Source organism: Ranitomeya imitator, chromosome 5, assembly GCF_032444005.1.
Source record: "Ranitomeya imitator isolate aRanImi1 chromosome 5, aRanImi1.pri, whole genome shotgun sequence".
NCBI lineage: Eukaryota > Metazoa > Chordata > Amphibia > Anura > Dendrobatidae > Ranitomeya > Ranitomeya imitator.
Genome location: NC_091286.1, coordinates 10,246,870 through 10,318,958, shown reverse-complemented (window position 1 = coordinate 10,318,958; position 72,089 = coordinate 10,246,870).

Genomic DNA, 72,089 nt, shown 5'->3' with positions numbered 1-72,089 from the left:
TCCATGCCTCAGTTCTCATGTGTAACCACAAAGCTCCGTGCCTCAGTTCTCATGTGTAACAGAATAGCTCCGTGCCTGAGTTCTGATGTGTAACAGCATAGCTCCGTGCCTGAGTTCTAATGTGTAACCACAAAGCTCCATGCCTCAGTTATCATGTGTAATCACAAAGCTCCATGCCTCAGTTCTCATGTGTAACCACAAAGCTCCGTGCCTCAGTTCTCATGTGTAACCACAAAGTTCCGTGCCTCAGCTCTCATGTGTAACCACAAAGCTCCATGCCTCAGTTTTCATGTGTAACCACAAAGCTCCGTGCCTCAGTTTTCAGGTGTAATCACAAAGCTCCATGCCTCAGTTGTCATGTGTAACCACAAAGCTCCGTGCCTCAGTTCTCATGTGTAACCACAAAGCTCCATGCCTCAGTTTTCAGGTGTAATCACAAAGCTCCATGCCTCAGTTCTCATGTGTAACCACAAAGCTCCGTGCCTCAGTTCTCATGTGTAACCACAAAGCCCTGTGCCTCAGTTCTCATGTGTAATCACAAAGCTCCATGCCTCAGTTCTCATGTGTAACCACAAAGCTCCATGCCTCAGTTCTCATGTGTAACCACAAAACTCCGTGCCTCAGTTCTCATGTGTAACCACAAAGCTCCATGCCTCAGTTATCATGTGTAATCACAAAGCTCCATGCCTCAGTTCTCATGTGTAACCACAAAGCTCCGTGCCTCAGTTCTCATGTGTAACCACAAAGCTCCGTGCCTCAGCTCTCATGTGTAACCACAAAGCTCCATGCCTCAGTTTTCATGTGTAACCACAAAGCTCCGTGCCTCAGCTCTCATGTGTAACCACAAAGCTCCGTGCCTCAGTTTTCAGGTGTAATCACAAAGCTCCATGCCTCAGTTCTCATGTGTAACCACAAAGCTCCGTGCCTCAGTTCTCATGTCTAATCACAAAGCTCCATGCCTCAGTTCTCATGTGTAACCACAAAGCTCCGTGCCTCAGTTCTCATGTGTAACCACAAAGTTCCGTGCCTCAGCTCTCATGTGTAACCACAAAGCTCCGTGCCTCAGTTTTCATGTGTAACCACAAAGCTCCGTGCCTCAGTTTTCAGGTGTAATCACAAAGCTCCATGCCTCAGTTCTCATGTGTAACCACAAAGCTCCGTGCCTCAGCTCTCATGTGTAACCACAAAGCTCCGTGCCTGAGTTGTAATGTGTAACCACAAAGCTCCATGCCTGAGTTCTAATGTGTAACCACAAAGCTCCATGCCTGAGTTCTAATGTGTAACCACAAAGCTCCATGCCTGAGTTCTAATGTGTAACCACAAAGCTCCATGCCTGAGTTCTAATGTGTAACCACAAAGCTCCATGCCTGAGTTCTAATGTGTAACCACAAAGCTCCATGCCTGAGTTCTGATGTGTAACCACAAAGCTCCATGCCTGAGTTCTGATGTGTAACCACAAAGCTCCATGCCTGAGTTCTAATGTGTAACCACAAAGCTCCATGCCTGAGTTCTAATGTGTAACCACAAAGCTCCATGCCTGAGTTCTAATGTGTAACCACAAAGCTCCATGCCTCAGTTTTCATGTGTAACCACAAAGCTCCGTGCCTCAGCTCTCATGTGTAACCACAAAGCTCCGTGCCTCAGTTTTCAGGTGTAATCACAAAGCTCCAAGCCTCAGTTCTCATGTGTAACCACAAAGCTCCGTGCCTCAGTTCTCATGTGTATCCACAAAGCTCCGTGCCTCAGTTCTCAGGTGTAATCACAAACCTCCATGCCTCAGTTCTCATGTGTAACCACAAAGCTCCATGCCTCAGTTCTCATGTGTAACCACAAAGCTCCGTGCTTCAGTTCTTATGTGTAACCACAAAGCTCCATGCCTCAGTTCTCATGTGTAACCACAAAGCTCCGTGCTTCAGTTCTTATGTGTAACCACAAAGCTCCATGCCTCAGTTCTCATGTGTAACCACAAAGCTCCGTGCCTCAGTTCTCATGTGTATCCACAAAGCTCCATGCCTCAGTTCTCATGTGTAACCACAAAGCTCCATGTCTCAGTTCTGATGTGCAACTGTAAACTGGTTACTTGGATGTATTAGCTCAGGCAATGAGGATACAGTGGTAATCAACCAACACTATTTAACTGACTAACACGGAAAGAAAATCTATCTATAAGTATATATATATATATTTATTTATACAAGTTGCATTATATTGTGGGTCACAGTGACAAGGCCAACACAGAATACACAGAAAACAGAATATTAGAACACTGTCAGAACACAGTGATGCGACTGAATACGATATCTGCTCATTGTTCTAGTTATGTACACCGTCCTTATTATCTAGAAAATAAACAACAGTTAATCTGAAATACTCAGCCTTTCTGTTTCAGTTTAATGGGCGTCACTCTCAGTACTAGGCCTGTCACCGTCGTAATCTTTTAAAGCGACAACGATCGCTACACTGGCCCTAGCGGGCTCACCGGTATTTCTCGTTAGGCCACAAGTCCTAGGCCACAGCCCCGATCACAGTCTTAACTGGCACTGGTCAATCTTCTACTCGTGCGGGTCACAATCTTCTACTTAGCTGAGGCCTTCTCTGGGATCGGACCCTGCAGTGGCGATGATGGCTGTAAGCCCACATGACCCGACTGGCCCAGCCAGACCTTTTATATTTAGTAACTGTGACACAACTGTCACCTGACCGGTGTCATCTTCAAACTCTTCCCCAGGGAAACCGTTCTTCCATTCTGGAGTTCCTACTACTACTGTGATCCTTTTTGCTTTCACTTCATCTATAGCCCTTGACAGCAGATGGCGATGTTCGCTTGCAGTTACTCAGCTATGCACTAAGTATACTAGTCTTTTCTGTTGTCTACCTCCTTACATAACCACAAAGCTCCGTGCCTGAGTTCTGATGTGTAACCTCAAAGCTCCATTCCTGAATTCTGATGTGTAACCACAAAGCTCCATGCCTCATTTCTGATGTGTAACAGCATAGCTCCGTGCCTGAGTTCTGATGTGTAACCACAAAGCTCCATGCCTCATTTCTGATGTGTAACAGCATAGCTCCGTGCCTGAGTTCTGATGTGGAACCACAAAGCTCCGTGCCTGAGTTCTAATGTGTAACCACAAAGCTCCATGCCTGAGTTCTAATGTGTAACCACAAAGCTCCATGCCTGAGTTCTAATGTGTAACCACAAAGCTCCATGCCTGAGTTCTAATGTGTAACCACAAAGCTCCATGCCTGAGTTCTGATGTGTAACCACAAAGCTCCATGCCTGAGTTCTGATGTGTAACCACAAAGCTCCATGCCTGAGTTCTAATGTGTAACCACAAAGCTCCATGCCTGAGTTCTAATGTGTAACCACAAAGCTCCATGCCTGAGTTCTAATGTGTAACCACAAAGCTCCATGCCTGAGTTCTGATGTGTAACCACAAAGCTCCATGCCTGAGTTCTGATGTGTAACCACAAAGCTCCATGCCTGAGTTCTGATGTGTAACCACAAATCTCTATGCCTGAGTTCTAATGTGTAACCACAGAGCTCCATGCCTGAGTTCTAATGTGTAACCACAAAGCTCCATTCCTGAGTTCTGATGTGCAACAACAAAACTCCGTGCCTGAGTTCTAATGTGTAACCAAAAAGCTCCATGCCTGAGTTCTGATGTGTAACCACAAAGCTCCATTCCTGAGTTCTGATGTCTAGCCACAAAGCTCCATGCCTGAGTTCTGATGTGTAACTGCAGCGCCCCAGGGTCCTGGTCGTTGCAGTAATGTCATTCTTCCACCAGGGGGAGTGATGTTACATCTGAAAGCAATAAAGGAAATCTCCTTACCAGGTAAACACTATGCATGTGCAGCGCCCCAGAGACCTGGTCGTTGCAGTATGACGCTCTGCCACTAAGGGGAGTGATGGTACGTCTGATGGCACTGAAGGAATTCTCCTGACCAGGTATCACCAGCACACATTACACTTCACACTCCGGCCACTAGGGGGAGAAAAAGGCTTTAGTTATTGGGCCACTCCTTACACTGGTAAAACTAGGGGTTGGATAGGAAGTTAGTCAGAAGCTGACTGGGTTGGATTCAGGCAACATCCCGTGGCAGGGGGTGTTGCAGGGAAAAGACACAGGGGGGTCCCTGTCAGGCGTGGGAACCTGGCAGGTGCCTAGCGAACAGAGCAGAACGTTACGGAACCGCGCCTGCACACCCCGCGGCGGTATCCTAAGAAAGTGACACGAAGGGAAGGATATTGTGGAACAGTGAGAAACGAGATCAAGCACAAACGAGAGCCAGTAGGAGTCGTGCCGTGAGACCGAGGCAACATCCTACTGAGGCGCGTAGCCGGTGGCCGGAACACCGCGGGAGTAACTGACTCTAGGCCTTACTTCGAACTCCGCAGGACAGTTAATTATAGGTTGGCTGTCTACCTTAAATTTCCTACGAAGACATAGGGGGCAACGCGTGGAGAGGGGCGTCTCTAGGGTCCCGGAAGAGCTCTGAGCCTTCCCGTCATACGGGTGCATCACAGCCATAACATACCTGGGGGACGAGAAACTAGTAACATCTGGAACAAGAGAGAGAGAATTAGAAATTACGAACGAACGAGAACAGGAGTTGTGAGGACTATTCCAAATGCTCAGCAGGGTAGGACTACAACACACAGGCGCTAGCGGTAGGCACTGATTTCCACCTGCAAAGGGAACTCTGGATGTGCCCATCGGACCGGCCGGTCTCAGACAGCCCTGTTAAGCGTGCTCTGGATTGAAGATCCTGAAGTCTTCAGTAAAGAGGTAAAGAGACTGCAACCCTGTGTCCTCGTTATTGACTGCGCCTCACACCATCACCATCCACCTTACTGGGAAGCCCTGGGGACATACTTCACCTGTGGGAATGTATAACATCCAGCTGCCATTCCATCACCCCAGAGGACCCCACAGCAGCGTCGGTCACCCTGACCGAACACCACAGGTGGCGTCACGAATCCCTGACAGACTGTACCACCTTTATTGGACGCCCCTTAGCAGGGTCACGGACCGGGTCTAGCCACCGTGACAACCTCAGAACCGAACCAGAGAGGCCCGGTACCGAGAACTCGTGGCCTTGTGTCTGGGGGCGCTCCACATGCAACATGTTCACACTCCAGACCAGAAGGGGGAGCTCTAAGCCTGTTTTAGGTGAACTCCCCTATAAAACATCCTGATCTGGAAGGAAAAAGGGTTCAGAGTTCAGTTCCTATCAGGAAGACAGAGAAAGAGGAGCTCTGTGGCATGCAGTGCTGCAGCTCCTGGGGAGAGAATTGTGTTGTAGCGGGTGAGAAACGAAGTCATAGCACAGGAGAGGAAACCAGAAGGAATTCTACCCTGCAAAAGGCTGCCTTCTTCTGAGACACAGAATCCGGTAGCCGGAACACCGAAGGAGCAATCGTCTCCAAGCCTTGCTCCAGAGACCGGCAGGACAGATAATTCCACGTTACCTGCCTACACTCAGGAGGCACGGTGGCAACTTGTGGGGCTGGGGCGCAATAGGGTCCCTGTATAAAGCCTCAGGCCATCAGTCATACGGGTTGTTCCTATCCATCTGGGGGACAGAAAGACATAACATCTAGAACACCAACAACAGTTGTGAGTACCTTATGAGAGGCTCAGCATGGAGGGACTACAACACTCAGGCGCTAGAGGAAGGCTACTGATTTCCACCTGGATAAGGGGACTATGGATTTGGCTTCGGACCGGCCGGACTCTGCCTACCCTGTGCTCTGGACTGTGGACGCTGAAGTCTTCAGTAAAAAGGTAAAGAGACTGCAACCTTGTGTCCTCGTTATTCACTGCGCCTCTCACCATCCACCATGTACACTCTGGGAAGCCCTGGGGACATACTTCTCCTGTGGGAAGGTATACCATCTAGCTGCCATAACATCACCCCAGCGGACCCCTAAGCAGTGTCGGTCACCCTGACCGAATACCACAGGTGGCGTCATGAACATTATCCCTTTAAAGACCTTTCCCCCATTTTTCAACGGACGTCCCTTAGGGCCACGGACCGGGTCTGCCACCGTGACATCCCCCTTGGGAACCGAAGGGCCCAGATCCGAGTACCCCACTGCCATACCACGGGGGCACTCCATAACAACAGAGCTCCATGCCTGAGTTCTGATGTGTAACCACAGCCAAGCTCTGAGCCTCCATTCTAATGTGTGACCAGGTTACGGTCTGAGCCTCGCCACAATTGTGTTGCAGCTCTAACTGGTGCCTCAGTGCCGATGTGTAACCACAGACTCCATGCCTCAGTTCACATCAATGCTCTTCTTTGTTCTGAAGTTTCATTGCTGAGCTCTTTACACCATTTATCATGTGTAATATCCAAGTTCCCTGACTTTGGTTTCATGAATAAAACCAGCTGTGACAGGTGTTCAGGCCTAGAAACAAAAAAACAAACTCTGGAAATGCAGAGGGCATCAGCCTGTCCTGTGCTCGCCCCTTAGTTCTAGAGCCCCTTGCAGCGGTCTGTATAATACTGTACTCTACCTTAGGGTTAGTTCGTGTGCCCTGTAAGACTATGAGCACATCTCTGGCGCTGCTGGGTAAGGGTTAACCCTCTGACAGCCTTTTTCAGGATGACCTTGGATCCCCCCAATAGTTAACACCCTGGATTTTCATGTGAAGTAGCTGCTGACTGTAACATTAAGGAGCTGTGCAGCCTCTGTGCTCTTAGAGGCACTTAGAGGGGAGACGATCTGTACGTGACTTAGAAAGCTGCTATTTGTCGGGGGCGAGTGACTGCTGGAAATGTCAGGTAAATCTGCAAACAACTGCATAAAAGCATCAGAGGCCGCAGGATTGGGGTCCCTTCCTCGAGATCAGGCGGAGGTTTCTCTGTGCGATCCCACCAACATATGAGGCAACATTATCAAAGCAAAAGTAACACCATTATGCCAGAGCCCCAGGTGAGCGCACCTCAACACCAAAGAGCGAGCCCAAAACACCCAGGAAGAAGATAAGACACTCTCCAGTGAGACCAAAACACCCAAGAACCAGCTCACAACATCCAGGGGTGAGCATGAGACACTCAGGACGGATGCCAAAACAACCAGGAGAGAGCCCAAAACACCCAGGAATGAGCCCAAGACACCCAGGAATGAGCCCAAAGTACCCAGGAATGAGCCCAAAACACCCAGGAATGAGCCCAAGACACCCAGGAATGAGCCCAAAGTACCCAGGAATGAGCCCAAAACACCCAGGAATGAGCCCAAGACACCCAGGGGTGAGCTCAAGACACCCAGGGGTGAGCCCAAAACACCCAGGAATGAGCCCAAGACACCCAGGAATGAGCCCAAAGTACCCAGGAATGAGCCCAAGACACCCAGGAATGAGCCCAAGACACCCAGGAATGAGCCCAAGACACCCAGGAGAGAGCCCAAGACACCCAGGAATGAGCTTAAAACACAGGGGTGAGCCTGAAACACTCATGATCCCAAAGCAACCAGTGAGCCCAGAACATTCAGGAGCGAGCATAAACATCCAGTGGTGAGCCCAAGACACTCCTATTTGTCAAAGTCAAGTTCACAACACGTCCCAGCTGAAATCAGAAATCAGGACTGCTGGCAAACTAGAGCGGCCTCATCATGACGATAAAGATGGAGGTGATGATGATGAGGAGAATGGTAATAAGGATGAAAATAGCAATGAGGAGGAGACTTGTGAGAATGATAACAGTGATGAAGATTATGATGATTTTGATAATAACGAGGATGATAATGATTAGGACAGTGATAACGATGATGATGATGATGATGATAATGAGGAGGATGATATTGATAATGATGATAATGAGGAAGATGATGATAATGAGGAAATACTGATGATGATGATGATGATAATGAGGAGGATGACATTGATGATGATGATAATGAAGAGGATGATATTGATAATGATGATGATGAGGAGGAGGAGGAGGAGGAGGATGATACTGATGATGATAATGAGGAGGATGATATTGATGATGATGATGATGATGATAATAATGAGGAGGATGATATTGATGATGATAATGAGGAGGATGATATTGATGATGATGATAATAAGGAGCATGATACTGATGATGAGGATGATGATAATGAGGATGATGATGATGATGACAATGAGGAGGATGATACTGATGATGATAATGAGGAGGATGATACTGATGATGATAATGAGGAGGATGATATTGATGATGAAGACGACCCGAGCTTTGTTTCTTCTTTAGCTTTAGTAAAGTGAAATCTGTGTTGTGATTTGTCGCTATTGGGAAGAACAATCGTTTTCTTCCAGTTTCTTGAATCTGCACCGTGACTGCCACCTTCCACCCCGAATTCTGTTGCTGGCTGTGCCCTGAAGGCGTGCACCCCCGGACCCGTCACACGTCCCCCACGATTCATGTGTCCATCTACTTGTTTTCTCTCCAAGATCAGTATCTGGTGAGGTGGAACTGTTGACGAGACGGATGACATGAGTCCACGGGCTCTAAAAGTGAACCTGGAAATTATAGGCCAGTAAGTCTAACCTCTATTGTTGGTAAAATATTTGAAGGGTTTCTGAGGGATGTTATTCTGGATTATCTCAATGAGAATAACTGTTTAACTCCATATCAGCATGGGTTTATGAGAAATCGCTCCTGTCAAACCAATCTAATCAGTTTTTATGAAGAGGTAAGCTATAGACTGGACCACGGTGAGTCATTGGACGTGGTATATCTCGATTTTTCCAAAGCGTTTGATACCATGCCGCACAAGAGGTTGGTACACAAAATGAGAATGCTTGGTCTGGGGGAAAATGTGTGTAAATGGGTTAGTAACTGGCTTAGTGATAGAAAGCAGAGGGTGGTTATAAATGGTATAGTCTCTAACTGGGTCGCTGTGACCAGTGGGGACCGCAGGGGTCGGTATTGGGACCTCTTCTCTTCAACATATTCATTAATGATCTGGTAGAAGGTTTACACAGTAAAATATCGATATTTGCAGATGATACAAAACTATGTAAAGCAGTTAATACAAGAGAAGATAGTATTCTGCTACAGATGGATCTGGATAAGTTGGAAACTTGGGCTGAAAGGTGGCAGATGAGGTTTAACAATGATAAATGTAAGGTTATACACATGGGAAGAAGGAATCAATGTCACCATTACACACTGAACGGGAAACCACTGGGTAAATCTGACAGGGAGAAGGACTTGGGGATCCTAGTTAATAATAAACTTACCTGGAGCAGCCAGTGCCAGGCAGCAGCTGCCAAGGCAAACAGGATCATGGGGTGCATTAAAAGAGGTCTGGATACACATGATGAGAGCATTATACTGCCTCTGTACAAATCCCTAGTTAGACCGCACATGGAGTACTGTGTCCAGTTTTGGGCACCGGTGCTCAGGAAGGATATAATGGAACTAGAGAGAGTACAAAGGAGGGCAACAAAATTAATAAAGGGGATGGGAGAACTACAATACCCAGATAGATTAGCGAAATTAGGATTATTTAGTCTAGAAAAAAGACGACTGAGGGGCGATCTAATAACCATGTATAAGTATATAAGGGGACAATACAAATATCTCGCTGAGGATCTGTTTATACCAAGGAAGGTGACGGGCACAAGGGGGCATTCTTTGCGTCTGGAGGAGAGAAGGTTTTTCCACCAACATAGAAGAGGATTCTTTACTGTTAGGGCAGTGAGAATCTGGAATTGCTTGCCTGAGGAGGTGGTGATGGCGAACTCAGTCAAGGGGTTCAAGAGAGGCCTGGATGTCTTCCTGGAGCAGAACAATATTGTATCATACAATTAGGTTCTGTAGAAGGACGTAGATCTGGGGATTTATTATGATGGAATATAGGCTGAACTGGATGGACAAATGTCTTTTTTCGGCCTTACTAACTATGTTACTATGTTACTATGTGATGGCGTCACTGCACTGAGGACATTACGACACCAAGGACGTCACCACACAGAGGAAGTAAGAGGAACCAAGGACGTCATCGCACCGATGACGTCACCGCACTGAGGGAGTTACCACACCGAGGATGTCACCGCACAGAGGACATAAGAGGAACCAAGGACTTCACTGCACAGAGAACATCTCTACACCAAAAACATGTCACCACAATGAGGAAGTCATTGCACCAAGGAGGTCACCACACCAGGTACGTCATTGCACCAAGGACTTCACTGCACAGAGGACATGAGCGCATCAAGTATATCACCACACCAAGAATGTCAACACAGCGAGGATGTCACCGCACAGAGGACATATCAACGCCAAGGACGTCACCATACTGAGGAAGTAACCCCACTGAGAACATCACCGCACTGAAGAAGTCAACGTTCTGAAGACGTCACCGCATCGAGGGTGTCACTGCACAGAGGACGTCTCCACATCGTCACTGCATACAGAATGTTAACGCCCCGAGGACGTCACTGCGCCATGGACGTCACCGCACCGAGGACGTCACTGCACCATGGACGTCACCGCACCGAGGACGTCACAGAACTGGAATCATAGCGAGAACATCAAACAGCCAGATCTGAGGGCAAAAACAGATGATGATGTAATTAAGAAAAATGGAAGGCAAGAAAGAACCGCATAAAGCAAAAAATAAAAACATCTATTTGATCCATAATCTGCAGTCCAAGCATCAGGTTGTGTATTATGAGGTTCTGCAGCAGCTAAGATGTCTATTGCGAGGTTCTGCAGCAGTTGAGGTGTCCATTCTGAGGTTCTGTAGAAGCTGGGGCACGTATTATGAGGTTCTGCAGCAGCTAAGATGTGTATTATGAGGTTCTGCAGCAGCTGAGATGTTTTTTGTGAAGTTCTGCAGCAGCTTAAGTGTGCAGTAAGAGGTTCTGCAGCAGCTGAGGAGTATACAATGAAGTTCTGCAGCAGTTTCAACACATTAAAAATACTTTGTTATCTTGCGGATTATTCTGGATTTTCTCCAGCATCAGATCGTCAAACTTTAATTGTGAAGCCTGAACTTTGGAGGCTCGCGGTTATTTCAGCACCTCTCACTTTACAGGGATCGATTCGCTGCAGGTCCTGTCAGCTCGCGGGCGGAAGATCGCCCGTCTGACTCCCCAGTAAAGAACCATTTTGTTTAATTAAATCCATTATTCATCTTGATTTTTGTGTGTGTTGGGAAAAGAACTTTATGATGCCGGATTTAATTCAATCAGGATTAATCTTCCACCAGCAGAACGACAACAAGGAAAAGGTCACCAAAATGGTGAGAACAGGGAGAACCCCAAATAAAGACATCAACTAAGGGCTGCAGACCACATTATATACCTGTATCCAACCAGAAGACATTGGTACCAGCTGTTACCTGCCTGCAAGTAGGGGGCGGTATTATAGTAGTTATATTCCTGTACATAGGAGCGGTATTATAGTAGTTATATTCTTGTACATAGGGGCAGTATTATAGTAGTTATATTCCTGTACATAGGAGCAGTATTATAGTAATTATATTCTTGTACATAGGGGCAGTATTATAGTAGTTATATTCTTGTACATAGGAGCAGTATTATAGTAGTTATATTCCTGTACATAGGAGCAGTATTATAGTAGTTATATTCTTGTACATAGGGGCGGTATTATAGTAGTTATATTCTTGTACATAGGGGCAGTATTATAGTAGTTATATTCTTGTACATAGGGGGCAGTATTATAGTAGTTATATTCTTGTACATAGGAGCAGTATTATAGTAGTTATATTCTTGTACATAGGGGCAGTATTATAGTAGTTATATTCTTGTACATAGGGGCAGTATTATAGTAGTTATATTCTTGTACATAGGAGCAGTATTATAGTAGTTATATTCTTGTACATAGGGGCAGTATTATAGTAGTTATATTCTTGTACATAGGGGGCAGTATTATAGTAGTTATATTCTTGTACATAGGGGCAGTATTATAGTAGTTATATTCTTGTACATAGGAGCAGTATTATAGTAGTTATATTTCTGTACATAGGAGCAGTATTATAGTAGTTATATTCCTGTACATAGGAGCAGTATTATAGTAGTTATATTCTTGTATATAGGGGCAGTATTATAGTAGTGATATTCCTGTACATAGGGGCAGTATTATAGTAGTTATATTCTAGTACATAGGAGCAGTATTATAGTAGTTATATTCTTGTACATAGGAGCAGTATTATAGTAGTTATATTCTAGTACATGGGAGCAGTATTATAGTAGTGATATTCCTGTACATAGGTGCAGTATTATAGTAGTTATATTCTAGTACATAGGAGCAGTATTATAGTAGTTATATTCTTGTACATAGGGGCAGTATTATAGTAGTTATATTCTTGTACATAGGAGCAGTATTATAGTAGTTATATTCTTGTACATAGGGGCAGTATTATAGTAGTTATATTCTTGTACATAGGAGCAGTATTATAGTAGTTATATTCTTGTACATAGGAGCAGTATTATAGTAGTTATATTCTAGTACATGGGAGCAGTATTATAGTAGTTATATTCTTGTACATAGGAGCAGTATTATAGTAGTTATATTCTTGTACATAGGAGCAGTATTATAGTAGTTATATTCTAGTACATAGGAGCAGTATTATAGTAGTGATATTCCTGTACATAGGGGCAGTATTATAGTAGTTATATTCTTGTACATAGGAGCAGTATTATAGTAGTGATATTCCTGTACATAGGGGCAGTATTATAGTAGTTATATTCTAGTACATAGGAGCAGTATTATAGTAGTTATATTCTTGCTTATAGGAGCTGTATTATAGTAGTTATATTCTTGTACATAGGAGCAGTATTATAGTAGTTATATTCTTGTACATAGGGGGCAGTATTATAGTAGTTATATTCTTGTACATAGGGGGCAGTATTATAGTAGTTATATTCTTGTACATAGGAGCAGTATTATAGTAGTGATATTCCTGTACATAGGGGCAGTATTATAGTAGTTATATTCTTGTACATAGGAGCAGTATTATAGTAGTTATATTCTTGTATATAGGGGCAGTATTATAGTAGTTATATTCTTGTACATAGGAGCAGTATTATAGTAGTTATATTCTTGTACATAGGAGCAGTATTATAGTAGTTATATTCTTGTACATAGGGGGCAGTATTATAGTAGTTATATTCTTGTACATAGGAGCAGTATTATAGTAGTTATATTCTTGTACATAGGGGGCAGTATTATAGTAGTGATATTCCTGTACATAGGGGCAGTATTATAGTAGTTATATTCTTGTACATAGGAGCAGTATTATAGTAGTTATATTCTTGTACATAGGGGCAGTATTATAGTAGTTATATTCTTGTACATAGGAGCAGTATTATAGTAGTTATATTCTTGTACATAGGAGCAGTATTATAGTAGTTATATTCTTGTACATAGGAGCAGTATTATAGTAGTTATATTCTTGTACATAGGGGGCAGTATTATAGTAGTGATATTCCTGTACATAGGGGCAGTATTATAGTAGTTATATTCTTGTACATAGGAGCAGTATTATAGTAGTTATATTCTTGTACATAGGAGCAGTATTATAGTAGTTATATTCTTGTACATAGGAGCAGTATTATAGTAGTTATATTCTTGTACATAGGGGGCAGTATTATAGTAGTTATATTCTTGTACATAGGAGCAGTATTATAGTAGTGATATTCCTGTACATAGGGGCAGTATTATAGTAGTTATATTCTTGTACATAGGAGCAGTATTATAGTAGTTATATTCTTGTATATAGGGGCAGTATTATAGTAGTTATATTCTTGTACATAGGAGCAGTATTATAGTAGTTATATTCTTGTACATAGGAGCAGTATTATAGTAGTTATATTCTTGTACATAGGAGCAGTATTATAGTAGTTATATTCTTGTACATAGGGGCAGTATTATAGTAATTATATTCTTGTACATAGGGGCAGTATTATAGTAGTTATATTCTTGTACATAGGAGCAGTATTATAGTAGTTATATTCTTGTACATAGGAGCAGTATTATAGTAGTTATATTCTTGTACATAGGAGCAGTATTATAGTAGTTATATTCTTGCACATAGGAGCAGTATTATAGTAGTTATATTCTTGTACATAGGAGCAGTATTATAGTAGTGATATTCCTGTACATAGGAAGCAGTATTATAGTAGTTATATTCTTGTACAGAGGAGCAGTATTATAGTAGTTATATTCTAGTACATAGGAGCAGTATTATAGTAGTTATATTCTTGTATATAGGGGCAGTATTATAGTAGTTATATTCTTGTACATAGGAGCAGTATTATAGTAGTTATATTCTTGTATATAGGGGCAGTATTATAGTAGTTTTATTCTTGTACATAGGAGCAGTATTATAGTAGTTATATTCTTGTACATAGGGGCAGTATTATAGTAATTATATTCTTGTACATAGGGTCAGTTTTATAGTAGTTATATTCTTGCACATAGGAGCAGTATTATAGTAGTTATATTCTTGTACATAGGAGCAGTATTATAGTAGTGATATTCCTGTACATAGGGGCAGTATTATAGTAGTTATATTCTAATACATAGGAGCAGTATTATAGTAGTTATATTCTTGTATATAGGGGCAGTATTATAGTAGTTATATTCTTGTACATAGGAGCAGTATTATAGTAGTTATATTCTTGTACATAGGGGCAGTATTATAGTAATTATATTCTTGTACATAGGGGCAGTATTATAGTAGTTATATTCTTGTACATAGGGGCAGTATTATAGTAGTTATATTCTTGTATATAGGGGCAGTATTATAGTAGTTATATTCTTGTACATAGGAGCAGTATTATAGTAGTTATATTCTTGTATATAGGGGCAGTATTATAGTAGTTATATTCTTGTACATAGGAGCAGTATTATAGTAGTTATATTCTTGTACATAGGAGCAGTATTATAGTAGTTATATTCTTGTATATAGGGGCAGTATTATAGTAGTTATATTCTTGTACATAGGAGCAGTATTATAGTAGTTATATTCTTGTACATAGGAGCAGTATTATAGTAGTTATATTCTTGTACATAGGGGCAGTATTATAGTAGTTATATTTCTGTACATAGGAGCAGTATTATAGTAGTTATATTCTTGTACACAGGGGCAGTATTATAGTAGTTATATTCTTGTACATAGGGGCAGTATTATAGTAGTTATATTCTTGTACATAGGGGCAGTATTATAGTAGTTATATTCTTGTACATAGGGGCAGTATTATAGTAGTTATATTCTTGTACATAGGAGCAGTATTATAGTAGTTATATTCTTGCACATAGGAGCAGTATTATAGTAGTTATATTCTTGTACATAGGAGCAGTATTATAGTAGTTATATTCTTGTACATAGGAGCAGTATTATAGTAGTTATATTCTTGTATATAGGGGCAGTATTATAGTAGTTATATTCTTGTACATAGGAGCAGTATTATAGTAGTTATATTCTTGTACATAGGGGCAGTATTATAGTAGTTATATTCTTGTACATAGGAGCAGTATTATAGTAGTTATATTCTTGTCTATAGGGGCAGTATTATAGTAGTTATATTCTTGTACATAGGAGCAGTATTATAGTAGTTATATTCTTGTACATAGGGGCAGTATTATAGTAGTTATATTCTTGCACATAGGAGCAGTATTATAGTAGTTATATTCTTGTACATAGGAGGCAGTATTATAGTAATTATATTCTTGTACATAGGAGGCAGTATTATAGTAGTTATATTCTTGTACATAGGGGCAGTATTATAGTAGTTATATTCTTGCACATAGGAGCAGTATTATAGTAGCTATAGTTTCGTACATATGAGTAATATTATAGTAGTTATATTCTTGCACATAGGAGCAGTATTACCTATATAATTGTCTAAGGGGTACTTCCGTCTGTCTGTCTGCAACTTCCGTTCCGGAAATCCCACGTCGCTGATTGGTCTCGCCAGCTACCTGTCCTGGCTGCCGCGACCAATCAGCGACGGCCACAGCCCGGCCGAGAATTAGTCCTTCCCTATTCCCCTCCAGTCAGCGCTCACACAGGGTTGGACCGCGTTATGCCGCGGGTAACTCACTTCGTTAACGCTGCTATTAACCCTGTGTGACCAACTTTTTACTATTGATGCTGCTCATGCAGCATCAATAGTAAAAAGATCTAATGTTAAAAATAGTAAAAAAACAAAAAACCTGCTATTCTCACCTTCCGTCGTCCGCCGAGGCGCGCGCGGCTGCCGCCATCTTCCGTTCCCAGAGATGCATTGCGAAATTACCTAGAAGACTTAGCGGTCTCGCGAGACCGCTAAGCCATCTGGGTAATTTCGCAATGCATCCTGGGAACGGAAGCTGACGGCAGCCGCACGCATTGATACAGCTTCGCTGGATGCCGGAGGGTGAGTATATAACTATTTTTTATTTTAATTATTTTTTTTAACAGGGATATGGTGCCGACACTGCTTTATACTACTTGGGCTATGTTATATACTGCCTGGCTGCTATATACTACATGGCTAGTGTTAGATACTGCGTGGGCTGTGTTATATACTATGTGGGCTGTGTTATATACTGTGTGGCCTGTGCTATATATTATGTGGGCAATGTTATATACTGCATGTGCTGTGTTATATACTGTTTGGTACGTGGCCTGTGCTATATACTGTGTGGCTGCTATATACATACATAGATACATATTCTAGAATACCCGATGCGTTAGAATCGGGCTACCATCTAATAGTAATAGCTCACTAGACATCTTTGAGCCTGTTTCAGAAGAAGAAGTTTCCAAGCTCCTCGCTTCTGCTCGGCCTACAACCTGCAATAGTGACCCCATTCCTTCACCTCTCCTGCAGTCTCTCTCACCAGTGGTCACCACTCACCTGACTAAAATATTTAACCTCTCTCTTTCCTCAGGCATCTTTCGCTCCTCATTTAAACGTGCCATCATTACCCCTTTACTTAAAAAGCCATCCCTGGACCAGAACTGCACGGCTAACTACAGACCGGTCTCTAACCTTTCCTTCATCTCTAAACTCCTGGAACGCTTGGTCCACTCCCGTCTAATCCGCTATCTCTCGGATAACTCTCTTCTTGACCCCTTACAATCTGGTTTCCGCTCTTTACACTCTGCTGAAACTGCCCTCACTAAAGTCTCTAATGATTTAATAACAGCTAAATCCAAAGGTCATTGCTCTCTGCTGATTCTCCTGGATCTCTCTGCCGCATTCGACACTGTGGATCACCAGCTCCTCCTCACTATGCTCTTCTCTATAGGCCTCAAGGACACAGCCCTCTCCTGGTTCTCCTCCCACCTCTCTGACCGATCCTTCACTGTATCTTTCGCCGCCTCCTCTTCCTCTCCTCGTTTCCTTACTATCGGGGTCCCTCAGGGCTCAGTCCTAGGCCCCCTCCTTTTCTCTCTATACACGGCCCCTATTGGACAAACAATCAGCAGATTTGGGTTCCAGTACCATCTCTATGCTGACGACACCCAATTATACACTTCTTCCCCCGACATCACCACTACCCTAATTCAAAATACCAAGGATTGTCTGTCTGCTGTCCCTAACATCATGTCCTCCCTCTACCGGAAACTAAATCTCTCCAAAACTGAACTTCTTGTGTTTCTCCCTTCTACTAACCTCACTCTATCCAACATCGAAATTACCCTGGAGGGTTCAACCATAACTCCCCAGCAGCATGCCCGCTGTGGGGTCATATTCGACACCGAACTTTCCTTTACTCCCTATATCCGATCACTCACTCGCTCCTGTCACCTGCATCTTAAAAACATCTCCAGAATCCGACCTTTTCTCACCTTTGAAACTGCTAAGACTCTTACTGTCGCTCTTATCCATTCCCGTCTGGACTACTGCAACTCTCTTCTGATCGGTCTCCCTCTTACCAAACTTTCTCCTCTCCAATCCATCTTGAATGCGGCAGCCAGGGTCATAATTCTGTCCAGCCGCTTCACCGATGCCTCCATCTTGTGCCAGTCATTACACTGGCTACCCAATCGCTACAGGGTCCAGTATAAACTCATCACCCACAAAGCTCTCCACAGTTCTCCACCGCCTTATATCTCCTCTCTCATCTCTGTCTATCGCCCTACACGTGCCCTCCGTTCTACAAATGACCTAAGGCTAACATCCCCGTAATCCGAACCTCGCACCTCTGTCTCCAAGACTTCTCTCGTGCTGCGCCAGCTCTCTGGAATGCTCTTCCCCAGACGATCAGACTGATACCTAGCCCCGACCTATTCAAGCGCACTCTGAAAACCCATCTCTTCAAACAAGCCGACCACATCAACTACTCAGTAAAGTAACTTTGTCCTGTTCCCTCCTTCCAAATATTATTCTGAATCTGCCCCCTACTATTCATCTGTCTCCACACCCTCCATGCACACGATAACTGCACTTGATACTTGACTATTGCACTTAAACACATGGGCTGATGACCGGATCACACAGCTTTATATGAAAATCCCTATTTATTATAATTGCCAGACCTGAAATAACAAGCACTTTTCACCTATTGTCCCCCCCATTTCCTTGTAGATTGTAAGCTTGCGAGCTGGGACCTCACCCCTAATGTCACTGTTTAAATTGTCTTAACTTGTACTGAATTTATTGTCTGTACATGTCCCCGCTTAATTGTAAAGTGCTGCGGAATATGTTGGCGCTATATAAATAAAAATTATTATTATTATTATGTGGCAGTATTATAGTAGTTATATTCTTGTACATAGGGGCAGTATTATAGTAGTTATATTGTTGTATATAGGAGCAGTATTATAGTAGTTATATTCTTGTACATAGGAGCAGTATTATAGTAGTTATATTCTTGTATATAGGGGCAGTATTATAATAGTTATATTCTTGTACATAGGGGCAGTATTATAGTAGTTATATTTTTGTATATAGGAGCAGTATTATAGTAGTTATATTCCTGTACATAGGGGTAGTATTATAGTAGTTATATTCTTGTACACAGGAGCAGTATTATAGTAGTTATATTGTTGTACATAGGAGCAGCATTATAGTAGTTATTTTGTTGTACATAGGGGCAGTATTATAGTAGTATTATATATTTCGGATGTCCATCGAGGGATCTATAACTCCCTGAAATCGCTAGAAGCTAAACCCAACGAGTGCAAAGAGTGGGTTTCTCCGTAAGGGTGTCATGTAATTACACCATGTTTACACTTAAAAGAATCCCCCTGATATGGTGCATATCTTGATCCTTGTGTCTTTCGTATAGCGAGCTAGGCAAAAACAAGGTTGCCATAACTCGAAGTGAAAGGCAGGTTTCAGCCTCTAAGTGAGGTCACTGTTATGTTAACCAATTCAGTATCACAATGGACATGGAGGTCAGAGCACATACAGTGATCTGACTATAACCCAAAAATAAAGAACGAGCTCTGAGACGTGGGAACTCTGCAGACCGCAATCCCTGATCCTATCAAACCACACTAAAGGTAGCCGTGGAGCGCTCCTGACCAGAACCTAGGCGCCTCATCACAGCCTGAGAAACTAGCTATTCCTGAAGATAGAAAAATAAGCCTACCTTGCCTCAGAGAAATTCCCCAAAGGAAAAGGCAGCCCCCCACATATAATGACTGTGAGTAAGATGAAAACACAAACATAGAGATGAAACAGATTTAGCAAAGTGAGGCCCGACTAGCTGAATAGAACGAGGATAGAGAAGATAACTTTGCGGTCAGCACAAAAACCTATAAATAACCACGCAGAGGGGACAAAAAGACCCTCCGCACCGACTAACGGTACGGAGGTCGTCCCTCTGCGTCTCAGAGCTTCCAGCAGGCGAGAAAAACCAATAAAGCAAGCTGGACTGAAAAACAACAAAATAACATAAGCAAAACTTAGCTTTGCAGAGCAGCAGGCCACAGGAATGATCCAGGGAAAAAACCAGTCCAACACTGAAACATTGACAGGAAGCATAGATCAAAGCATCAGGTGGAGTTAAGTAGAGAAGAAGCCAACGAGCTCACCAGATCACCTGAGGGAGGAAACTCAGAAGCTGCAGTACCACTTGTGACCACAGGAGTGAACTCTGCCACAGAATTCACAACAGTACCCCCCCCTTGAGGAGGGGTCACCGAACCCTCACCAGAGCCCCCAGGCCGACCAGGATGAGCCACATGAAAGGTACGAACAAGATCGGGAGCATGGACATCAGAGGCAAAAACCCAGGAATTATCTTCCTGAGCACAACCCTTCCATTTAACCAGATACTGGAGTTTCCGTCTTGAAACACGAGAATCCAAAATCTTCTCCACAATATACTCCAATTCCCCCTCCACCTAAACCGGGGCAGGAGGCTCAACAGATGGAACCATAGGTGCCACGTATCTCCGCAACAATGACCTGTGGAATACGTTATGTATGGAAAAAGAATCTGGAAGGGTCAGACGAAAAGACACAGGATTAAGAACCTCAGAAATCCTATACGGACCAATAAAACGAGGTTTAAACTTAGGAGAGGAAACCTTCATAGGAATATGACGAGAAGATAACCAAACCAGATCCCCAACACGAAGTCGGGGACCCACACGGCGTCTGCGATTAGCGAAAAGTTGAGCCTTCTCCTGGGACAAGGTCAAATTGTCCACTACCTGAGTCCAAATCTGCTGCAACCTGTCCACCACAGTATCCACACCAGGACAGTCCGAAGACTCAACCTGTCCAGAAGAGAAACGAGGATGGAACCCAGAATTGCAGAAAAACGGTGAAACCAAGGTAGCCGAGCTGGCCCGATTATTAAGGGCGAACTCAGCCAAAGGCAAAAAGGACACCCAGTCATCCTGACCAGCAGAAACAAAGCACCTCAGATATGTTTCCAAGGTCTGATTGGTTCGCTCGGTCTGGCCATTAGTCTGAGGATGGAAAGCCGAGGAAAAAGACAAGTCAATGCCCATCCTACCACAAAAGGCTCGCCAAAACCTCGAAACAAACTGGGAACCTCTGTCAGAAACAATATTCTCTGGAATGCCATGCAAACGAACCACATGCTGGAAGAACAAAGGCACCGAATCAGAGGAGGAAGGCAATTTAGACAAGGGTACCAGATGGACCATCTTAGAAAAGCGATCACAGACCACCCAAATGACTGACATCTTTTGAGAAACGGGAAGGTCAGAAATAAAATCCATAGAGATATGTGTCCAAGGCCTCTTCGGGACTGGCAAGGGCAAAAGCAACCCACTGGCACGAGAACAGCAGGGCTTAGCCCGAGCATAAATCCCACAGGACTGCACAAAAGTACGCACATCCCGCGACAGAGAGGGCCACCAAAAGGATCTAGCCACTAACTCTCTGGTACCAAAGATTCCAGGATGACCAGCCAACACCGAACAATGAAGTTCAGAGATAACTCTATTCGTCCACCTATCAGGGACAAACAGTCTCTCCGCTGGGCAACGATCAGGTTTATTAGCCTGAAATTTTTGCAGCACCCGCCGCAAATCAGGGGAGATGGCAGACACAATTACTCCTTCCTTGAGGATACACGCCGGCTCAGATAAACCCGGAGAGTCGGGTACAAAACTCCTAGACAGAGCATCCGCCTTCACATTTTTAGAGCCCGGAAGGTACGAAATCACAAAGTCAAAACGGGCAAAAAACAACGACCAACGAGCTTGTCTAGGATTCAAGCGCTTGGCAGACTCGAGATAAGTCAAGTTCTTATGATCAGTCAATACCACCACGCGATGCTTAGCTCCTTCAAGCCAATGACGCCACTCCTCGAATGCCCACTTCATGGCCAGCAACTCTCGGTTGCCCACATCATAATTTCGCTCAGCAGGCGAAAACTTCCTGGAAAAGAAAGCGCATGGTTTCATCACTGAGCAATCAGAACCTCTCTGCGACAAAACAGCCCCCGCTCCAATCTCAGAAGCATCAACCTCGACCTGAAACGGAAGAGAAACATCTGGCTGACAACACAGGGGCAGAAGAAAAACGACGCTTCAACTCTTGAAAAGCTTCCACAGCAGCAGAAGACCAATTGACCACATCAGCACCCTTCTTGGTCAAATCGGTCAATGGTTTAGCAATACTAGAAAAATTGCAGATGAAGCGACGATAAAAATTAGCAAAGCCCAGGAACTTTTGCAGACTTTTCAGAGATGTCGGCTGAATCCAATCCTGGATGGCTTGGACCTTAACTGGATCCATCTCGATAGTAGAAGGGGAAAAGATGAACCCCAAAAATGAAACCTTCTGCACACCAAAGAGACACTTTGATCCCTTCACAAACAAAGAATTAGCACGCAGGACCTGAAAAACCGTTCTGACCTGCTTCACATGAGACTCCCAATCATCCGAGAAGATCAAAATGTCATCCAAGTACACAATCAGGAATTTATCCAGGTACTCTCGGAAGATGTCATGCATAAAGGACTGAAACACTGATGGAGCATTGGCAAGTCCGAACGGCATCACAAGATACTCAAAATGACCCTCGGGCGTATTAAATGCAGTTTTCCATTCATCGCCCTGCTTAATTCGCACCAGATTATACGCACCACGAAGATCTATCTTTGTGAACCAACTAGCCCTCTTAATCCGAGCAAACAGATCAGATAACAATGGCAAGGGGTACTGAAATTTAACCGTGATCTTATTTAGAAGGCGGTAATCTATACAAGGTCTCAGCGAACCATCCTTCTTGGCTACAAAAAAGAACCCTGCTCCTAATGGCGACGATGACGGGCGAATATGCCCCTTCTCCAGGGATTCCTTCACATAACTGCGCATAGCGGTGTGCTCAGGCACGGACAAATTAAACAATCGGCCTTTTGGGAATTTACTACCAGGAATCAAATTGATAGCACAATCACAATCCCTATGCGGAGGTAGGGTATCGGACTTGGGCTCATCAAATACATCCCGGTAATCAGACAAGAACTCTGGGACCTCAGAAGGGGTGGATGACGAAATTGACAGAAATGAAACATCACCATGTACCCCCTGACAACCCCAGCTGGACACCGACATGGATTTCCAATCTAATACTGGATTATGGACTTGTAGCCATGGCAACCCCAAAACGACCACATCATGCAGATTATGCAACACCAGAAAGCGAATATCCTCCTGATGTGCAGGAGCCATGCACATGGTCAGCTGGGTCCAGTATTGAGGCTTATTCTTGGCCAAAGGTGTAGCATCAATTCCTCTCAATGGAATAGGCCACTGCAAGGGCTACAAGAAAAACCCACAACGCTTAGCATATTCCAAGTCCATCAAATTCAGGGCAGCGCCTGAATCCACAAATGCCATGACAGAATACGATGACAAAGAGCAGATCAAGGTAACGGACAGAAGAAAATTTGACTGTACTGTACCAATGGTGGCAGACCTAGCGAACCGCTTAGAGCGCTTAGGACAATCAGTGATGGCATGAGTGGAATCACCACAGTAGAAACACAGACCATTCAGACGTCTGTGTTCATGCCGTTCAACTCTGGACAAAGTCCTATCGCACTGCATAGGCTCAGGTTTAAGCTCAGGTAATACCGCCAAATGGTGCACAGATTTACGCTCACGCAAGCGTCGACCGATCTGAGTGGCCAAAGACATAGATTCATTCAGACCATCAGGCATAGGAAATCCCACCATGACATCTTTAAGGGCTTCAGAGAGACCCTTTCTGAAAATCGCTGCGAGCGCAGCTTCATTCCATTGAGTGAGTACAGACCACTTTCTAAATTTTTGACAGTATACCTCTATCTCATCCTGACCCTGACACAAAGCCAGCAAATTTTTCTCTGCCTGATCCACTGAATTAGGCTCATCGTACAGCAATCCGAGCGCCAGGAAAAACGCATTGATATTACTCAATGCAGGATCTCCTGGCACAAGAGAAAATGCCCAGTCCTGAGGGTCGCCGCGCAAAAAAGAAATAATAATCAAAACCTGTTGAACTGGATCACCAGAGGAACGAGGTTTCAAGGCCAGAAATAACTTACAATTATTTTTGAAACTCAGAAACTTAGTTCTATCTCCAAAAAACAAATCAGGAATAGGAATTCTTGGTTCTAACATAGATTTCTGATCAATAGTGTCTTGAATCTTTTGTACTCTTGCCGAGAGCTGATCCACAAATGAAGACAGACTTCTAATGTCCATCGCTACACCTGTGTACTGAACCACCCAAATGTCTAGGGGAAAAAAAAGACAAAACACAAAGCCAAGAAAAAAAAATGGTCTCAGAACTTCTTTTTTCCCTCTATTGAGAATCATTAGTACTTTTGGCTTCCTGTACTGTTATGTTAACCAATTCAGTATCACAATGGACATGGAGGTCAGAGCACATACAGTGATCTGACAATAACCCAAAAATAAAGAACGAGCTCTGAGACGTGGGAACTCTGCAGACCGCAATCCCTGATCCTATCAAACCACACTAAAGGTAGCCGTGGAGCGCTCCTGACCAGAACCTAGGCGCCTCGTCACAGCCTGAGAAACTAGCTATTCCTGAAGATAGAAAAATAAGCCTACCTTGCCTCAGAGAAATTCCCCAAAGGAAAAGGCAGCCCCCCACATATAATGACTGTGAGTAAGATGAAAACACAAACATAGAGATGAAACAGATTTAGCAAAGTGAGGCCCGACTAGCTGAATAGAACGAGGATAGAGAAGATAACTTTGCGGTCAGCACAAAAACCTATAAATAACCACGCAGAGGGGACAAAAAGACCCTCCGCACCGACTAACGGTACGGAGGTCGTCCCTCTGCGTCTCAGAGCTTCCAGCAGGCGAGAAAAACCAATAAAGCAAGCTGGACTGAAAAACAACAAAATAACATAAGCAAAACTTAGCTTTGCAGAGCAGCAGGCCACAGGAATGATCCAGGGAAAAAACCAGTCCAACACTGAAACATTGACAGGAAGCATAGATCAAAGCATCAGGTGGAGTTAAGTAGAGAAGAAGCCAACGAGCTCACCAGATCACCTGAGGGAGGAAACTCAGAAGCTGCAGTACCACTTGTGACCACAGGAGTGAACTCTGCCACAGAATTCACAACAGGTCACCACAGGGGGAGTGCCTGGGTTATAGGCTAGGAAATAAGTGAGTGAAGAAACAGTCTCCACGTGTCTTTGTCTGGGGTCCTGCTGAGAGACAAGGGTGATTCATCTGGATATATGCTCGTGTTTCCCCCCACAGCACATGGTCAGTCATGAATTGATATGACATAATGAAATGTAAGTGTTTTTCAAATTTAATCCCATTTTATTTGTAATTGTATTGTACCTATGATATTTGTCTTCTTTATAATATCTTTTTATACCTCTGTAAACACTGCCTACCTTTTTTGGAGTAAAATATAAAATTACTAGCTTGTCTCTCCTTGCTCTATAACGTACTGTCACATCCTCTGAATTGAATTGCGCTACTAATCTGGGTTGGCTCCGGACCCATTAGTAATTAAAAAATCAGAGCTGGTGGCAGCAGAATTTGTCCTGTGCAATTGGGAGCCTGTGTAGCGACCAGCGGCATTGATAATTATTGTTCCCGCCTGAGTGGGAGTAGTTATGGTGCCCTCACTGCAGTGTGCCCATTAGCCAGTACAAAGTAAGGCAGCCTTTCTGGCGACTAATTATCCTATTTGCAGTACCCGGTCTGACCTGAGGGTAAGGGGGACCCCAGAGAGCTGCAAGTTTCAAACCGGAACTGGGAAGTGGGATATAGATAAATCCCCTTCAGAAAGAACCAGGGGCAACCAAACAACCCTGGTTCATGACAAATTGGTGTGAGTGGTGGGGATGATAAAGGTATCCTCCCCGTGAACCGTGACAACTTGTACATGGGGGCAGTGTTATAGTGGCACATGAAGACTAGCTGTCTTGACGTTAGGATAGCTGATACCTTGTCTCTGGACTTGTTCTTTGCTGTTCAGTCGTCTGTGATAGTAGAAGATCAGCCAAGAACATGATCTCTTTTTTGCATTTACATTTTATTTTTGTGATTTTTCACAGACTCTTTGCCTCTAGAGTCATTAGCTGAGCGATCAGAGGAAGCAGCGTGTTTAGCCTCTCTTGATATTTTAATTGCTGCGCTCTCTTCTACATGTATTATAAACAATTTGCTTCTGTTATTTTTACAAGGAATGAAGTTTCTTTTTTTTTTTGCTTAGATACTTCAAAGAAAGCCCTACTAATTAAAAACTGAGCCGCGGTAGTTAAAATCATATTAATAAGATAAATGCCGGTCACTCCGCCTGTAACTAGTGCAGGATGAAGTCTGGCTGGGGAGATAGCGTTTTTTCTCTATTCCCAGGTGGCCGATAGCAGGATTCAGATATTCTTTGCAAAAAATAAAAGGAAAAAGATTTGCTGTAATAAAATCAGCACAGAACCGAGGACTGATGGATTTCTTATATCTGCTAATCTAGTCCAGAACTTGATATGGATGCTGTGACCTCAAAAAGAAAAAAATAATAAAATCCTCCACACTACAAACAGGTATCACCGCCACTTAGTGAACAAATCGTAACTCCAAGACGAGAAGGGAAATTCCACCAATGATTGAATATTGCTGCCATATAACAACTAAATAATACTGTCATACGGAGAGTGAATCATGCCACCATGTGAGGAGGACAGGGAAACATATTGTGGCTGAATAATGCCACTATATAGCCAGCAAATAATAATCCTAGACAGTGATTGGATAACACCAACAATCAGTATAAAAAGTACTGACAAACAGAATATAATTTTGCAGCAAACTAATAATACTGCCATGCACACTACAATGAATAATGCTATCATGCAATGAATGATTAGTAATAAAAACATACAAAGGTGTAATAATAAAACTAAACTGCTGAAGAATAATACCGCTATATAGCACCTTAATATTCCTTCTAGAACAACAGAATAATGCCGCCATACTGTGATATCTATTAATATCTATTAATTTCAGTTCAGACATGTAGTCTGCAGAGCATCGTCACGTTGAAGAATGAAGAAGAGATTACAGAGGATTAGAGATGGGAAAGTTACTTATTAGAGTGAAATGAATTCTATTTGAATTTAAAATAAAAAATCACTTTCTGGAGAATATGAATATTTTATAATTGACTCCTCACAAATTCAGCAATACAGTGGTGAGCAGTAGAGAGCCAGCAAAAAAAGTAATTTTTTTTTTTTTAAATCTCACCCGTCACCTCTCCGGATGCCTCCACTTCCTTCATCATGACGCATCAGTGTTCACTCTAGGCTGAGGTTTCCACCAGTGAGCAGGTCCTGCAGCGCCTTCATCGTGATCATCAGTGTTCACTCTAGACTGAGGTTTCCACCAGTGAGCAGGTCCTGCAGCGCCTTCATCGTGATCATCAGTGTTCACTCTAGGCGGAGGTCTCCACCCGTGAGCAGGTCCTGCAGCGCCTTCATCGTGACGCATCAGTGTTCACTCTAGACTGAGGTTTCCACCAGTGAGCAGGTCCTGCAGCGCCTTCATCGTGATCATCAGTGTTCACTCTAGACTGAGGTTTCCACCCGCGAGCAGGTCCTGCAGCTCCTTCATCGTGATGCATCAGTGTTCACTCTAGACTGAGGTTTCCACCCGCGAGCAGGTCCTGCAGCTCCTTCATCGTGATGCATCAGTGTTCACTCTAGGCTGAGGTCTCCACCCGTGAGCAGGTCCTGCAGCTCCTTCATCGTGATCATCAGTGTTCACTCTAGGCTGAGGTTTCCACCCGTGAGCAGGTCCTGCAGCTCCTTCATCGTGATGCATCAGTGTTCACTCTAGACTGAGGTTTCCACCCGCGAGCAGGTCCTGCAGCTCCTTCATCGTGATGCATCAGTGTTCACTCTAGACTGAGGTTTCCACCCGCAAGCAGGTCCTGCAGCGCCTTCATCGTGATCATCAGTGTTCACTCTAGGCTGAGGTTTCCACCCGCGAGCAGGTGCAGCAGCTCCTTCATCGTGACGCATCAGTGTTCACTCTAGACTGAGGTTTCCACCCGCGAGCAGGTCCTGCAGCTCCTTCATCGTGATGCATCAGTGTTCACTCTAGACTGAGGTTTCCACCCGCGAGCAGGTCCTGCAGCTCCTTCATCGTGATGCATCAATGTTCACTCTAGACTGAGGTTTCCACCCGCGAGCAGGTCCCGCAGCTCCTTCATTGTGATGCATCAGTGTTCACTCTAGACTGAGGTTTCCACCAGTGAGCAGGTCCTGCAGCTCCTTCATCGTGACGCATCAGTGTTCACTCTAAACTGAGGTTTCCACCCGCGAGCAGGTCCCGCAGCTCCTTCATCGTGACGCATCAGTGTACACTCTAGATTGAGGTTTCCACCCGTGAGCAGGTCCTGCAGCGCCTTCATCATGAGGCATCAGTGTTCATTCTAGATTGAGGTTTCCACCCGCGAGCAGGTCCTGCAGCTCCTTCATCGTGATGCATCAGTGTTCACTCTAGACTGAGGTTTCCACCCGCGAGCTGGTCCTGCAGCTTCTTCATCGTGATGCATCAGTGTTCACTCTAGGCTGAGGTTTCCACCAGTGAGCAGGTCCTGCAGCTCCTTCATCGTGACGCATCAGTGTTCACTCTAGACTGAGGTTTTCACCAGTGAGCAGGTCCTGCAGCTCCTTCATCGTGATGCATCAGTGTTCACTTTAGACTGAGGTTTCCACCAGTGAGCAGGTCCTGCAGCTCCTTCATCGTGACGCATCAGTGTTCACTCTAGACTGAGGTTTCCACCAGTGAGCAGGTCCTGCAGCGCCTTCATCGTGACGCATCAGTGTTCACTCTAGACTGAGGTTTCCACCCGCGAGCAGGTCCTGCAGCTCCTTCATCGTGACGCATCAGTGTTCACTCTAGACTGAGGTTTCCACCAGTGAGCAGGTCTTGCAGCTCCTTCATCGTGACGCATCAGTGTTCACTCTAGACTGAGGTTTCCACCAGTGAGCAGGTCCTGCAGCTCCTTCATCGTGACGTAGCAATGTTCACTCTAGACTGAGGTTTCCACCAGTGAGCAGGTCCTGCAGCTCCTTCATCGTGACGCATCCGTGTTCGCTCTAGACTGAGGTTTCCACCCGCGAGCTGGTCCTTCAGCTCCTTCATCGTTACGCATCAGTGTTCACTCTAGACTGAGGTTTCCACCAGTGAGCAGGTCCTGCAGCTCCTTCATCGTGATGCATCAATGTTCACTCTATACTGAGGTTTCCACCAGGGAGCATTTCCTGCAGCTCCTTCATCGTGATGCATCAGCGTTCACTGTAGGCTGAGGTTTCCACCCTCGGGCAGGTCCTGCAGCTCCTTCATCGTGAAGCATCAGTGTTCACTCTAGACTGAGGTTTCCACCCACAAGCAGGTCCTGCAGCTCCATCATCGTGATGCATTAATGTTCACTCTAGGCTGAGGTATCCACCCGCAAGAAGGTCCTGCAGCTACTTCATCGTGATGCATCAGTGTTCACTCTATGCCGAGGTTTCCACCCGCGAGCAGGTCCCACAGCCCCTTCATCATGATGCATCAAGGTTCACTCTAGGCTGAGGTTTCCACCTGTTAGCAGGTCCCGCAGCTACTTCATCGTGATGCATCAATGTTCACTCTAGGCTGAGGTTTCCACCAGCGAGTAGATCCTGCAGCTACTTCATCATGATGCATCAGTGTTCACTCTATGCTGAGGTTTCCACCAGCGAGAAGGTCCTGCAGCTCTTTCATCGTGACACATGAGTGTTCAGTCTAGGCTGAGGTTTCCACCAGTGAGCAGGTCCTGCAGGTCCTTCATTGTGACGCATCAGTGTTCCCTCTAGCCTGAGATTTCTACCTGCGAGCAGGTCCTGCAGCTCCTTCAACGAGATGCATCAGTGTTCACTCTAGGCTGAGGTTTCCACCCACAAGCAGGTCCTGTAGCTCCTTCATCATGATGCATCGATGTTCACTCTAGGCTGAGGTTTCCACCAACAAGCAGTTCCTGCAGCTCCTTCATCGTGATGCATCAGTGTTCACTCTAGATTGAGGTTTCCACCAGTGAGCAGGTCCTGCAGCTCCTTCATCGTGACGCATCAGTGTTCACTCTAGACTGAGGTTTCCACCAGTGAGCAGGTCCTGCAGCGCCTTCATCGTGATGCATCAGTGTTCACTCTAGACTGAGGTTTCCACCAGTGAGCAGGTCCTGCAACTCCTTCATCGTGATGCATCAGTGTTCACTCTAGACTGAGGTTTCCACCAGTGAGCAGGTCCTGCAGCTCCTTCTTCATGACGCATCAGTGTTCACTCTAGACTGAGGTTTCCACCAGTGAGCAGGTCCTGCAGCTCCTTCATCGTGACGCATCAGTGTTCACTCTAGACTGAGGTTTCTACCCGCGAGCAGGTCCTGCCGCTCCTTCATCGTGACGCATCAGTGTTCACTCTAGACTTAAGTTTCTACCAGTGAGCAGGTCCTGCAGCTCCTTCATCGTGATGCATCAATGTTAACTCTAGGCTGAGGTTTCCACCCGCGAGCAGGTCCTGCAGCTCCTTCATCGTGACGCATCAGTGTTCACTCTAGACTGAGGTTTCCACCCACAAGCAGGTCCTGCAGCTCCATCATCGTGATGCATCAATGTTCACTCTAGCCTGAGGTTTCCACCCGCAAGCAGGTCCTGCAGCTACTTCATCGTGATGCATCAGTGTTCCCCCTATGCTGAGGTTTCCACCCGCGAGCAGGTCCTGCAGCTCCTTCATCGTGACGCATCAGTGTTCAATCTAGACTGAGGTTTCCACCCGCGAGCAGGTCCTGCAGCTCCTTCATCGTGACGCATCAGTGTTCACTCTAGACTGAGGTTTCCACCCGCGAGCAGGTGCAGCAGCTCCTTCATCGTGATGCATCAATGTTCACTCTAGACTGAGGTTTCTACCAGTGAGCAGGTCCTGCAGCTCCTTCATCGTGACGCATCAGTGTTCACTCTAGACTGAGGTTTCCACCCACAAGCAGGTCCTGTAGCTCCATCATCATGATGCATCAATGTTCACTCTAGGCTGAGGTTTCCACCCGAAAGCAGGTCCTGCAGCTACTTCATCGTGATGCATCAGTGTTCACTCTATGCTGAGGTTTCCACCCGCGAGCAGGTCCCGCAGCTCCATCATGATGCATGAATGTTCATTCTAGGCTGAGGCTTCCACCTTTTAGCAGGTCCCGCAGCTACTTCATCGTGATGCATCAATGTTCACTGTAGGCTGAGGTTTCCACCAGCGAGTAGGTCCTGCAGCTCTTTCATCGTGACTCATGAGTGTTCACTCTAGGCTGAGGTTTCCACCAGTGAGCAGGTCCTGCGGCTCCTTCATTGTGACGCATCAGTGTTCACTCTAGTCTGAGATTTCTACCTGCGAGCAGGTCCTGCAGCTCCTTCATCGAGATGCATCAGTGTTCACTCTAGGCTGAGGTTTCCACCCATAAACAGGTCCTGCAGCTCCTTCATCATGATGCATCGATGTTCACTCTAGGCTGAGGTTTCCACCCATGAGCAGGTCCTGCAGCTACTTCATCGTGACACATCAATGTTCACTCTATTCTGAGGTTTCCACCAAAGAGAAGGTCCTGCAGCTCCTTCATCATGACGCATTAGTGTTCACTCTAGGCTGAGGTTTCTACCTGCGAGCAGGTCCTGCAGCACCTTCATTGTGACGAATCAGTGTTCACTCTAGCCTGAGTTTCCACCACAGAGCAGGTCCTGCAGCTCCTTTATCGTGATGCATCAGTGTTCACTCAAGGTTGAGGTTTCCACCCACAAGCAGGTCCTGCAGCTCCTTCATCGTGATGCAACAATGTTCACTCTAGGAGGAGGAAAGAGCAGCCTGGAGGGGTACAGAGGAGTTTGAAGCAGGAGGACAGAGGAGCCTGAAAGAGGACAAAGTTATCTAAAGGAGGAAGCGAGAGCAGCCTAGAGTAGGAGGACAGAGGAGGATAGAGGAGTCTTGAGGAGGATAGAGAAGGATAGAGGAGGATAGGGAAGGTTACTGAAGGATGGACGGGTCTGGCAGTGGCTCTCTCATAGAGAATATAGGAGTGTGTGGCTGAGCTGTATTCCTGTGTATGGGGACGTCAGGGGGAGGGGAGGAAGTTGAATATCTAAAGTGCATGGGGGCATCAGTGTGCACCAGAAATAAGACTTTATGTTCAGTCAGAGGACAATGATAACCACTTATGGCAGCAGAAGGTTTTGTTCCCAGAAATTGTGTCAAATTCTTGATTTTTTGTTGCCTTGTCTTGTTTTTCATGATTTATGTTGCGTCTCGCAGATGCCAGATCTTGTGTTTTCCGTATTTCACATGTCTCCTCTCTGTATCGGCGCACATATGTCACACTTTTCAGAGCTGCGTTGTGACAGATGGGTGTAGGATCTGATTTTGCTTTATGTTTGTAGAAGAGATCCTCACATCAACATTTGTCATCGAATTGTAGAATGCAGATTTCTGTGGCTGCAAAACATGTGTGATGTCTCCAACCTTCCTCGCGGCGATTGCCATCATCACATGCAAAGCAACTGAGAATGCAAAGAGAACAGGAGAAAGCAGAGCCAAGAGAGAGCAACAGGAAGAGAGCGAGAGCGCCAGCATGTGGGAATGAGTGCAGCACACAGTGCAGGAGACTGGAGGAAAAGTGCAGCACAGAGTGCATGTCACTGTAGGAAAAGTGCAGCACAGAGTGCATGAGACTGGAGGAAAAGTGCAGCACAGAGTGCAGGAGACTGAAGGAAACGTGCAGCACAGTGCAGGAGACTGAAGGAAAAGTGCAGCACAGAATGCAGGAGACTGGAGGAAAAGTACAGCACAGAGTGCAAGAGACAAGAGGAAAAGTGCAGCACAGAGTGCAGGAGAGTGGAAGAAATGTGCATCATAGAGTGCAAGAGATTGGAGGAAAAGTGCAGCACAGAGTGCAGGAGACTGGAGGAAAAGTGAAGCACAGAGAACAAGAGACTGGAGGAAAAGTGTAGCACAGAGTGCAGGAGACTGGAGGAATAGTGCAGCACAGAGTGCAGGAGAGTGGAAGAAATGTGCATCATAGAGTGCAAAAGACTGGAGGAAAAGTGCAGCACAGAGTGCAAGAGATTGGAGGAAAAGTGCAGCACAGAGTGCAGGAGACTGGAGGAAAAGTGAAGCACAGAGAACAAGAGACTGGAGGAAAAGTGTAGCACAGAGTGCAGGAGAGTGGAGGAAAAGTGTAGCACAGAGTGCAGGAGAGTGGAAGAAATGTGCATCATAGAGTGCAGGAGACTGGAGGAAAAGTGTAGCACAGAGAGCAGGAGACTGGAGGAAAAGTGTAGCACAGAGAGCAGGAGACTGGAGGAAAAGTGCAGCACAGAGTGCAGGAGACTGGAGGAAAAGTGTAGCACAGAGAGCAGGAGACTGGAGGAAAAGTGTAGCACAGAGTGCAGGAGACTGGAGGAAAAGTGCAGCACAGAGTGCAGGAGAGTGGAAGAAATGTGCATCATAGAGTGCAAAAGACTGGAGGAAAAGTGCAGCACAAAGTGCAAGAGATTGGAGGAAAAGTGCAGCACAGAGTGCAGGAGACTGGAGGAAAAGTGAAGCACAGAGAACAAGAGACTGGAGGAAAAGTGTAGCACAGAGTGCAGGAGAGTGGAAGAAATGTGCATCATAGAGTGCAAGAGATTGGAGGAAAAGTGCAGCACAGAGTGCAGGAGACTGGAGGAAAAGTGAAGCACAGAGAACAAGAGACTGGAGGAAAAGTGTAGCACAGAGTGCAGGAGACTGGAGGAAAAGTGCAGCACAGAGTGCAGGAGAGTGGAAGAAATGTGCATCATAGAGTGCAAAAGACTGGAGGAAAAGTGCAGCACAGAGTGCAAGAGATTGGAGGAAAAGTGCAGCACAGAGTGCAGGAGACTGGAGGAAAAGTGAAGCACAGAGAACAAGAGACTGGAGGAAAAGTGTAGCACAGAGTGCAGGAGAGTGGAAGAAATGTGCATCATAGAGTGCAGGAGACTGGAGGAAAAGTGTAGCACAGAGAGCAGGAGACTGGAGGAAAAGTGTAGCACAGAGAGCAGGAGACTGGAGGAAAAGTGCAGCACAGAGTGCAGGAGACTGGAGGAAAAGTGTAGCACAGAGAGCAGGAGACTGGAGGAAAAGTGTAGCACAGAGAGCAGGAGACTGGAGGAAAAGTGCAGCACAGAGTGCAGGAGACTGGAGGAAAAGTGTAGCACAGAGAGCAGGAGACTGGAGGAAAAGTGCAACACAGAGTGCAGGAGACTGGAGGAAAAGTGTAGCACAGAGTGCAGGAGACTGGAGGAAAAGTGCAGCACAGAGTGCAGGAGACTGAAGGAAACGTGCAGCACAGTGCAGGAGACTGAAGGAAAAGTGCAGCACAGTGCAGGAGACTGAAGGAAAAGTGCAGCACAGAATGCAGGAGACTGGAGGAAAAGTACAGCACAGAGTGCAAGAGACAAGAGGAAAAGTGCAGCACAGAGTGCAGGAGAGTGGAAGAAATGTGCATCATAGAGTGCAGGAAACTGGAGGAAAAGTGTAGCACAGAGAGCAGGAGATTGGAGGAAAAGTGTAGCACAGAGAGCAGGAGACTGGAGGAAAAGTGCAGCACAGAGTGCAGGAGACTGGAGGAAAAGTGTAGCACAGAGTGCAGGAGACTGGAGGAAAAGTGCAACACAGAATGCAGGAGACTGGAGGAAAAGTGCAGCAGATCATTAAAGTGAGAAACAATGCATCAGAAAGCGTATTTGTCACATCTGTGTCAGAACCTGCTGCTGTAACTCCTGCCCTGGTCGCGAGTCGGCGTCACACAAACTCTATGGTTACGGCTGGCCATCTGTAGTGTGTGGATGTTTAAGATTCAGTTTCCTGAGACTTGTTTCCCCTTTTCATTCACTTGTGTTTTGCTGCAGTGAGCTGGCAGGCAATCAGCTCTCTGCTGGGAGCCATGGGCAGCTCCTTCTATATAAACCCCAGCAGACAGTTTAGCTGTCAGTTATTAGTGTGTTTAGCCATACTGGGCTCTGCCACTTGGTTTCTGTGTGCTCTTTTGTATTTCCTATGTTCTGACTCCGGCTTGTGTCCTGATTTCGTCATTGACACGACTTCTCAGCTTTGACTCTCCTGCCTCTGGTTCACTCCTCCAGATAGCAGCTCTTCCATGGTCGCTGTCCACTGGACCACATTGTTTAGGGGGCGGGGGGTCCGGGGTCCTCTGGAATCTGCCAGGTGGGGCGGCTTGTGCCAAGTCTGTCTCTGGTAGCCTTTTCAGCCTGTGGCCTCTGACCGACCTAACAGGTTTTTGTTTTTTTTTTCAAAAATAAAATCATAGATTGTGGAATATCTTTCTTTTCTTGATGTGGAAACATCTGATTATGGTCAAAGATACAGAAATCAGAATAATAAATGAGACATCAGCAGAAAGTATCAAGTGCAGTGATAGATGGAGACACCACTGCACAGGGGAGGAACTAATACCGAACACTATGGTACTACAGGCATTGTGCTGTTCTCTACCTGCACTATATGTACTGTACCATTCACTACCGTCCTGTACTATATGCACTGCACTGTGCTTAACCTGCACTACATGTACTGGACTGGTGTCTACCTGTACTACATGTACTGTACTACTCTCTAGCTGTACTACATGTACTGTACTGCTGTCTACCTGTACTACATGTACTGTACTACTCTCTACCTGTATTACATGTACTGTAATGCTGTCTACCTGTACTACATGTACTGTACTGCCCTCTACCTGTACTACATGTACTGTACTGCCCTCTACCTGTACTACATGTACTGTAATGCTGTCTACCTGTACTACATGTACTGTACTGCCCTCTACCTGTACTACATGTACTGTACTACTCTCTACCTGTATTACATGTACTGTAATGCTGTCTACCTGTACTACATGTACTGTACTGCCCTCTACCTGTACTACATGTACTGTACTGCCCTCTACCTGTACTACATGTACTGTACTGCCCTCTACCTGTCCTATATGTACTGTACTGCTCTCTACCTGTACTACATGTACTGTACTACTCTCTACCTGTACTACATGTACTGTACTGCCCTCTACCTGTCCTATATGTACTGTACTGCCCTCTACCTGCACTACATGTACTGTACTGTCATCTACCTGCACTACATGTACTGTACTGTCATCTACCTGCACTACATGTACTGTACTGTCATCTACCTGTACTACATGTACTGTACTGCCCTCTACCTGTACTACATGTACTGTACTGCCCTCTACCTGTCCTATATGTACTGTACTGCCCTCTACCTGTCCTATATGTACTGTACTGCCCTCTACCTGTAGTATATGTACTGTACAACCCCCTATCTGTCCTATATGTACTGTACTGCCCTCTATCTGTACTATATGTACTGTACTGCCCTCTGCCTGTACTATATGTACTGTACTGCCCTCTGCCTGTACTATATGTACTGTACTGCCCTCTATCTGTACTATATGTACTGTACTGCCCTCTGCCTGTACTATATGTACTGTACTACTCTCTACCTGTACTACATGTACTGTACTACTCTCTACCTGTACTACATGTACTGTACTACTCTCTACCTGTACTACATGTACTGTACTACTCTCTACCTGTACTACATGTACTGTACTACTCTCTACCTGTACTACATGTACTGTACTGCCCTCTACCTGTACTATATGTACTGTACTGCCCTCTACCTGTAGTATATGTACTGTACTACCCTCTACCTGTACTATATGTACTGTACTGCCCTCTACCTGTAGTATATGTACTGTACTGCCCTCTACCTGTACTATATGTACTGTACTGCCCTCTACCTGTAGTATATGTACTGTACTACCCTCTACCTGTACTATATGTACTGTACTGCTCTCTACCTGTACTATATGTACTGTACTGTCCTCTACCTGTACTATATGTACTGCACTGCCCTCTACCTGTACTATATGTACTGCACTGGCCTCTACCTGTACTATATGTACTGTACAACCCCCTATCTGTCCTATATGTACTGTACTGCCCTCTATCTGTCCTATATGTACTGTACTGCCCTCTATCTGTACTACATGTACTGTACTACCCTCTACCTGTACTATATGTACTGTACTGTCCTCTACCTGTACTGTATGTACTGCACTGCCCTCTACCTGTACTATATGTACTGCACTGGCCTCTACCTGTACTATATGTACTGTACAACCCCCTATCTGTCCTATATGTACTGTACTGCCCTCTATCTGTACTATATGTACTGTACTGCCCTCTGCCTGTACTATATGTACTGTACTGCCCTCTGCCTGTACTATATGTACTGTACTGCCCTCTATCTGTACTATATGTACTGTACTGCCCTCTGCCTGTACTATATGTACTGTACTGCCCTCTGCCTGTACTATATGTACTGTACTGCCCTCTATCTGTACTATATGTACTTTACTGCCCTCTGCCTGTACTATATGTACTGTACTGCCCTCTGCCTGTACTATATGTACTGTACTGCCCACTACCTGTAGTATATGTACTGTACTGCCCTCTGCCTGTACTATATGTACTGTATTGCCCTCTACCTGTACTATATGTACTGTACTGCCCTCTACCTGCACTATATGTACTGTACTACTCTCTACCTGCACTACATGTACTGTACTACTCTCAACCTGTACTACATGTACTGTACTGCCCTCTACCTGTACTACATGTACTGTACTGCCCTCTACCTGTACTATATGTACTGTACTGCCCTCTACCTGTACTATATGTACTGTACTGCCCTCTACCTGTACTATATGTACTGTACTGCCCACTACCTGTAGTATATGTACTGTACTACCCTCTACCTGTACTATATGTACTGTACTACCCTCTACCTGTACTATATGTACTGTACTGTCCTCTACCTGTACTATATGTACTGCACTGCCCTCTACCTGTACTATATGTACTGCACTGCCCTCTACCTGTACTATATGTACTGTACGACCCCCTATCTGTCCTATATGTACTGTACTGCCCTCTATCTGTACTATATGTACTGTACTGCCCTCTGCCTGTACTATATGTACTGTACTGCCCTCTGCCTGTACTATATGTACTGTACTGCCCTCTATCTGTACTATATGTACTGTACTGCCATCTGCCTGTACTATATGTACTGTACTGCCCTCTGCCTGTACTATATGTACTGTACTGCCCTCTACCTGTACTATATGTACTGTACTGCCCTCTGCCTGTACTATATGTACTGTACTGTCCTCTACCTGTACTATATGTACTGCACTGCCCTCTACCTGTACTATATGTACTGTACTGCCCTCTACCTGTACTATATGTACTGTACGACCCCCTATCTGTCCTACATGTACTGTACTGCCCTCTATCTGTACTATATGTACTGTACTGCCCTCTGCCTGTACTATATGTACTGTACTGCCCTCTGCCTGTACTATATGTACTGTACTGCCCTCTATCTGTACTATATGTACTGTACTGCCCTCTGCCTGTACTATATGTACTGTACTGCCCTCTATCTGTACTATATGTACTGTACTGCCCTCTGCCTGTACTATATGTACTGTACTGCCCTCTGCCTGTACTATATGTACTGTACTGCCCACTACCTGTAGTATATGTACTGTACTGCCCTCTGCCTGTACTATATGTACTGTATTGCCCTCTACCTGTACTATATGTACTGTACGGCCCTCTACCTGTACTATGTATATATTTTTCCAGAAGAAGCTGGATGCAAAGCGCGCGTCGGGGTGAGGAGGGACACTGCAGTCTTCTTACGTCTGTGCTCTACACTATCACACCGTTACTCTGGTAATATGTATTTTTGACATTTTCCTTGATGAAATGCTACTAGAGCCTTTACCTTGCCAAGCAGTATATGCTCTGTGTATGTTTATCATTCTTTTAGGAGGCCACTTGACCTGATATATAGCTGTTATGCTATCCTAACACTCATGTGCAACTCTGCTTTACTGTAATATTGAGGATTTTGTAACACAGCCCCCTGTCCTCCCTATTCAGGACGCTCTTGTTTTTTGCTACCAATTTTAATGTGTATTTTGATTTTTCTTTAAATATGTATTAATAAAGTATTTGTATTTAATTTATTCTCTGGATCTCTTTGTTCAGTAAGTTGGAATTTAGTTCAAAATTGTGATTATTCAATTCATACAAGTTGACACAGTTCTTTAAAAAAAAAAAAATTGCCCAAACTAAACCCAACAAAGACAAAGAAAACCTGGGAGCAGCGCCACAGATAACCGGACCGTCCACCTGGGGGACAGGCAACACTTACAGGATACAGCAACAGCTCGTGTGTAATAAAAGGGCACACCGCTCTCCACCGCTGCCATGATGAGCTTCGCTAAACAGAAGAACTGATTCACAGCTTCCATCATAATTATATATTAATGCATCCAAAGCAAAACTCAAAACCACACCCGCCATAACTGAAGGTCAGTGCAATTTCTAACATGAATCATCCACAATTTCGGCGTCTGCTATGTTGTATCAATAGAAGTAGAAAATCTGGAGCGCAAAAAAAGGGCAAATAGGGTCTTAACTGGTTAAAACCAGGGTGGGCACCGGGGAGAGGTACGCTCACCTTGTTTTGATGCAACTAAGCTACATGTAAAAAGCATCAGCTGCTGCAGGACACGGGTCCAAACAGCGAGGATAATGGTGACACCAGGCGTCCAAATCTGCGCTGCTGATAAAGATGGATGGCGGACGAGACTCTTGAACGCATTATTTCAAACAGGTTAATAGTCAACGCGTTTCGAGGTCATGCAGGACCTCTCCCTCAGGACAGGACCTTACAAGCCTTACACATTCACCCGGATTAACCATGTTGTATCAATGGCGCTTAGCGCAACGTCACAGTTCACACTGTTCCACATATCATGCAGATGAGAGAACAGAGGCGCGTCCCGATCTTCACACATCGACTGTACTGATCCACAAATATCAAGCGTGTTCTAGGGCTTAGATGACGCAGCCATTGTGCCAACCAAAAGGAAATTCCTGTGGAATCCTAAGCCCTAGAGCGTGCTTGAAATTCGTGGATCAGTACCGAGCAACGTGTGAAGAATAAGGGGCGCCTGGGTTCCCTCAGTTATCTGGTTTTTAGGACATTTTGGGGCTCTTGAATCAGTGGCTGTTTTTATAGAGTTTTCGTCTCAACTTGCAATGTTACAATTAGGGATGATTAAATCTGATGGAATTAAAAATATGCAGATTTGTTCTAATTAGCCTGGGAAATTTGATTTGCATAGAATCTATTTGGAGTGAATATAATATGTCCCCATTTCCAGTAAAAAATCTTGATTATTCTCTAAGATCTCTCCATGGGTTAAAAAAATAAAAAAATATTTTACTTGCCTCGACCCCCTCTACTGTCCCACCACTCCAATTCCCTGCCTGTTCCTCCACTGTCCCACCATTCCAGCTCCTTGCTCACTCTTCCACTGTCCTGTCACTCTAGCACCCTGCCCATTGCTCTGCTGTCCCGCCACCCCAGGTACCTGCCCGTTCCTCTGCTGTCCCACTTCTTCAGGTCCCTGCCTATTCCTCCATTGTCCTGCCATTCCAGTACCTTGCCCGTTCCTTCACTGTCCTACCACTCCATCTCCCTACACATTCCTCCGCTGTCCCGTCACTTCAGCTCTCTACCCGTTTCTCGCTGTCCCACCACCCAGCTCCCTGCCGGTTCCTCTACTGTCCCGCCACTCCAGCTCCCTGCCGGTTCCTCTACTGTCCCGCCACTCCAGCTCAGTGGCCATGTCTCCAATTTCCCACCACTCCAGCTCCCTGCTGATTCCTCTACTGTCCCGCCACTCCAGCTCCCTGGCCATTTCTCCACTTTCCCACCACTCTAGCTCCCTGACTGTTCCTCTGCTGGCTCCCTACTTCAGCTCAAGTTTTGTTCTCTTCAGTCTCCATCTCTGAAGAGTAAATGTTTCCATCTTACAATGGTTGTAATTAGGGTTGAGCGAAACGGATCGTTCATTTTCAAAAGTCGCCGACTTTTGGCAAAGTCGGGTTTCATGAAACCCGACCCGATCCCTGTGTGGGGTGAGAGAGAGAGAGAGAGAGAGAGAGAGAAAGAGAGAAAGAGAGAGAGAGAGAGAGAGAGAGAGACCCTAAAAAAGTCGAGGTCGCTCAACCCTAGTTGTAATGGTAACGTAATAGGACTAGTGCTGACTGCACTTCACGCCACATCATGATACCACTGGAAGTATCAGAGCGAATGCAATTTTTTTTTGTGAAATTCAATTTGCTTCAGATTGATCAGCTCATCACTAGTTAGAATGTTTTACAATGTTTCCAATTTACAGCGTCCATCCAGAAGTATTAATATGGTAATGTAAGGGACCATTGTCTACAGCCTGCACCCACCATATCTAGATATCTGACATGGAGACGTCATCTTCCAAATTCTTAGCTGTCATGGGGCAATTCCTTAGGGTTTCAGAAGACCAACCAGATGCAACCTGACAATTTTGCAAAATAAAAATGGCCGTGGACTGCAGCGATTTGCACGTCTCACCAACCATTTTAGCCAATTTGTCAACTTTTGTAGAAAGTGAAGAATCGTCATCCCTAATTCTTGCTTTCCATTACAACCCATACATATAAACCCTCGATCATTGAGTAAGACATTATCTGCTACACCAAGGGCACAGAGCGGCATCTGATCCCCTTGTTATTCAGATCCCTCTCGGAGAATCCCCAGGGGCGGAGTGCTTCACATTGGGAACATATTGCCTTTCCTCTCCATCTCTGCAGTCCTAATGACCTCTCCGCTCAGAAGGTCCAGGCCCAGAGAGCAGGTATCTTCTTTCGGCCCACGCCCTTGCTTTCTCCTTCCCAGAAGATGTGTTTCGATGCTGCTGCTCATGCAGACACAAGTATATCTGGTAAAACAATATTTATTGGGCGCCAGAGGGAATATTGTGTTTGTGAAGAGCCAGGGCTTTCAGATGGGGTCATGGTTAGAGTGTACTCTGGATTGATTAATAGTACATTTTGTGGTCAACTTATTCTCTACAAGCAGAAACTGGATCCCCCCAGAGCCGTCCTCCTCCAGAGCTAGAAACTCGACCCGCAGAACGGGCTGCACTTAACGGAAGCCATGTGCCAAGCGCGGAGAATAACTCATGGTGAGGAAGGCGAGGGCTCGACGAAAAGTCCAGATCACTGCGGCCAAGCGACTTGTTCCTATAATCGTAATTAAATAATCCCGGCTCACAATCACGCAATCAAAGAGCAGCGAGACACAAATGACTCATTGTCTTGTTTTTGAAGGTTTGCGAATTGTAGATAATCCATGCAGGATATGTGACGAGAACCAGGCGGGCGACACGTCACCAAAATGACCGTGCGGCCGTCCGCTGATCGCTCATAGAGAATGAAGTGGCATAATGGCGCCATTTCTACTAGGTTTTTAAAGGTGGGAAATGTCTAAATGCCGCACGTGGAAGTCAACATTTATGTATGTCATTGACAATAAACTTTCTGTAAAATTGAAGGGCCTACAAAGAATCGGAGCAAAGTTCTGTAAAGCTCGTCTTATCTCACCATATTTCCATATCATCTGTTGAAGGTTTTCTCTCCGGAGTTGAAACCCTTCATTCTTCGCTGGTACAAACATTTGTCCTTTTTAAGCAGCTATTTTTGGATTTGTTTATGTCATTATTAGATGGCAGGAAACGGACCTCCTATTCTCACCGGCAAAAAGACCATCGAGGACAATACAACTCGGGTGGTTTCGATTGTGGGGCGACCATGTCTCCATCCATGACACCATGCACAAATCCACAATTCTTTAATACTTTTGTTGGCAATAAGAGCCTAAATGTGGGCAGGATATACCGCCCGATGACCTAGACCACAACATAGACCATGATAAAGTGCTTTCCTCAATCAATGAGAAGCAATACGTGTGTCTTTGCCTTCCAGAAGATCAGACTTATTTCATTAATGTGGATACTGATCAGCAGGTGACAAACCGCAAGGTCTCTACCACCACCTCCGCCCATCTGGCCCATTTTACCCCAGCATCTCCTGCATCAGATACACCATATTCCATGACAGGGAAATGACTACACCTAAACCATTACTGTTCTCCACACTCAACCAAATGATGAACTCTACTGGAAATGTGTCCAAACTATAAGACCAGATGTCCTCTGTGATTTGGGGCTGTCAGAAGAGTATTAAATCATATAGTGACAGCTGGAAGAGCCGGACCTCCACCAGCTCCAGCAAATCTGAGAACGGTGAAAGTGTCAAAGGGGTAACCTGTGTGCCTCCTCAACGCCGGCTTACTCAGTCACCGTGGTCATCACGTGGCTCGCTGAGTTTTGCCTCTTTCAGCATTGCTGCCTCTTAGGGTGATTTATACTTCCCCTTAGGGGCGTGTGAATGGTCTCTGCAGGAACTTAACCCTGCTGTGTCCTGCAGAGATTAGGTTCCCCAGCCTATCCTGTGACCCACGTCAGCTTGGTTAAGGAGAGAGGTCACTCTACGTTGCAGCCCATTTAGACTCCAGATCCATTGCCAACTGCATCTATCACAACCTGGTTAGTCAGCTTCAGGCAGAGACTATTCATCATCTCACCCTGCAAATTGGAACCCAACACTCTGAAATAATCCCTTTTTATGTGCTACCTGGCTCTGTAAACTCTGTTCTTCTGGGTCTTCCTTGGTTTCGTCTACAGTCGCCAGTTGTTGACTGATCCACTGGTCAGGTGCATCAATGGGGATCATCATATGCTTCCAACTGCTTTGCCAAGGTCTCAACCATGTCGCTGCTTCCCATGCCTTCGGACCTGTCTTCCGTGCCTGAGACTTGTGACGCATTTGATTCTGAGGAGGAATCACATCTTTAACCCAGCTAAAGTTGTTGAAGTGGCTGCTGTAAGAGACATCTTTCCCGTTAAGACCATGGCTTCATCTCAGAAGAGAAGAATCCAGTCCAGGAGCAAGCCTGTTGAAACTTTCAGCAACTTGACCTTTCCAGTGACATTTCCGGGGCGGCCCCACCAAGAAGGGTGGGGCGTAACGCGGAGTACTGTCATGGCAGTAACCTGTATGCCTCCTAACCACCACCCTATTCACCATGTTCATCACGTGACTCTTTTAGTTGTGCCTCTTAGGGTGGGTTCTATTTTGCCTTAGTGGGATGTGGCCATTCACTGCAGGAATTTAACCCTGCTGTGTCCTGACAGCTCCTCCCACCACTCCTGGCCCAAATGTTTGAGTTTGCTCTGCTAGTGTCCAGTTTGTGCTTGTGTGTTTGCTTCCTCCTGTTATTGACCCAGCTTGTATACCCATCCAGTCGGACATCTCCACTCCTAACCTCGGCTATATATCCTCAACCTGTACAGCCTTCCCGAACATGAGACCGTCTGACCACGTTTTTGTCTCTCCCTCCTGTACCTCTTGCTTGTGTCGCTGACCTTCTGGTCAGCTGCTGCAGGTATGGAGACTACCCTGGAGTGGTACCTAGTGTCTACTGGTGGCCCAGTCTATCGCTACCACCAGAGGCTCTAGTGAAAAAATGTTTATATTGTGTCCTGGACCACAGAAATGTTTGGCCACCGGTAAATGGTTTTTTTTATCTGTATTTGTGTGGCGATGAGACCTCATTCTTGCTCTCAGTTTCTGTCCTGTTTCTCCCATATAGAGGCCCCCAATAGGACATATATTTCACAGAATTAAGTACACCACATTGGAGGAGGAACATGTGAATGTCCCGGGAATCTTATAGTCTAGGTGTGTTGGGAATCTGTATCCTGTCTGTGGTCTCTACATGTGAGCAGGTTTTGCAGCTCCTCACATTGCGTGGATAAGTTCCTCTCGGTGTATCTGAGGACATTAAACTTCGAATCATGAGGTTTTTTAAATTTGCCTGTAGCTCAGCAAGGAGGGTCTTTGAATATTTTCTTTAGCTGGTCATCATTGTGTAAGATGTGGTGAAGTGTTTAAGCTGTCCCTCGAGCTGTGGGTTGTTGATCACCACCAGAGGTATACAAGTATTTTCCTCTTTTTTTTGTATTGAAGTAATTAACTTCTATGGATCCTTGTGGCTCTAATGATCTGACCATCAATGTAGGTGGGGTGGTAGCCTTGATTCAAAATTGTCTTTTTAAGATCTGTTAAGTGTTAATCCCAATCTGTTGGGCTGGAACAGATACGATTATATCTAAGAACCTGGCTGTAGACAATGGACCTTTTAATGTGTTTCGAGTGGAAACTGTGTCATCTGACATCTGTGGGATGGTCAATTGGTTTCCGATACACCGATGTCTGGATTGAACCATCTTGAATTTTTATGGTGGTATCCAGAAAGTTGATTTCATTTTTTTAATTTAGTTTATTGTGGGGTGGAATGTATTGAATTTATCATGGAATATTAGAAGTTCTTGTTCAGATTCAGTCCAGATTATTAAGATGTCATAGATATAATGGAAATAAGCCAAGAGCTTGATGGAGTAGGATGCTAAAAAGTCATTTTCCAGTTTAGCAATGAAAAGATTGGCATACCGGGGGCTGTTTTTCTGCCCACAGCAGTTCCGTTGAGCTGTAGATATACCTCCTCTCTGAAAGAGGAAAAGTTATGTGTGAGGATAAATCTGGTGAGTGTTACTACAGAAGGGATCCCATTAGGTTCAAGAAACATTTGGCAGGCGGATAGTCCATCTTCATAGTCCATCTCCATGTGGGATTTTTGAATATAGGGATTCCCCATCCATGGTGGCTGAGATGACATTCTTAGGGAGAGGAGCTTTTGTAGATAGCTTTTTTAAAAGATCCAAAGAGTCCTGTAAATAGCTGGCTGTCTTCTTTACCAGCGGTTTAAGGACATTTTCTACCCATCCTGAGTTTTTCAGTGGGTGTTCCCACCCCGGAGATGATTGGCCTTTCTGGGTTACCTGGCTTATGAATCTTGTGAAGCTTATAGAAAATTCCTATACTGGGATCCTCAACATAAACAATATGAAAGTTGTCATACTAAAAGGCAATTTTAAACCACCATCCAGGGTTTAGGAATAGAAACTTATTAAAGTCTTTGTTTACAGCCACACAGGACTAAATCTGTCAGAAGGATTTATGATTCACTACGGAATCTGGGGAATCTGCTCCAGAGACAGTGAGGACACCAGGAATCGAATCTGCTCCAGAGACAGTGAGGACACCAGGAATCGAATCTGCTCCAGACACAGTGAGGGCACCAGGAATCTGCTCCAGTGACAGTGAGGACACCAGGAACCTACTCCAGATACAGTGAGGACACCAGGAATCTGCTCCAGAGACAGTGAGGACACCAGGAATCTGCTCCAGAGACAGTGAGGGCCCCGGGAATCTGCTCTAGATACAGTGAGGGCACCAGGAACCTGCTCCAGAGACAGTGAGGGCACCAGGAATCGAATCTGCTCCAGAGACAGTGAGGACACCAGGAACCTGCTCCAGACACAGTGAGGGCACCAGGAACCTGCTCAAGAGACTGTGAAGACACCAGGAATCTGCTCCAGAGACAGTGAGGGCACCAGGAACCTACTCCAGATACAGTGAGGGCACCAGGAACCTGCTCCAGGGACAGTGAGGGCACCAGGACTCTGCTCCAGACACAGTGAGGACACCAGGAATCTGCTCCAGACACAGTGAGGACACCAGGAATCTGCTCCAGAGACAGTGAGGACACCAGGAATCTGCTCCAGAGACAGTGAGGACACCAGGAATCTGCTCCAGAGACAGTGAGGGCACCAGGAATCTGCTCCAGAGACAGTGAGGGCACCAGGAATCTGCTCCAGAGACAGTGAGGACACCAGGAATCTGCTCCAGAGACAGTGAGGACACCAGGAATCTGCTCCAGAGACAGTGAGGACACCAGGAATCTGCTCCAGAGACAGTGAGGGCACCAGGAATCTGCTCCAGATACAGTGAGGACACAAGGAATCGAATCTGCTCCAGAGACAGTGAGGACACCAGGAACCTGCTCCAGACACAGTGAGGGCACCAGGAACCTGCTCAAGAGACTGTGAAGACACCAGGAATCTGCTCCAGAGACAGTGAGGGCACCAGGAATCTGCTCCAGATACAGTGAGGACACCAGGAATCGAATCTGCTCCAGAGACAGTGAGGACACCAGGAACCTGCTCCAGACACAGTGAGGGCACCAGGAACCTGCTCAAGAGACTGTGAAGACACCAGGAATCTGCTCCAGAGACAGTGAGGGCACCAGGAACCTACTCCAGATACAGTGAGGGCACCAGGAATCTGCTCCAGAGACAGTGAGGACACCAGGAATCTGCTCCAGACACAGTGAGGACACCAGGAACCTGCTCCAGAGACAGTGAGGACACCAGGAACCTACTCCAGATATAGTGAGGGCACCAGGACTCTGCTCCAGACACAGTGAGGACACCAGGAATCTGCTCCAGACACAGTGAGGACACCAGGAACCTGCTCCAGAGACAGTGAGGACACCAGGAACCTACTCCAGATACAGTGAGGGCACCAGGAACCTGCTCCAGAGACAGTGAGGGCACCAGGAACCTACTCCAGATACAGTGAGGGCACCAGGAATCTGCTCCAGGGACAGTGAGGGCACCAGGACTCTGCTCCAGACACAGTGAGGACACCAGGAATCTGCTCCAGACACAGTGAGGACACCAGGAATCTGCTCCAGAGACAGTGAGGACACCAGGAATCTGCTCCAGAGACAGTGAGGACACCAGGAATCTGCTCCAGAGACAGTGAGGACACCAGGAATCTGCTCCAGAGACAGTGAGGACACCAGGAATCTGCTCCAGAGACAGTGAGGGCACCAGGAATCTGCTCCAGAGACAGTGAGGATGTCTGTCACGTCCCCCGCCGTCAGCTTCCCTGCACTGACTGTCAGCGCCGGCCGTAAAGCAGAGCACAGCGGTGACGTCACCGCTGTGCTCTGCTTTACGACCGGCGCTGACACAGTCAGTGCGGGAAGCTGACGGCAGGGGACGTGACAGACATCGGAATGTGAGTATGTACTGTTTTTTTTTTTAACTTTTACAATGGTAACCAGGGTAAATATCGGGTTACTAAGCGCGGTCCTGCACTTAGTAACCTGATGTTTACCCTGGTTACCCGGGTGCTGCAGGGGGACTTCGGCATCGTTGAAGACAGTTTCAATGATGCCGAAGTCGTTCCCCGGATCGTTGGTCGCTGGAGAGAGCTGTCTGTGTGACAGCTCCCCAGCGACCACACAACGACTTACCAACGACCACGGCCAGGTCGTATCGCTGGTCGTGATCGTTGGTAAGTCGTTTAGTGTAACGGTACCTTAAGAAGTCCTGAAAGCTTGCTTTGAAACATCATTATTTTATTTTTATTGGCCATGGGTTTAGAACAATTAATAATTTAAGAAAGAATAGAGGATCATCAAGTGTATGTATACTAATGCCAGAAGCCTCGCCAACAAAATGGAATAATTAGAATTAATGTTGTTGGAGCATAATTATGACATGGTGGGGATATCTGAGACGTGGCTGGATGAGAGCCATGACTGGGCTGTTAACTTGCAGGGCTATAGCCTGTTCAGAAATGACCGTACAGATAAGCGAGGGGGTGGGGTGTGTCTATATGTAAAATCATCCTTAAAACCCATCCTGCGTGATAATATAGGTGAATCTAATGAAAATGTAGAATCCCTGTGGGTGGAGATAAGGGGAGGGGGAAAAAATAATAAATTACTGATAGGGGTTTGTTATAAATCTCCAAAAATAATGGAAGCAATGGAGAATATCCTCGTAAAGCAAATAGATGAAGCTGCGACTCAAGGAGAAGTCATTATTATGGGGGACTTCAACTACCCTGAAATAGATTGGGGAACATAAACCTGCAGTTCCAGCAAAGGTAATCGGTGTCTGACAACTATGAGAGACAATTACCTTTCACAACTGGTTCAGGACCCAACAAGAAGGGGGGCACTGCTAGACCGAATATTAACCAACAGGCCAGACCGCATATCAAATATAAGGGTTGGGGGTCACTTGGGAAATAGCGATCACAAAATAATAAGTTTTCATGTATCCTTTAATAAGATGTGTAGTAGAGGGGTTACAAGGACACTAAACTTCAGGAGGGCAAATTTCCAATGGATGAGAGAGGATCTTGGTGCAATTAACTGGGACAATATCCTGAGACATAAAATACACAAAGAAAATGGGAGACATTTATTAGCATCCTGGATAGGACCTGTGCACAGTATATACCGTATGGGAATAAACATACTAGAAATAGGAGGAAACCAATATGGCTAAATAGAGCTGTAAGGGGCGCAATAAGTGACAAAAAGAAAGCATTTAGAGAATTAAAGGAAGTAGGTAGTGAGGAGGCATTAAATAAATACAGAAAATTAAATAAATTCTGTAAAAAGCAAATCAAGGCAGCAAAGATTGAGACAGAGAGACTAATTGCAAGAGGGAGAAAAAATAATCCCAAAATATTCTTTAACTACGTAAATAGTAAGAAACTAAAAATGATAGTGTTGGCCCCCTTAAAAATAGTCTGGGTGAAATGGTGGATGAGGATGAGGAAAAAGCCAATATGCTAAATGACTTTTTTCATCAGTATTTACACAAGAAAATCCCATGGCAGACAAAATGTCTAGTGATAAAAATTCCCCATTAAATGTCACCTGCTTAACCCAGCAGGAAGTGCGGCGGCGTCTAAAAATCACTAAAATTGACAAATCTCCGGGCCCGGATGGGATACACCCTCGAGTACTGCAGGAATTAAGTACAGTCATTGATAGACCATTTATATTAATCTTTAAAGACTCCATAATAACAGGGTCTGTACCACAGGACTGGCGTATAGCAAATGTGGTGCCAATATTCAAAAAGGGGACAAAAACTGAACTCGAAATTATAGGCCAGTAAGCTTAACCTCTACTGTGGGTATAATCCTGGAGGGCATTCTAAGGGACGCTATACTGGAGTATCTGAAGAGGAATAACCTCATGACCCAGTATCAGCACGCGTTTACTAGGGACCGTTCATGTCAGACTAATTTGATCAGTTTCTATGAAGAGGTAAGTTCCGGACTGGACAAAGGGAACCCAGTGGATGTAGTGTATATGGACTTTTCAAAAACTTTTGATACGGTGCCACACAAAAGGTTGATACATAAATTGAGAATAATGGGGATAGATGAAAATATGTGTAAGTGGGTTGAGAGCTGGCTCAGGGATAGGAAACAAAGGGTGGTTATTAATGGAGCACACTCGGACTGGGTAGCGGTTAGCAGTGGGGTACCACAGGGGTCAGTATTGGGCCCTCTTCTTTTTATCATATTTATTAATGACTAGATGGTGGCCTGATTCTAACGCATCGGGTATTCTAGAATATGTATGTAGATTATTTATGAAGTTTTCAGAATAATGCAATTTAAACACAGGATTCGGCTGGCCGGGCGTGACCAATTAGCGAAGCGTGCTTCAAATTCCGCCCCAATTCGCGGGCGGACTGCGCCTGTCGCTGATTGTTTGTGCCTGGGCGTGACCAATGAATGAAGCCAGGGCCGGCTCCAGGTTTTTGAGGGCCCTGAGCAAAAGAGTCTCAGTGGGCCCCCTTCTTTAACACATCCCATGAATCATGATGCACAGATACAGCAGAGAAATATAGCACAGCCAAGTAGCGCATAACACTGCCCACATAGTATATTGCCCAGCCATGTAGTATATAGCACAGCCCACGTAGTATATAGCACAGCCCACATAGTATATTGCCCAGCCACATAGTATATTGCCCAGCCACATAGTATATTGCCCAGCCACATAGTATATAGCACATACACGTAGTATATTGCACAGCCCACGTAGTATATAGCACAGCCCACATAGTATATTGCCCAGCCACATAGTATATTGCCCAGCCACATAGTATATTGCCCAGCCACATAGTATATAGCACATACACGTAGTATATTGCCCAGCCACGTAGTATATAGCACAAACACGTAGTATATAGCACAGAGACGTAGTATATCACACTGCCCATGCAGTATATAACACAGGCCACGTAGTATAGAGCACAGCGATGCAGTATATTGCCCAGCCACGTAATATAAACCACAGCCATGTAATATATACCACAGTCCATGCAGTATCTAACACAGCCCATGTAGTATATAGCACAGCCCACATAGTATATAGCACAGAGATGTAGTATATAGCACAGCCCACGTAGTATATAGCAATGTGGGCACCATATCCCTGTTAAAAAAAAGAATTAAAATATAAAATAGTTATATACTTACCCTCCATCGGCCCCCCGGATCTAGCCCAGGCATTTACCGATGCTCCTAGCGACGCTCCGGTCACAAGAGTGCATTACGGTCTCACAAGATGATGACGTAGCGCTCTCGCGAGACCGCTACGTCATCATCTCGCGAGACCGCAATGCATGGACCGGTCACCGGAGCGTCACAAGGAGCGGGAAAGGCCTGGTTGGATCCGGGGGGGCCGACGGAGGGTGAGTATATAATGATTTTTTTTTATTAATTTTTTTTTAACAGTAGATCTTTTTACTATTGATGCTGCATAGGCAGTATAAATAGTAAAAAGTTGGTCACACAGGGTTAATAGCAGCGTTAACGGAATGCGGTACACCGCGGTGTAACGCAGCCATTAACCCTGTGTGAGCGCTGACTGCAGGGGAGTGGGGAGCGGCCATTTAGCCACCGGTCTGTGCCCGTCGCTGATTGGTCGTGGCCGTTTTGCCACGACCAATCAGCGACTTGAGATTTCTATGACAGACAGACAAACAGACGGAAGTGACCCTTAGACAATTATATAGTAGATCTTGTAGGGGGCATTCAGAGTAGAATTTCAATATTTGCAGATGACACTAAACTCTGCAGGGTAATCAATACAGAGGAGGACAATTTTATATTACAGGATGATTTATGTAAACTAGAAGCTTGGGCTGATAAATGGCAAATGAGCTTTAATGGGGATAAATGTAAGGTCATGCACTTGGGTAGAAGTAATAAGATGTATAATTATGTGCTTAATTCTAAAACTCTGGGCAAAACCGTCAATGAAAAAGACCTGGGTGTATGGGTGGATGACAAACTTAAATTCAGTGGCCAGTGTCAGGCAGCTGCTACAAAGGCAAATAAAATAATGGGATGCATTAAAAGAGGCATAGATGCTCATGAGGAGAACATAATTTTACCTCTATACAAGTCACTAGTTCGACCACACTTAGAATACTGTGCACAGTTCTGGTCTCCGGTGTATAAGAAAGACATAGCTGAACTGGAGCGGGTGCAGAGAAGAACGACCAAGGTTATTAGAGGACTGGGGGGTCTGCAATACCAAGATACGTTATTACACTTGGGGCTATTTAGTTTGGAAAAACGAAGACTAAGGGGTGATCTTATGTTAATGTATAAATATATGAGGGGACAGTACAAAGACCTTTCTGATGATCTTTTTAATCATAGACCTGAAACAGGGACAAGGGGGCATCCTCTACGTCTGGAGGAAAGAAGGTTTAAGCATAATAACAGACGCGGGTTCTTTACTGTAAGAGCAGTGAGACTATGGAACTCTCTGCCGTATGATGTTGTAATGAGTGATTCATTACTTAAATTTAAGAGGGGACTGGATACATTTCTGGAAAAGTATAATGTTACAGGGTATATACACTAGATTCCTTGATAGGGCGTTGATCCAGGGAACTAGTCTGATTGCCGTATGTGGAGTCGGGAAGGAATTTTTTTCCCCAATGTGGAGCTTACTATTTGCCACATGGGTTTTTTTGCCTTCCTCTGGATCAACATGTTAGGGCATGTTAGGTTAGGCTATGGGCTGAACTAGATGGACTTATAGTCTTCCTTCAATAACTATGTTACTATACAACTACAAGATTATCTTGTTTTTCACACCGAGAGCATTGTTTTTTCAACTGGCTAACATTGTGCCAAATCATTGTATCACATGTTGCTGGTAGAAATCGCTGATATGTTACATTGTATCACATTATTGGGGGAGATATCTGATCTGTTACATTGTGTCACATGTTTTTGGAGGAGATCTCTAATCTGTTACATTGTATCACATGGTACTGGAGATCTCTAATCTGTTACATTGTATCACATGTTATTGGGGAGATCTCTGATCTGTTACATTGTATCACATGTTATTGGGGAGATCTCTGATCTGTTACATTGTATCACATGTTATAGGTAGAGCGCGCTGATCTGTTACATTGTATCACATGTTATAGGTAGAGCGCGCTGATCTGTTACATTGTATCACATGTTATAGGTAGAGCGCGCTGATCTGTTACATTGTATCACATGTTATAGGTAGAGCGCGCTGATCTGTTACATTGTATCACGTTATTGGGGGAGATCTTTGATCTGCTACATTGTATCACGTGGCATTTCTGCAGATCTCTGTTCTTTCCTTTCGTCATCTTTGCTCCGTTACATTGTATTTCATGGTTTTCGTCTGGATACATCAGACATTACATCAGATGTCATCTTGCATCTCACAACTCACATAACGGAAATATAAGCCGCACGTCCTCCTGAAATTAGGAAATAAATGTCTGTAGCTTAATATTACTCATTAGCTGTTCACTTCGGGAGCTCGGTGCCAAGTCCGGATATATACAGCCAGATATTGGCAGACATTTTACAAAGAGCATTTCCATTTATCAAAAGTGAGAGAAATGACATCCTTAATAAGATAGAAGAAATCACTAAAATATGCCAGACTGAAGCATGGGTTATACCGATACTGGCTGAAATAAGGAGGATAGATCTTTATAATAAGCCTCAAGGTAATTAATAAAGAAGCTGAAATCCTCAAAACTATTTCAACAAAAACAGCTTTAGTCAATTGGGAAGACAAAAATAATTGGTCGCTCTCCCGCGGAGAGAGGGATAATGGATGCATACGCTGCAAAGACGAGAAAGTCACCAAAACGCTAGTGACATAAACCATCAGACACCAAAGTAAGAACACAAGTTATACAATAATCTCCGGACTTGTCTCCATCAAACAAATCAGAGAAGTCATTGGTTGCTGATTACGCAGGAGCTGCCGGCAGCATCTCCAGACTTGTCTTCATTGAGCACATTGGGAATGATATTGTTCGGTGATTACACAGGAGCTTCCGGCAGCATCTCTGTACTTGTTTACATTGGGCACATCAGGGACTTCATTGGTCATTGATTACACAGGAGCTGCTGGCAACGTCTCCAGGCTTGTCTCCATCGGGCACATCGGGGACATAATTGGTCAGTGATTACACAGGAGCTGGCAGCAGCGTCTCCAAACTTGTCTTCATTGAGCACATTGGGAACGATATTGGTCGGTGATTACACAGGAGCTGCCGGTAGCATCTCCAGACTTGTCTTCAATGAGCACATTGGGGAATATTATTGGTTGTTGCTTACACAGGAGCTGTTGGCAGCATCTCCGTACTTGTCTACATCGGGCACATCGGGGACTTAATTGGTTGTTGATTACACAGGAGCTGCCGGCAAAGTCTCCGGGCTTGTCTCCATCGGGCACATCGGGGACATAATTGGTCAGTGTTTACACAGGAGCTGGCAGTAGCGTCTCTGGACTTGCCTCCATTGGGCACATCGGGAGGTCATTGGCCAGTGATTACACAGGAGCTTCCGGCAGTGGATCCTGATAATTTGTATATTCAGAGGCCGAACCTTCATCAGATGACCATTAATAACCCAGCTGCATATCTAGGGAAGGGGAAACAGTTGGGGCACAGCTGGTAGGGGGTGCCGTCAGACTGCCTTATGCAGAATTCCATAGAGTCTGCTCGGCGGCTGCATTTTGTTGACTCCCCACCTCTGTAGTGGGAGCCGACATTTCTCTGAGCCATCTGTCAAGATGACAGCCAGCTTAGAGAAGGTGCAGTGAGCCGGCTCCCAATGATCAGTTGTATTCATGTCTTTCAGTCTTGAGTACAACTGAATCCCTGACCGCTGGCACTTCCGGGTCAAGGTGATGTCAGCAGCATGATCAGGTCATGTGATCTCATTAATTACATCACCACCTCTTCACCACATAAGTGACAGAAATTTAGTGTGGTAAGTGCTCCAACGGAGCCGAAGACAAAAAAGATTTATTGTAATTAGTGGAAGGGGGCAAGGGTGAGGGGGATGGGTGTGCAGACTCAGTATAGGGAGTGAGGGGGATGGGTGCAGACACATCATAGGTAGTGGGGGGATAGGTGTGGACACAGTATGGCGAGCGGAGGATGGATGCGGACACAGTATGGTGAGCGGGGGATGTGTCAGGAAACTTTTGAGTGAAATAGTTTGAGGAGACAGTATGGGTTGCAGCCTGATGATGGCTGATAGCAACAACTCCCAGCATCTCCTTACTATTGTTAAGGACATGCTGGAAGTTGTAGGTTCATGCGATACACATGTATATGGGTCTGACCTGGCATTACAATTGATGTAAGTCAAACACCACTGCCTCAATGCAGTTAGCGCTTCACACCTTAGTTTAACCTTATTGCAGTCATTACCCTTCAACTGCTCATAGTCCATACTATTGAAATACAGCACACCAAGTCATCTTCATAACTATTTATAATAGAAAAATCCTTTGTATTTACAAACACTTTCAGATTAAATTCATGTTTATTCCTGTTCACTTTATTGTTGCTCATAAACAGTCCACACCGAGGAACTAACTGCTGCTTGGAAGCTTGGATGATCCCGCAGTGCAGTCTGGATACGTTGTTCACACTGGTGATTATAATGAATTTAAGTTGAAAGTGATTGTAAATACAAAGGATTTTTGCATTATAAGTGGATGTGATGGATGTAACCAGAAAGATCACACAGAATCCCACCGCTGCCACCACATGTGATGAACCCACACCTAGCCACCCCATGATCCGTTGGACGTCACTATTATGTCGGAGGGATCACGTGGTACGGTCTCCTCGCTTGCACCAATGTGACGTTCCGCACCCACAGGGGACACGGAAGGTCAGTTTGGTAGCCCCTATCCACATGGGCCAAGGGAGGCCTGGTGAGTGGAAGGATGTGGCCCACGCCGTCACTGACGTAGCATCACTCACAACCTTGACAGGCTGAGAGGCCCCTTTCACTGTCACTGCTAGCCCGGTAGGACTGCCACCAGCTCCTCATTAGATATAAGTCCGGTCCGTTAATGGGATTATATCAAGCCAGAAATCAGCCTCGGTAGCATGGAAAGTTAAACCGAGAAACGGACGTGTGGATTCGTAGATTGAGATTAAAGACCAGCCAAAGATTAAACTATATATTTAATCATATTACGGGCACACTAGACAATACACTATATACACAATGGTTATACATATGCAATGGCCAGATATGCAATAGTGATAGGACAAAAGACATAAGCAGAATATATGTCAATTACTGTGTGATGAAAGATCATGGGTCCGCTAGTATACCGAGGGCATAGGCAGCCAGCTGTCCCTTTGTTCTCTTCTCTGCACGTTACTCGACGCAGTCTCCATTTCCAAAGTGAACCGCATGCATCACAGAAAGAGAGCTCACATGGCCGTACACTAGCCTTCATCCCCTTTGGATCACTCCCATCCTGCCCTCTGGGCTGAACCAAAATCCCCTCCTCTTACCTTTGCAGCAGGGGTTTAGTGATATCCTTATATACTTAGTATTGTATGTGGTACGTGCTCCAATACCGGATTCAGCTTTTACATAAAAAAAAAAGTTTTATTCAATATTACTAAGAAAATGTTATTTAAAAAAATATATCTACCTTATTGGTCTTTATTGCACTTTTTTCTTTTATGATCTCTATGTATATTTGTGCTTGACCTTTTAGTTTCTATACAATTTGTTCGTTTTTTGTTAACATATAGTTAATTGGAAAATTGAAAAAAATTCCAGTTGCGGTGAAATTGCAAAAAAAATAAGTTCAATTCCACAATTGTTTTTTAATTTTTTCATTTACCACGTTCACTATATGGTAAAATTGACCTCAAATATGATTCTCCAGGTCATTACTCGTTCACAGATAACAAACATGGATAGTTTATTTTTATTGAAAGAAATTTTAATTTGTATGAAAAAAAGTTTTACTCATGTTGCCATTTTCTGAGACCCACAGCGTCTTCATTTTTTGGGATCTTGGGCTGGTGAGGGCTTATTCCTTGCGCCTTGAGCTGATGTTTTTCTTGATATGATGTTTTGATCACCTTTTATTACATTTATTGTAATAGTTACATAGTTACATAGTTATTAAGGTTGAAGGAAGACTATAAGTCCATCTAGTTCACCCCATAGCCTAACCTAACATGCCCTAACATGTTGATCCAGAGGAAGGCAAAAAAAACCCATGTGGCAAAGAGTAAGCTCCACATTGGGGAAAAAAAATTCCTTCCCGACTCCACATATGGCAATCAGACTAGTTCCCTGGATCAACGCCCTATCAAGGAATCTAATATATATAACCTGTAACATTATACTTTTCCAGAAAGGCATCCAGTCCCCTCTTAAATTTAAGTAATGAATCACTCATTACAACATCATACGGCAGAGAGTTCCATAGTCTCACTGCTCTTACAGTAAAGAACCCGCGTCTGTTATTATGCTTAAACCTTCTTTCCTCCAGACGTAGAGGATGCCCCCTTGTCCCTGTTTCAGGTCTATGATTAAAAAGATCATCAGAAAGGTCTTTGTACTGTCCCCTCATATATTTATACATTAACATAAGATCACCCCTTAGTCTTCGTTTTTCCAAACTAAATAGCCCCAAGTGTAATAACCTATCTTGGTATTGCAGACCCCCCAGTCCTCTAATAACCTTGGTCGTTCTTCTCTGCACCCGCTCCAGTTCAGCTATGTCTTTCTTATACACCGGAGACCAGAACTGTGCACAGTATTCTAAGTGTGGTCGAACAAGTGACTTTTGTTATTGTTTTATTTTCAAGGGGGGATGATTTTAACTTGTTTTCATTAAAAAAAAAAAAACAACTTTTTATCACTTTTTACTCTATTTAATAGTCCCCTTAGGGAACTTGAAGCTGTGATCATCTAATTGTTTTGGAAAGCAGTAGAAAAGAGGGCAATACACAGTAATACTGAGCTGTGCAGCTGTGAATCCAGCTCAAAGGTGAGATAAAACACTTACTAAGAAGCTGCAGCATGGAGGACATTATACAGCAGTACTGGGCATGTAGCTGTGAATCCAGTTCTGGGGTGAGATAAAGTCTTACTAGAAGGCAGCAGTATGGAGAACATTATTCAGCAGTGCTGAGTAGTGTAGTGGTAAAAACAACACTGTGGTGCGATAATATACTTTATTAAAATGCAGCAACATGAATGATATATTGCAGGACTGAGCAGTGTAGATATGAATCCAGCTCTGGAGTGAGATAAAAAACTTACTGGAAAGCAACAGCATTGAGAACACTATACCGAAGAAATAAGCTGTGCAGTTCTGAATCTAATGCAGTGGAGAGATAATACATTTACTAGAAAGCAGCATAATCAAGGAATGTATACAGCAGAACTGAGCAATGTAGGTATGAATACAGCACTGAAGGTGAAATACAACACTTACTATAAGCAGCAGCATGGAGCATATTACACACCTGTACTGAACAGTGCAGTGTAGCTGTGAATCCAGCTTGTGGTGACAAAGCAAAAACTAGAAAGCAGCAGCACGGAGGACAATATACAGCAGTTTAGAGGAGTGTAGCTATGAATCAAGCACTGAGGTGAGGTATTACACTTACTAAAAAGCTGCAGTATGGAGAACATTATGATGAACTTCAAAATAGTGTAGTCCTGTTTCCCTGATAAGATACATTATGTGTCTTACATTCATTTGTTCCGTTGATTTATACAATGTTTGTTGAAACATAGGGTTCTAAATAATGAAAGGATGAATGCATTCCTATGATTGTAAAGAAGAGGTTAATGGCAAACTCCCTGGTTGTCAAGGTGCAGTGAAGGGGTTAATCTTAGCTTTGCTGTTGGTGTGGGGCAGTGAGGGGGTTAATCTTAGCTTTGCTGTTGGTGTGGGGCAGTGAGGGGGTTAATCTTAGCATCGCTGTTGTTGTGGGGCAGTGAGGGGGATAATCTTAGCTTCGCTGTTGGTGTGGGGCAGTGAGGGGGTTAATCTTAGCTCCGCTGTTGGTGTGGGGCAGTGAGGGGGTTAATCTTAGCTTCGCTGTTGGTGTGGGGCAGTGAGGGGGTTAATCTTAGCTTTGCTGTTGGTGTGGGGCAGTGAGGGGGTTAATCTTAGCATCGCTGTTGTTGTGGGGCAGTGAGGGGGATAATCTTAGCTTCGCTGTTGGTGTGGGGCAGTGAGGGGGTTAATCTTAGCTTCGCTGTTGGTGTGGGGCAGTGAGGGGGTTATTCTTAGCTTCGCTGTTGGTGTGGGGCAGTGAGGGGGTTAATCTTAGCTTCGCTGTTGATGTGGGGCAGTGAGGGGGTTAATCTTAGCTTCGCTGTTGGTGTGGGGCAGTGAGGGGGTTAATCTTAGCTTCGCTGTTGGTGTGGGGCAGTGAGGGGGTTAATACGAGCATTACTGGCAGTCTATGGGGTCACTGTGCCCTGTGATCATCCATAGTCTCTGTCCTAGCTGCTGATGATCTCTCCTGTCCGCACTCAGCTGTGGTCTGTGGCTCCAGCCTCACTCAGCTGTGGTCTGTGGCTCCAGCCTCACTCAGCTGTGGTCTGTGGCTCCAGCCTCACTCAGCTGTGGTCTGTGGCTCCAGCCTCACTCAGCTGTGGTCTGTGGCTCCAGCCTCACTCAGCTGTGGTCTGTGGCTCCAGCCTCACTCAGCTGTGGTCTGTGGCTCCAGCCTCACTCAGCTGTGGTCTGTGGCTCCAGCCTCGCTGCATTGTCTGTTGAAGTCAGAGGTATCCTGAAATACTGTACACCGCCTTTCTCAGTGGTCGACTGCTTCATTTCTTTCCCATACTTTACACTGCCTCTTTGCTTCCTTAGGACAAACCTTTCAGTATCTGAGAACGTTAAGCCGACCAGGATCCACCCAGAAACCCCCTCTTTGGGACTTCTTTGTATGAGCACAGGTTAGTAGACCGCTGTGATCGGACACTGTCCTGTATTTACTGAACCTGACATCTTTGTCTTTCTCTTTTCTGATTAGCTTCTTTGTAACTCCCCCATGCTGTACACTGCAGCTGTTCTCTTGATGTGGCCACTAATTTTAGCTGCTTAGTTTCTATGACTTTGAATTAGTCTGAAATCCACGTGTTTTCTCATCAGAGCCCCAGGCTGCTGCTCTGTCCTTCCCTCATGCTTTACACTGCAGCTCTGCTTCTTCCGGTTGGACTCTGTGTATAAGTACCGGCCTGGTAAGATGTCAGAGCTTGGAAAGCAAACGCCACGACACGGAGTAAGACCGATGCTGCTCATTGTAGATTACAGAAGATGATAAACGCTGCTCCTTATTGCATTTAATCTTATTTTCAGTCTTGTTTTTATTGTTTTTAGCTCATTTTTCATTTAATTTTTTTTATTTGATATCCGTGGGCATGCCTTTATGTTCACCATCATGGGCAGGAGTTTATTCTCAGATGCTTGCAGCAAATTCGTCAATTGTAACTTGTTAAAAATTCCCAACATTTTTGTGCCAATGGAATCTTTCTTTCTTCTATAAAGACCATAAATCCTGATAGAATTGATTATGGCTGTAGCTTTATGGGGGCAGGAATAGGAGAAGTCAGAAGCTTCTCTGCCGCAGAGGAAGACCCCAATATTCAGCTGGGGGCTGAGCGCTGGTACCCAGGCTCTTGTACTTCCCACTGTGACCACAAGGTGGGGCAGATTTAAAGGGGTATTTTCTTTTGCTGTAGTGATGGCGCGTCACTAGGAAACACCGACCCTTTATGATTAGTGGGGGTCGGACTACTAGGATCCGGACTGATTCTAAAAATGAAGGGGCAGCATATCTAGAGGTCGGGAGAAAACCATGGCGGAGCTGCAGCGTCCCCCATAGACCGCGCCACGTTGATTTATTCCACCTTTCCCTGTATTTTTATTAACACGACCTTAATAACACTATAAAAATATCAAATTAAACTAATCACAGGAGAGATCCTCGTCCGTGCTGTCATTCCCGCGGCCCTGCCAATTGTCACATTATTTATGGGCGACTACTAATGGAATTGACCCTGAAGGCAACGGCCAGGAATCCTGCGGATCCACGACACGGAACGGAGGACGACGGCGAAGAACTCCTCTAATAAGCCAATTATACTACAGCATCGACATAGCTACCGTCACAGGTCAGCACTATGTGCGCCGAGCCAGCGGGACCTGCAGTCCCATGTAACACCAGAGATAATACAGTGATAACTCTCCGAGCACACATAATGTAGTAGATGTCACCTGCAGTCCCATGTAACACCAGAGATAATACAGTGATAACTCTCCGAGCACACATAATGTAGTAGATGTCACCTGCAGTCCCATGTAACACCACAGATAACACAGTGATAACTCTCCGAGCACACATAATGTAGTAGATGTCACCTGCAGTCCCATGTAACACCACAGATAACACAGTGATAACTCTCCGAATACAGATAATGTAGTAGATGTCACTTGCAGTCCTATGTAACACCACAGATAACACAGTGATAACTCTCTGAGTACAGATAATGTAGTAGATGTCACCTGCAGTCCTATGTAACACCACAGATAACACAGTGATAACTCTGAGTACAGATAATGTAGTAGATGTCACCTGCAGTCCTATGTAACACCACAGATAACACAGTGATAACTCTCTGAGTACAGATAATGTAGTAGATGTCACCTGCAGTCCTATGTATCACCACAGATAACACAGTGATAACTCTCCGAATACAGATAATGTAGTAGATGTCCCCTGCAGTCCTATGTAACACCACAGATAACACAGTGATCACTCTCCGAATACAGATAATTTAGTAGATGTCACCTGCAGTCCCATGTAACACCACAGATAACACAGTGATAACTCTCTGAGCACACAATGTAGTAGATGTCACCTGCAGTCCTATGTAACACCACAGATAATGTAGTAGATTCTCCAATGTGCCTGAAATCGGCTGAGCAAGGAGTTCGGCAAGCTGGAAAGCCCCCAAAGCAAATGTTAGTATTTGTTTGTGATGTCTGTAAGCAGCTTTGTGGCAGTGTGCTTTGGGGTAGTGTGATGCCACCTGCAGGTCATTTTTCCTTACTGCAGATTTATGAAAATTAATGTTTAAACTGTATTTTGTGATCACATCATGGATGTTTGGTTTGTTTGGCTATTTTATTGCAGAAGGGGGCAATTTTACTTTTCAAATGGTGTATCCTTTGTGTGTGTGGGTGCAGTATGAACGGAGATACAAAGTAATCAACGAAAAAGAGTGTTTAGAAATAATATCTAAGGATTGTAATGGGAAGAAAATAATGTTGGCAAAAAATAAAATTATGAAAATATATATATACCAGTGTACAGAACATGAGTCTTCATGAATCAAGGCCTTTATGTGTCTATTCAGGAAAAAGAAGCACAATATATATGAAAATGATGCAGAAGTTTATTGGTTAATAAATGACCAGTGGTTATAAAATGACATTCTGTGTCCATAGCAGCTTCTCTCTGTATCATCTGTGAGTTACCACCTGGTCCAATCTGCTCCCGGTCAGGTTAAGACATGAAGTGGGATTAGAGTTGGGGGATGAGGTTAGAGCTTGGGATGGAATGAGGTTAAAGGGAACCTGTCACCTGAATTTGGCGGGACCAGTTTTGGGTCATATGGGCGGAGTTTTCAGGTGTTTGATTCACCCTTTCCTTACCCGCTGGCTGCATGCTTGCCGAAATATTGGATTGAAGTTAATTCTCTGTCCTCCGTAGTACACGCCTGCGCAAGGTAATCTTGCTTTGCGCAGGCGTGTACTACGGAGGACAGAGAATGAACTTCAATCCAGTATTTCGGCCAGCATGCAGCCAGCGGGTAAGGAAAGGGTGAATCAAACACCTGAAAACTCCGCCCATATGACCCAAAACTGGTCAAGCCAAATTCAGGTGACAGGTTCCCTTTAAAGGTTGTGTTGAGGCTTGAGCTACAGGTAAGGTTAGAGTTTGAGGTAAGGTTATACATCAGGGATCAGGTTGGAGTTCTGGGTGAGGGTAGGGATTGAGGTGAGGTTGGAGCTCAGGGTGTGGTGGGATTGAGGGTCAGATTGGAGCTTGGGGAGAGGCTAAAGGTCGGATGATCTTAAACTTTGGGGTGAGGTTAGACCTAGAGGTCAGTTTGGAGCTCAGATTCAGTTTAAAGCTTGGGGTCAGGTTAGGTCTTGGGGTGAGGTTGGAGCTTGGAATCAGGTTGGAGCTCAGGGTCAGTTTACGGCCTGAGGTGAAGTTGAATCTAGGGGTTAAGTTGGAGCTCTTGGTGAGGTTGTAACTTATGTTAAGGTGGGAGCTCGGTGTCCGTTTAGAACTTGGGGCCAGATTTGAGCTAAATGTGTGGCTACAGCTCGGGATGAGGTTGGAGCTCGAAATGAGATTGAAGATCAGGATGAGGTTAGAACTCAGGGTAGGCTTAGAGCTTGGGGTCAGATTGAAACTCGGGGAGAGGTTGGAGCTCAGGGTGAGGTTGGAGCTCCGAGTGAGGTTGAAGATCAGGTTAAGGTTGGAGCTCGGAGTGAAGTTGAAGATCAGGGTGAGGTTGGAGCTCGTGGTGAGGTTAGAGCTCTGGTTGAGCTTAGAGCTCGGGGTCAGGGTAGATCTTGGATTCACGTTGGAGATCAGGGTGAGGTTGGAGTTCTTGATGAGGTTAGAGTTCAGTGTCAGGTTAGAGCTCGCAGTGAGGTTAGAGCTCCAGGTCAGGTTAGAGTTTGACGTGAGGTTGTACATCAGGGCTCAGGTTGGAGTTCTGGGTGAGGGTAGGGATTGAGGTGAGGTTGGAGCTCAGGGTGTGGTGGGATTGAGGGTCAGATTGGAGCTTGGGGAGAGGCTAAAGGTCGGATGATCTTAAACTTTGGGGTGAGGTTAGACCTAGAGGTCAGTTTGGAGCTCAGATTCAGTTTAAAGCTTGGGGTCAGGTTAGGTCTTGGGGTGAGGTTGGAGCTCGGAATCAGGTTGGAGCTCAGGGTCAGTTTTCGGCCTGAGGTGAAGTTGAATCTTGGGGTTAAGTTGGAGCTCTTGGTGAGGCTGTAACTTATGTTAAGGTGGGAGTTCGGTGTCAGTTTAGAGCTTGGGGCCAGATTTGAGCTAAAAGTGTGGCTAGAGCTTGGGATGAGGTTGGAGCTCGAAATGAGGTTGAAGATCAGGGTGAGGTTAGAACTCAGGGTAGGCTTAGAGCTTGGGGTCAGATTGAAACTTGGGGAGAGGTTGGAGCTTGGGGTGAGGTTGGAGCTCCGAGTGAGATTGAAGATCAGGTTGAGGTTGGAGCTCGGAGTGAGGTTGAAGATCAGGTTGAGGTTGGAGCTCGGGGTGAGGTTAGAGCTCTGAGTGAGCTTAGAGCTTGGGGTCAGGTCAGGGGGGTCAGGTTAGATCTCGGATTCAGGTTGGAGATCAGGGTAAAGTTGGAGTTCTTGATGAGGTGTTAGTTCAGTGTCAGGTGAGAGCTCGCGGTGAGGTTAGAAATGGGAGTGAGGTTAGAGTTTGTGATGAGATCTGAACACTGGGTCAGGTTGTAGCTCTGGATGAGGTTGGAGCTTGAGGTTCAGATATGAGCAATTATTGTTTTTTGCTTTTTATAAACATTGCAGACATCTGCAAATAAATGAACAATAATATGAAAAAACACGCAAAATAATTAATCACCGCGTCTGCACCATGTGAGCAGAAATTAAGTGTTTTTAGCCTGAACCGGCCAAACAAATATTGAGCCAAGCAATCCAGATACCCCACACAGTACACAGCCTCTTACACACTGGAGTCTCTGTGTATACTCTGCCTGGATAAAGCAAGGTTTAGTGTAAAGGTCACAAAAGGTCGAGATGTTTCCAAGTCAACCTTCTCGAGTGCCCCCATCATTCTCAGGGAGCAGAGACCAGACCATCCAGGGCAGAGCCTCACGACTCTCCGACCCCACAGATGAGGCAATATTATCCCATCCTAGGGGCCCATAAACCTTGTCAGACAGAAACATTCTCTCCTCCTGTATCACAGCACAGAGAGAAAAACTGCAGCTGCATCCCCCTCCTCTCCCTCCGGCCTCTCTTCTTGTAAACTGTAATACTCTTGATGGATTTTTGGGAACTGAGAAGGTTTGTGAACATTTATAGAGAGGCGACGGGAAAGGAGAGTGAACTGTACAATACTGAGAGGCGAGAATGTAACACTGGTGACGTTTAGTGCCTAGTTGCGGAGTTAATCATGAGTCTGACTCCTGGCCGTCAGGGATATGCTGCACCAGCCATTTGGTTTGTTTGTTGGCCAATCGCCCTTGCGCTGATGATGCCGGCAGTTTCTGGTGACTATCCTCATGTACCTCACATGGGGGAGTCTGGGCATCGCAATGTTCCCTCCGCTCCAGGCCTTGTTCCCGCCACGTAAAACACTGATGAAAGAGAATTGTGACTTGAGGCCTGTGGACATCCTGCAGCTTCCAGCACAGATCCTACAAGGAGCCGAGACGTCATCTCTGCTCGGTCAGAACCTTCTGTCCCCGGGATATGAAGGCTCTGTGCAGACAGCCGGCATTATTTGCACTATTTGTTATGTTTGTGTCTGGGCTGACAAGCTCCATTACTCAGCCGGGGCCCCTAATCCAGGGCTCCTTATTGTGGAGAATGCCAGGTATCAATCACAGCTGTGAGGCTGGATGGGCAGACGGGGAGAGCAGACACCTTGTGTGCGGAGAATAGCCCCTGGCATTGACTAGATGAGACTGTCAAAGCGAGACACCTCCAGATATTATTAAAATAATATTTTTTCTTCCATAGCACATCCCAGCGCTCCGATAAGAAGGCTCGGAGCTGCCAGCCAGAGCTAAGAGGCCGCAGTAAGATGTGGAAGCCAAGTACCGGGCTATCTGCTTGTAGCAGAGCGGCATGAAGGATGGCGGCCGGGCTCTGGGGATGTTCCCATCTTTTGTACAGCCGGATGACTCCCAGGGGGTCTATATGGGGGAATATTTCTGTCCATCATAATTGTAGAGATGGATCACAATGGGGGCTCCTCCTTGGATCAGGGTTGTGGGTTCTGGGGGGGGGCAATATTCAGGTGTTGTTTAGAGTTGAACCATGGTTGGTGAGGGATATTTTGCTTCTTCAATGTGTGGTTAAGACCCCCATACACATTAGACCAGTGTTTCTCAACTCCAGTCCTCAAGACCCACCAGCAGGTCATGTTTTCAGGATTTCCTTAGTATTGCACAGGTGATGGAATTTATGCTTGACCCTGTGATGAAATTATCACGTGTGCAATGCTAAGGATATCCTGAAAACTTGACCCGTTGGTGGGTCTTGAGGACTGGAGTTGAGAAACACTGCATTAGACTATTGTTAGCTGCACCATGATGAGTAGCCAACAGTCCAGATGCGGACAGGTCATTGGTGCCTCGTGTGCAGCTCATTGGTGCCTCGTGTGCAGCTGCACACGGGCCCAAAAGGTAAGGGGGCCGAAACCACCTGCAAATCAGCAAGCAGATTATGTCACAGACACAAAGAGGGGCTCATATGTTCTTGCACAGGGGTCTCCTCCATCTGTGTCCCACCACTGCAACAGTCTGATGTGTCTAGGGGCCCCAGGCAGATGATTGTCAGGATCCAGAGAGCACAATTTTGGAAAGCTGATCCATTTGTTCAAGAGTGTCTGGCTGAGATAGCTGACCCCAATATGGAGCCATCTAATGTGTATGGGAGGCTTAAGGAGGATATTCCTTTCTTGGTTAGAGAAAGACCTTTGCTCTGAGATTCTTGTGTGGGGTTGGACCTTGCTTGACCGACACTGGAGGGATAATTCCATCTCGTGTAGAGTTAGATGAAGATTGGAGGGCATTGTGCGGATATGCCTGGTTTGTGTAGAGTTGGATCTTGGCGGTTGGTCCAGGGGTGAGGACATTCCTGCTCTGCGTAGAGTTACATCACAGTTGGAGGTTTCTACGTGAGATGTTTCCATCTCGTCTAGAGTTAGATGACGATTGGAGGGCATTGTGCGGATATGCCTGGTTTGTGTACAGTTGGATCTTGGCGGTTGGTCCAGGGGTGAGGACATTCCTGCTCTGCGGACAGTTACATCACAGTTGGAGGTTTCTACGTGAGATGCTTCCATCTCGTGTAGAGTTAGATGAAGATTGGAGGGCATTGTGCGGATATGCCTGGTTTGTGTAGAGTTGGATCTTGGCGGTTGGTCCAGGGGTGAGGACATTCCTGCTCTGCGGACAGTTACATCACAGTTGGAGGTTTCTACGTGAGATGCTTCCATCTCGTGTAGAGTTAGATGAAGATTGGAGGGCATTGTGCGGATATGCCTGGTTTGTGTACAGTTGGATCTTGGCGGTTGGTCCAGTGATGAGGACATTCCTGCTCTGCATAGAGTTACATCACAGTTGGGGGTTTCTACGTGAGATGCTTCCATCTCGTGTAGAGTTAGATGAAGATTGGAGGGCATTGTGCGGATATGCCTGGTTTGTGTAGAGTTGGATCTTGGCGGTTGGTCCAGGGGTGAGGACATTCCTGCTCTGCGGACAGTTACATCACAGTTGGAGGTTTCTACGTGAGATGTTTCCATCTCGTCTAGAGTTAGATGAAGATTGGAGGGCATTGTGCGGATATGCCTGGTTTGTGTACAGTTGGATCTTGGCGGTTGGTCCAGTGATGAGGACATTCCTGCTCTGCATAGAGTTACATCACAGTTGGGGGTTTCTACGTGAGATGCTTCCATCTTGTGTAGAGTTAGATGAAGATTGGAGGGCATTATGCGGATATTCCTGGTTTGTGTACAGTTGGATCTTGGCGGTTGGTCCAGGGGTGAGGACATTCCTGCTCTGCGGACAGTTACATCACAGTTGGGGGTTTCTACGTGAGATGCTTCCATCTCGTGTAGAGTTAGATGAAGATTGGAGGGCATTGTGCGGATATGCCTGGTTTGTGTAGAGTTGGATCTTGGCGGTTGGTCCAGTGATGAGGACATTCCTGCTCTGCATAGAGTTACATCACAGTTGGAGGTTTCTACGTGAGATGCTTCCATCTTGTGTAGAGTTAGATGAAGATTGGAGGGCATTGTGCGGACATGCCTGGTTTGTGTACAGTTGGATCTTGGCGGTTGGTCGAGGGGTGAGGAAATTCCTGCTCTGTGTAGAGTTACATCACAGTTGGAGGTTTCTACGTGAGATGCTTCCATCTTGTGTAGAGGTAGATGAAGATTGGAGGGCATTGTGCGGATATGCCTGGTTTGTGTACAGTTGGATCTTGGCGGCTGGTCCAGTGGAGAAATAAACCCATCAATCCTTACAAGCGAACATGAATAGGCAAATGCTGATCTCTCTAGGGACATAGACCCCAATGTTAACCTGAGCAACTCCCCCCCCCCCCATCCCCGTAGATTACAGACACAGTATTGTTACTGATGATAATGACAGGGGCCATATCAGTGACTCATTTCTAGTCTCCTTGTTCTCCCATACACTTCTGGTCACCTATGGCTGACATTGCCCTATAACCTTGTTCATGAATACAATTCCAGAGCGGCAGTGATCACTGACACTGAAGACAGGTAAGAAAAAGGGAACAACAGGATGAAAGCAATAAAGATGTAGGGAGGCATTCCCAATCATTGCACAGACACCAGCGCTATTGTCAGCCTCATAATGTTAGTCAGTGCGTTACAATGTATCAGTGCAGGTAGGAGGCATCAGCCTGGAAGATTGATACATTGCAACAAGACCATCGGTTCTATGAGCAGGACCGGGGCACAATGTAGAAAAGCTGCAGGACGTGTAGAGATTGCGAATATGGTGACGAAACACGCAGGGCCGAATAATTATTGCGCCTACTTTCATGACTGATTTACAGCTGTTCTCTGCTTTTAGGTCGCGCCTCTTCTGGTTTATTCTCTACTTGTTTGTGCTTCTTTTCTTTGCCACTGAACGCGATTGTTACAATTTAGTATTTTAAATATTCGAGTTGGTTGCTACATTTAACGGATCAAAGGTGCAAAAAACGTAAAACACAAAAACAGCGGCCAGATTCATTATTACCACCTTGTTTGTGTATTTCTCTTGTGTTTTTTAGCCTGATTTTAATTTGTACCTTTTTTTAGCCTTTTTTTTTAAATGTATTCACCTTTTTTACATTCTCCATTGTGGAAGTCAATTGTGACTTTTTAAAAAACTTGTCATTATTATTTTGCACAATTGTACTCCAGACCCCCCAGGTGTGATTTTATTTACAGCCCAATGTATTTTCTCCTTGCAAATTTTGCAATATTTAGCAGAATGTGCAACTTTTTATTCTAAAAATTCATGAACCGTGCGCCATTTTGAAGAATTTAGTGCCAAAAATAGCAACGAAAATCACAAGACAAAAAGTGACTTAAAAAAAACATCAAATGTGGCATCGGTCCGCAGCTTCGAGGGATTTTCACTAATCCGCATGCGCCATTATGAAGAATTTGGTGCTAAAAAGGGCCATGAATATCCCAAGAATATCCCGCGGGTTGCGTTATAGTACGGTTCTGTGCAGACAGACCAATTTCATGTAAAGCATCAGTCGCTTTTTGGAGAGCGGCTCAATAGTGATAAATTACGGAGAGCGGACGCCGCTGACTGCGGCCCTATTACGGGAACATCGGCTTCACTATTACCATCACTTAGCAATTGCTTTCACTATTAATGGAAATAGGCCCCTTCTGTTCGTCCGCCCGTCCTTGAAACATGTCCACCCTGATTACGGGGCGGCCAGCGCCAACTGCCTGCGCCAGTTAGGAAAGCTCTTTACCAGGCTTATCTGCGTCCACCGCCATCCACTGACATCTCTGAAGCTGCAGAACGTCTTCAATTCACATGTAAAGCGCCATGGAATTAATGGCGCTATAACAATAAATAATAATAATAATAATAGTAATAATAATTTAGGAGGAAGCGAATAAAGTGTCGTCGGTGTCACCGATGCCGGAACCCCGGGCCGGTCCTATCAGATGACATTACCCATCCAAACACTAGAAGTCTGACACATATTAATCGGCTGGTAACAATGTATCAGTGTTTGTTTACGTCAGTCGCTTCATGGAATTCAGATACGTAATTAATGGAAGAAAAAAAATCCTTAAAGGAAAACTCCACTCACAATCCATGGCTCCATATTGGTTTCCTGCTTTCTCGAGTTAGGGGGTTTAGATTTATTATAAATGGGAATAAATAAATCGTCACAACTGCACGATTCATAGTAACAAAAGCTCAGCTGCACCACGGCAGGAAAAAAAGGATTAGATATCACTGATTTCAACCGGATTTATGGCAGATTTTCATAACACTCTGAGGATAAAGAAAGGATCGAAGGAGGGAAAGTGGTCTGGTGGACAGAGAGGTGTGGAGGAGGAGAACAGAGGAGTCTGGAGGAGGAGGAAGTGGTCTGGTGGACAGAGAGGTGTGGAGGAGGAGAACAGTGGAGTCTGGAGGAGGAGGAAGTGGTCTGGTGGACAGAGAGGTCTGGAGGAGGAGGAAGTGGTCTGGCGGACAGAGAGGTCTGGAGGAGGAGAACAGTGGAGTCTGGAGGAGGAGGAAGTGGTTTGGTGGACAGGGAGGTGTGGAGGAGGAGAACAGTGGAGTCTGGAGGAGGAGGAAGTGGTCTGGTGGACAGAGAGGTCTGGAGGAGGAGAACAGTGGAGTCTGGAGGAGGAGGAAGTGGTCTGGTGGACAGAGAGGTGTGGAGGAGGAGAACAGTGGAGTCTGGAGGAGAAGGAAGTGGTCTGGTGGACAGAGAGGTGTGGAGGAGGAGAACAGTGGAGTCTGGAGGAGGAGGAAGTGGTCTGGTGGACAGAGAGGTATGGAGGAGGAGAACAGTGGAGTCTGGAGAAAAGGACAGAAGAGATAAGAAGGGGACAGAGGAGACCGGAGGAGGCCAACAGTGGAGTCTGGAGGAGGAGAACAGACGATTCTAGGAGAAAAGACAGGAAACTGGAGGAAAGGATTGAGGAGACCTAGTAGTCGGAAGGAGGACAGAGGAGTCTGGAGGAGGAGAACAGAGGATTCTGGAAGAGAAGACAAGAAACTGGAGGAGATGACAGAAGAGACCAGAGGACGGGATTGAGGACACAGAGTAGTCTGGAGGGGACATAGGAGTCTGGAGGAGGAGGACAGAAGAGACTGGAGATGGACAAGGGAAACTAGAGGAGGAGAGGAAGACAGAGGGGTCTGGATGAGAAGAGATTAAACTGGAGGAAAGGACAGAAGAGATAAGAGGGGGACAGAGTGGTCTAGAAGAGAAAAGAGGAGGCTGGAGGAGGACAGAGGAGACCAGGTAGTCTAGAGGAGGACATAGGAGTCTGAAGGAGGACAAAGGAGGATGAAGGGGGCCAGAAGAGACTGGAGGAGAAGGAGAACATGAAATTGGAGTCTGAAGTAAAGGACCGAGGAGTCTGGAGGAGGAGCACAGAGGAGTCTGGAGGAGGAGAACAAAGGAGTCTGGAGGAGGAGGGCAGAGGAGTCTGGAGGAGGAGAACAAAGGAGTCTGGAGGAGGACAGAGGAGACTCTAGGAGAATCCAGAAGAGACTGGAAGAGGAAGACAGAGGAGTCTGAAGTAAAGTACTGAGGAGTCTGGAGGAGGAGGACAGAGGAGGAGGACAAATGAATGTCCTTCCCATTAGGTCATTGGTAAAAGCTGGAAATGTTCATAGAGCATTAGAGGAATAACTCGCAGATGATGAGCAGCTCCGATGTATGGAGAAGTCAGAGAGGCGACCGCTCCGGACGGGGAGCACCGCGGCCATCCTGGCTGTAGGAGCTCGCCCTGCGTTCACCTCTCAGGCTATGTGCACACGTCAGGGTTTTCTAGCAGAAATTTTCCTGACAAAAACCAGACATTTCTGCCAGAAATCCGCGTTTTTGGTGCGTTTTTTCCCAAATGCATAGAATAGCGGGAAAAACGCGAAA